General features: G+C 41.5%; 1 protein-coding gene across 1 annotated transcript; it reads right to left on the bottom strand.

The window, feature by feature from the left end:
- Positions 1-28,644: 28,644 nt before the first annotated feature.
- On the bottom strand, positions 28,645-60,527 carry mtfr2 (mitochondrial fission regulator 2). Its single transcript, XM_063072245.1, has 8 exons — positions 60,438-60,527; positions 55,479-55,623; positions 54,299-54,403; positions 43,304-43,422; positions 40,491-40,720; positions 39,799-40,150; positions 39,535-39,715; positions 28,645-29,155 (listed from the first exon to the last, which is right to left on the bottom strand). The coding sequence occupies exons 2-8, from the start codon at positions 55,536-55,538 to the stop codon at positions 29,081-29,083; spliced, it is 1,122 nt and encodes a 373-aa protein (XP_062928315.1). The 5' UTR covers positions 55,539-55,623; positions 60,438-60,527; the 3' UTR covers positions 28,645-29,080.
- Between the last annotated feature and the right edge of the window lie 421 nt (positions 60,528-60,948).

A 60,948-nucleotide genomic window follows, 5' to 3' on the forward strand; every position in this document is an offset into this window, starting at 1 on the left:
GGGGAAGGCAGGGAGACCTCCAGTGTCCCTGATGACTACACCTGAAAGAAGGTTATACAGGGAGGAAATTGCACCCAAAATGCAGGACACGGTGACCATCCGTAGGGGTAAGGGGTTAGACTCAGTGAACAGCACCACTATGGCCATTCTCTCAACAACAGCTTTGGATACTGTTGCAGGGGGGAGGGTTGACTTAGAGGAAAGCCACAGTTGTCAGATCTCTGGCACCGTTTGGCTCTGTAGCTCAGAAAGGAAGGGGAGAGAAGAGGCAAGCGGTAGTGATAGGGGATTCAATGGTTAGGGGAACAGACAGGAAGCTCTGTGGATAAGAACAAGATTGCCGAATGTTATGTTGCCTCCCAGGTTCCAGTGTCAGGGACATCACAGATCAATTCCAGAGTATTCTTAGGTGGGAGGGTCATGGTCCACGTTAGTAAAATTAAAATTTAAAAATAAAGGGCACAAAACAGCTCACAATACTCCCAGTGAGGCCTCACTAGTGCTTTATAAAGTCTCAACATTACATACTTGCTTTTATATTCTAGTCCTCTTGAAATGAATGCTGACATCGTATTTGCCTTCCTTACCACAGACTCAACCTACAAATTAACTTTAGGGAATCCTGTACAAGGACTCAAGTCCCTTTACACCTCGGTGTTTTTTGTATTTTCTCTCCATTTAGAAAATAGTTGTTTCTTCTACCAAAATGCATGACCATTTACTTCCCAACACTGTATTCCACCTGCATTTTAATTGCCCACTCTCCAAATCAGTCTGTAGCTTCTCTACCTCCTCAAAACTACCTTCCCCTGCTCGTCCACCTATTTTCATTTCATCTGCAAGCTTTGCAACAAAGCCATCAATTCCACCATCCAAATCATTGACATATAACATAAAAAGAATTGGTCCTAACACCACTACTCACCAGCAGCCAAACAGAAAAGGCTCCCTTTATTTCCATTCTTTGCCTCTTGCCAATCAACCACTGCTTTATCCATGCTAGAATCTTTCCTGTAATACTATGGGCTCATGGCTTGTTAAGCAGTCTCATGTGTGGCACCTTGTCAAAGGCCTGAAAATCCAAGTACACAACACGAACCGATTCTCCTTTGTCTGTCCTGCTTGTTGTTTCTTCAAACAATTCCAACAGAATTTCCAGGCATTATTTTCCCTTGAAGAAACCATGCTGACTATGGCAGATTTTATCATGTGCTTCCAAGTACCCCAAAACCACATCCTTGATAATTGACACCAATACATTTCCAAACATTAAGGTCAGACTAACTGGCCTCTAGTTTCCTTTCCTCTGCCTCTCTCCCTTCTTCAAGAGTAGAGTCCCATTTGCAATTTCCCAATCTTCCAGAATCAGTCCAGTATCTAGTGATTCTTGAAAGATCATTACTAATGCCTCCACCATCTCTTCAGCCACTCATTCAGAATTCTGGGGTGACTTATCTACCTTCATACCTTTCAGTTTTCCAAGAACCTTCGCCCTAGTAGTGGTAACTTCACACACTTCATGACCCCTAATGCCTGGAACTTCCACCATACTGCTAGTGTCTTCCAAAGTGAAGACTGAAGCAAAACAATTATTCAGTTCATCAAACATTTCCTTGTCACCCATTACAACCTCTCCAGCATTGTTTTCAAGTGGTCCGATATCCACTCTCACCTCTCTTTTACACTTCATGTATCTGAAAAAACTTCTGGTATCCTCTTTAATATTATTAGTTAGCTTATCTTCTTGATAACTTTTCTAGTTGCCTTCCGATGGGTTTTAAAAGCTTCTCAATCCTCGAACTTCCCTCTAATTTTTGCTCTATTATATGCTCTTACTTTGGCTTTTATGTTGGCTTTGACTTCTCATGTTCGCCTCGGTTGTGTCATCTTTCCTTCAGAATACATCTTCCTCTTTGGGATGTAGATATCCTGTGCCTTCCAAATTGCTTCCAGAAATTCCAGCCATTGCTTCTCTGTCATCATCCCTGCCAGTGTTCTTTTCCAATCAATTCTGGCCAACTCATCTCTCATGCATCTGCAATTTTCTTTACTCTACTGTAATACTGATACATCTGACCTTAGCTTCTCCTCCTCTAATTTTAGTGTGAATTCGATCTTATGATGATCACTTGCCCCTAAGGATTCTTTTACCCCAAGGTCTCTAATCAATTCCAGTTCATTGCAGAATACCCAGTCCAGAATATCTGATCCCCTATTGAGCTCAACACGAGCTCTAAAAAGCCATCTCATAATCATTCTAGAAATTCCTCCTCTGGAATCCAGCACCAACCTGATTTTCCCAATCTACCTGTATATTGAAATCCCCCATGACTGTTGTAACATGGCTCTTTTGGCATGCATTTTCTATCTCCTGTTGTAATCTTTAGATCACATCCTTACTCTGGTTTGGGAATCTGTATACAATTCCCATCAGGGTCTTTTTACCCTTGCAGTTCCTTGGCTCTATCCACAATAATTCAACATTTTCCAACCCTATGTCACCTCTTTCTATTGACTTGATTTCATTTCTTACCACAGAGCAACAGCGCCCCTTCTGCCTTCCCGTCTTGTCCTTTCAATACAATTGGTTGTTAAGCTCCCAGCTATAATCTTCTTTCAGCCATGATTCAGTGACACCTACAACATGATACCTGCCAATCTGCAACAGTGCTACAGCTTCATCTACCTTATTCCATATACTGCACACATTCAAATATAACACCTTCAGTCCTGTATTCACCTTTTTCAATTTTCTCTGCCTTTTACGTTGCAACTCATCCTGCTGACTGCAATTTTGCCCTAACAACGGCCTCTCTTCATTACACATTGCCTCTGTTTGTAAACCAGCTACCTCATCTTCAGCACTATTATCCGTCTTTCCTATGATATTCTTGCATGGAAATATAGAGCAGCTCAGGCCGCTAGTCACAACATGCTCAACCTTTTGATTCCTGACTTCGTCTGAGGTCTTACCAGCATTTTCCTCCACAACCTCTCCACTAACTGTTCTGACATTCTGGTTCCCATCCCCCTGCAGCTCTAGTTCAAACCCCACTGTGTAGCATTAACAGTCTTCCAGCTAGGATATTAGTCCCCCTCCAGTTCAGGTGCAAACTGTCCCTTCTGTACAAGTCCCGCCTTCCCTGGAAGAGAGCTCAACAATCCAAAAATCTTATGACTTCCCTCCTACAGGAGGGAACTCCTTAGCCATGTAACCTGTATAATCTTCCAAGTTCAGGCCTCACTAGCACATGTTACGAGTGGCAATCCCAAAATCACAACCCTGGAGGTCCTGCCCTTTAACTTAGCACCTAATTCCCTGAACTCTCTATGCAGAACCTTGTCACTTGTCCAATCCATGTCATTGGTGCCTACATGGACCACAACTTCTGGCTGTTCACCCTCCCACTTAAGAATACTGAGGACTCAATCCGAGATATCCTGGACCTTGGCACCTGGAAGGCAACATACCATCTGGGTATCTCGTTCTTGCCCGCAGAACCTCCAGTCCATTCCCTCAATTAACAACTTCTCTGGCAGCACAGCGTGCCTCTTCTCCCCCTTTCCTTTCTGAGTCACAGAGGCAGACTCAGTGCCAGAAACCTGACCACTGTGACTTTCCTCTTCCCCGCAACAGTATCCAAAGTGATGTACCTGTTGTTGAGGGGGATGGCCACAGGCGTACTCTGCACTGGCTCCTTAACCTCTTTGGCCTTCCTGACTGTCACCCAGTTTCCTGTATCCTGCACCTTGTGTGTAACTACCTCTCTATATGTCCTTTCTATCACTCCCTGAGCCTCCCAAATGATCTGGATTCTTAGAAGCTGCAGCTGGATGCACTTTTCACAGTTATAGTCCTCAAGGACACTGGACGTCTCTTGCGTTCCCACATCCCGCAAGAGGAGCATTCCTGTATCCTGCCTGGCATCACTACAGTCCTAGCTAAACAAATATAAAGGAGGGTAGGGATAAGAAAAACTCAACCTTGGGCTTTTCTCTTGCTTTCTCTGACTGAGGCTTCTCTTCACAGAAGCCCCAAGATGATCACTCTGACTCTGCTTACTCAGACAACAGCTGCTGTGCTTCCCACTGCCTTCCTTTACTTTGCTCTTGCTAATCAATCCCAGCTGATTGGTAGCTGGTCGAAGCACTTTTTCATAAATTACTGTGAAACTCTGCCTTTAACATTTCTATCACCATCCTGATTAAAAGGTAGCGTTCTAATGCACTCCCCACTGTGGATTGTAACAACTCAGAGAAAACTGACACAAAGCACTGCTTTTAAATCTTGAACAACAAGTCTGAGTGTGGTGGGACTAATGTTCTGAATTGTGTATATGTCAATGCAAGGAATATTGTAGGAAAAGAGGATGAGTTTAGGACATGGATCAGCACATAGAATTATAACTCTGTGGCCATTAGTGAGCACTGGGTGTAGAAGGGGCAGGACTGACAGCTCAATGTTCCAGGGTTCTGTTGGTTTAGGCATGGTAATATGGAAGGGATTAAAGGGGGAGGAGTGGCATTATTAGTCAGGGAAAATGTCACCACAGTGACAACTGGAGAGCTCATCTACTGAGGCTATGTGGGTGGAACTGAGGCATAAAGAAGGGATGACCATGTTAATGGGATTATATTCCCACACACTCAACAGTATGTGGGATTTGGAGGTACAAATTTGTAGAGATTGCCCACTGTTGCAAGAAACAGGGTTGTGATAGTAGGTGATTTTAAATTTCCACACATAATGATTCCCATATTGTAAAAAGGCTGGATGGGAAAGAGTTTGTCAAATGCGTTCAGGAATGTTTCCTTAATCAGTACATAGAGGTCTCAACTAGAGACCATGTGATACTAGATCTCCTATTAGGGAATGAGACAGGGCAGGTGACAGAAGTTTGTGCAGGGAAACACTTTGTATCTAGTGAGCATAATGTACTAGTTTCAAATAGTTATGGAGAACGATAGGTCAGGTCCTCGGGTTGAGATTATAAATTTTGAGAAAGGGCAATTTTGATGGTATCAGAAAGGATCTGGGAAGTGTAGATTGGGACAGATTATCTTCTGACAAAGGAGTACTTGATAAATAGGAGGCCTTCCACTTTTGAGAGTACAGGGATTGTATGTTCCTGTCAGAATAAAAGACAGGTTAACTAGGTTTATGAATCTTTGTTTTTGAATTGAATTGACATTATTTCTTACATTCTTCACATACGTGAGGAGTAAAAATCTTTATGTCTCCATCTAAATGTGCAATGTGCAATCACAGTAATTTATAATATATAGACCAGTCAATGTAACGTAGAAATACACACAAATCAGCATGAGTTAGTCAGTCTGATGGCTTGGTGTAAGAAGCTGTCCTGAAGCCTGTTGATCCTGGCTTTTATGCTGCGGTACCACTTCCCGGATAGTAGCAGCTGGAATAGTTTGTGGTTGGGATGGCTTGGGTCCCCAATGATCCTACGGGCCCTTTTTACACACCTGTCTTTATAAATGTCCTGAATCATGGGAAGTTCACAACTACAGATGCACTGGGCTGTCCACACCACTCGTTGTGGTGTCCTGCGATTAGGGGAGGTACAGTTCCCATACCAGGCAGTGATGCAACCAGTCAGGATGCTCTCAATTGTGCCCCTCTAGAAAGTTCTTAGGACTTGGGGGCCCATACCAAACTTCCTCAACTGTCTGAGGTGAAAGAGGCACTGTTGCGTACAGATATTGAGGCCCTGGTTAAGAAAAAGGAGGTGCATAGCAGGTACAGGCTGTAAGGAAAAAATGAAGCTCTTGAGGAGTATAAGAAGTGCAAAAGAACATTTACAGAAGGAAATCAGGAAGGTTAATGAAGGCATGAGGTTACTCTAGCAGACAAGGTGAAAGAGAATCCCAAGACTTCTACAGATATATTAAGAACAAAAGGATACCAAGGGACAAAATTGGTCCTCTGGGAGATAAGAGTGGTCATCTATATGCATAGAGCTGAAAGACAAGGGGAAGATCTTAAATGACATTTTTGCATCTGTATTGGAGTCTATAGAATTAAGGCAAAACAGTAGTGAGGTCACAGACCAAATACAGATTACAAAGGAGGAGGTGCTTGCTGCCTTGAGGCAAATTAGGGTGGATAAATTTCCAGGGCTTGACAAAGTGTCCCCACAGACATTATAGGAGGCTAGTGCAGACATTGCAGAGGCCCTAGCAGAGGTATTTAAAATGTTTTTAGCCATGAGTGAGAAGCTGAAGAACAGAAGGATAGCTAATATTATTCCGTTGTTTAAGAATATGCTAGGAAATCCTAGTTTATTGAGCCTGCTGACAGTAGTGGATAAGTTATTGGCAGGTATTCTAAGACCATAAGACAAAGGAGCAGAAGTAGGCCATTCGGCCCATCGAGTCTGCTCCGCCATTTAATCATGAGCTGATCCATTTTATCCTATTTAGTCCTACTGCCCTGCCTTCTCACCATAACCTTTGATGCCCTGGCTACTCAGATACCTATCAATCTCTGCCTTAATTACGCCCAATGACTTGGCCTCCACTGCTGCCCGTGGCAACAAATTCCATAGATTCACCACCCTCTGACTAAAAAAATTTCTTCGCATTTCTGTTCTGAAAGGGCGCCCTTCAATCCTGAAGTCATGCCCTCTCGTACTAGACTCCCCCATCATGGGAAACAACTTTGCCACATCCACTCTGTCCATGCCTTTTAACATTCGAAATGTTTCTATGAGGTCTCCCCTCATTCTCCTAAGCTCCAAGGAATACAGTCCAAGAGCGGACAAACGTTCCTCATATGTTAACCCTCTCATTCCCGGAATCATTCTCATGAATCTTCTCTGTACCCTCTCCAACGTCAGCACATCCTTTCTTAAATAAGGAGACCAAAACTGCCCACAGTACTCCAAGTGAGGTCTCACCAGCGCCTTATAGAGCCCCAACATCACATCCCTGCTCCTATACTCTATTCCTCTAGAAATGAATGCCAACATTGCATTCGCCTTCTTCACTACTGACTCAACCTGGAGGTTAACTTTAAGGGAATCCTGTACGAGGACTCCCAAGTCCCGTTGCATCTCAGAACTTTGAATTCTTTCCCCATTTAAATAATAGTCTGCCTGTTTATTTTTTCTGCCAAAGTGCATAACCATACACTTTCCAACATTGTATTTCATTTGCCACTTCTCTGCCCATTCTTCCAATCTATCCAAGTCTCTCTGCAGACTCTCCGTTTCCTCAGCACTACTGGCCCCTCCACCTATCTTCGTATCGTCAGCAAACTTAGCCACAAAGCCATCTATTCCATAATCCAGATCGTTGATGTACAATGTAAAAAGAAGCGGCCCCAAGACGGACCCCTGTGGAACGCCACTGGTAACTGGCAGCCAACCAGAATGGGATCCCTTTATTCCCACTCTCTGTTTCCTGCCAATCAACCAACGGTCTATCCACGTATATAACTTTCCTGTAATTCCATGGGCTCTTATCTTGTTAAGCAGCCTCATGTGTGGCACCTTGGGGCCAGATATATAAGTAACTGGTTAGAGAGGGACTGATTAGGGATAGTCAATATGGCTCTGTGCATGGTAGGTTGTGTCTGACCAATCTTGTAGTGTTTTTTGATGAGTTTACCAGGAAAGCTGATGAAGGAAAGGCTGTGGATGTAGTCTACGTGGACTTTAGCAGATCCCACATGAGAGGATGGTCAAGAAGATTCAATCACTTGGCATTTAGGATATGGAAGTGAACTGGATTAGACATTGGCTTCACAGGTGAAGCTAGAGAGTGGTTGTACTGCCCTCTCCAAGGTGTAACATCAACTAGACAGTCAGCCAAACTCTATTCAAAAATAACATGAGCGTCAGGATATAGCCTCCCAGCACTCTGATTTTATTATAGACTCAGTAGCATGACATAGTGAATAAGGAATGAAACTGAAAAACAGCAAAATACAGTGTAATTACTGTACTATGTTGTACCATTCACATGAGTAAATATGCACAGGTGAGAAAGAACTCAGTTGTTTCCTGCAGGTAAATATTATAAGATTCCAACAAGTAAATACTACAGGTAAATAAACATTAGCATCTAGGTTCATGTCTAATAAACTCAAAAATAAGACTCAAAAATAACATTCTATTTCAGCACAATCTTATTGATACTTTTAGATTAATTTCTTAACAAAGGGAAACAACAGGATGGCATCAGGTAGAAACTTCTTTAGCTTCTAAGGTAGGCCTCTGGCCTTCTGTCAGCCAGTGTGCTTTCCTACTTACTATTTCCTGACTGCACAGGAAGTGACCTAATACAGATCTGAAACTTCTCATTTCAAAATAAAAGCTGAATGTGCTTAATCACATAGAAAAAAAACAAACATGAATCAATTGACCAAAGGGCAAAATAGTGATAATAAATGGTTGCCTCTGTTGTGTCGTGGATGAAATCAGGTAGAAACTTCTTTAGCTTCTAAGATACAAAGCAGCTTCTTTATTCAACACAACAAGTACAGCAGGCATCATACGGACGGAGACGCTTTTGGTAGAAAGGTCTGCTAGCCCAATGTGGGCTCGATATTTATATGCTAAACATGAAGGCAATCGCTACTTAAAGTTATAGACAATGCTTCCTTTTGAACCTACATACAAACATCACACTTTCTGAATTCATCCTTTTCCTTCCAACACCAACATGTCTGGAATGCAAGTTAAATTCACAATACATTTATTTTGCATTTTACATGCTAACATAGAAGACAATTAATATTTATAAAGTATAGATAATACTGTCTTTGAAACTACAGCATCTGGTCAAACTACGGCGCCAGGAGCATCTGGTATTCACACCTTTTTAGGAAGCACATTGTTGTGGACTCAGTCCACAGTACTTTGTCAACTAGAAGTCTGGTGGCCAAAGTCATTTAAGTGTAAACAAATCACCTACCCAAAAAACTCACTCTAACAGCCTCTCTGAGTAGCAGCCTGTGACTAATCCACAGGGATTAGTGCTGGGTGCATTGCTGTTCGTCATCTACATCGATTATCTGGATGATAATGTAGCTAATGGGGGCTTATACGGGAGGCAGGGTTTGAGGGTCGGCACAACATTGTGGGCCGAGGGGCCTGTACTGTGCTGTACTATTCTATGTTCTATATTAGCTGGATCAGCAAATTTGTGGATGACACCAAGATTGGGGGTGTAGTGGACAGTGAAGAAGACTGCCAAAGCTTGCATTGGTATCTGGACCAGCTGAAAAATGGCAGGTGGAATTTAATGCAGATAAGTATGAGGTGTTGCACTTCGGGAGGACAAACCAGAGTAGGACTTACACAGTGAGTGGTAGGGCACTGAGGAGTGCAGTAGAACAGAGAGATCTGGGAACACAGATCCATAATTCTTTGAAAGTGGCATCACAGCTAGATACAGTTGTAAAGAAAGTTTTTGGCACATTAGCCTTCATAAATCAATATATTGAGTACAGAAGATGGGACGTTAAGAGTTTTATAAGATGTTGATGAGGCCTAATTTGGAGTATCGTGCAGTTTTAATCACCTACCCACAGGAAAGATGTTAATAAGAGTGAAAGAATGCAGAGAAAATTTACAAGGACATTGGCAGGTCTTGAGGTCCCGAGTTAGAGGAAGACGTTGAATAGGTTAGGACTTTACTCCCTACAGCATAGTAGAATGAGGAAAGATTTGATAGGGTTATACAAAATTATGAGGGGTATAGATAGGGTAAATGCAAACAGGCTTTTCCCACTGAGTTTGGGAGATACTAGAACTAGAATTCATGGGTTAAGGGTGAAAGGTAAAATGTTTAAGGGGAACATGAGGGAAAGTTTCTTCACTCAATAAGGTGGTGAGAGTGTGGAATGAGCTGCCAGCAGAAGTGGTGGATGCAGGTTTGACTTCAAAATTGAACAGAAAGTTGGATAGGTACATGGATGAGAGAGATATGGAGGGCTATTGACTAGGTATAAGTCAATGTGTCTCGGCAGATGAATAGTTTAGGGTGGTCTAAATGGGCTACATGTCCTGGTTCTGTGCTGTAGAGTTCTATGATTCTCTTGAATATATACAAGTGCTTAAGAATTCTGTACCCGGCCCTCTGTACAAAGCAATCACAACAACTTCAAATGGGAATGTATGGTTTGAAGTCATTCAATCATACATGTCTGACAAATTAAGTTGTGTCTTCACCTTACCTGCTTGAGACAAATGCATCTGTCATCTTTCACCTTTAAGTGATTTTAGTGAGTGGCATAAAACTAGATGGTGGGAACAAAGCCCTTAGTGCCCCTATTCCTTCATTTCAGCAATTTAATTATCTCTCTATCAAGCACAATCCAGTCCATTCTGCCCAATTCTCACACTCAAGCAATCCTTTATCCAACCAATCCTCCATCTAAAACATCACTCTTCCTCAAGCCACATCCAAAACAGAAGCACTGGGTGACAAAAGGCCTCAATGTGTGCACTGCCTGTATTGCTGGACCTCATGTACAATGAAACATTGCTGTTGGGCAGTCAGGCAAAAGAACAGAGAAGTCCTACCCCTGTCCTCAGTACAGCAGAGTTTTAAAGTTTCAAAGGTTCATATATTATCACAGTACACATCTCAGAAATTATTCTTCTCCAGATAACCACGAAACCAAGAAAAGAACATCAGTACAATCATCAATCCCCAAAATCCCTCCTTCCCACAGAAAAAATGAGAAAAAATAGAACATGCACGCCAACCCTCAAATCCCCCTCCCCTGCACAAAAAAAGAGAAAAATCAGGTGAAAAACACAGAATACAAAAAAATCCATAGGACTGAAAAAAATCCAGTCCAAGTCCACATCCAAAACACAGAAAACCTAGGTAACATTCTCCCACTGCATAGCTGAGCAATCTCACCAGCAATAAAAAGGCAGTCTCCCCTCTCCGGCAGCAGAGTGATCCCCAGCGATAAGGCAGGCAGCCAGAGTTTCAATCTCCCTTGTTGCTTTAATCGGTGAACAACAGAAACTTTAATCGGCAAAGTGGAGTCAAACATTGGCTCACAGCCTTCTCGCCATGAGCTTCTGGCACACTGTCTTTACCTCTCGGAGACCGCAGAGCGCTGACACACGCAAACGATCTCAAAACTGCAATTCATAACTCCAACAGTTCCAGAATCACATTCAAGATGAAAAACAAAAGTCAAAGACATAAAAGAAGTGAAATATATAGATTCATGATCTATCCAGAAAATGTCGACCGAAGGAGCATTGTACGCAGGCGCCACCATGACTGGAAGTGGGCTTGGTGCAATTACTAGCCAAATAAATGCAAACTCTAGGAGCCATAAGTAGTTAATCACTATTACATAAAATAAATATTTTTTAAAATCATTTACCTGTTATAGGAAAATAAAAACTTCCATTGCTGTAAAGGGGACTTAATGCCAAAATGCCTTTTCGTACAACAGAATGAGTAGGGAGAGCAGGATTATTTTAAGATTAACCCAAAAAAACTAGTATTGGAACAATGGTAAATCACTATGTTAAGTACTTCTTTAAAAGGACATAATTTCTACTGTAATTTAAAAAAATCATTGTTACCACATCCACTAACATTGACAAGGAACAATCAACATTTAAATTGCATGTGATCCAAATAAATTTATTCTGACCTTGTTATATGACCGGTAGGATAAATAGATTTGAAGTAATAGTTCCAGTTGACATAAAGCACTTTCATGTACCAAGTGTTTTAAGTTTAAAGTTGTTATACTCCTTACTCTTTATTCATAATCTAGACAGTGTTCAGACCAATATATAATTCACAAAAATACTCAAGTTCTAACCTTTCAAGCCTGAGTGAGATTGCCAGGTTGCCTTCAATTATTGCTTGGACATTTTTAGTTTACTTTATTAGGCACAAGAGTGTGTTCTTCTGCTGCCATAGCCTGTCCACTTCAAGGTTCGACATGTTGTGTGTTCAGAAATGCTCTTCTGCACACCACTGTTGCAACACGTAGTTACCATCACAGACTTCAGAGCTAAATGCAGTGGAGTTTCCAACATTGCTGCCTCTCTCCCAGATGAGCTAAATCTTTTTTACAGTCGATTTGATGTTGCCAACACTGAGCCCCTGAGGAGAGCCTGCAACCTGCAGCTTGGTCATCCCTGAGGCTGAAGTACACAGGTGTTCCAGTGAGTGGATAGTCGCAAGTCTTCGGGACCGGATGGCATCCCAGGGCGGGTACTCAGACTGTGCGCGGTACAATTGGTTGATGTGTTTAAAGAACTTTTTAATCTCTCCCTCTCCCATTGTAGAGTGCCCTCCTGCTTCAAAACATCCACCATTGTTCCTGTACCTAAAAAGACCTAGGTAACATGTCTGAATGACTGGTGTCCTGTCGCACTCATCTCAATAATAAGCAAATGCTTTGAGAGGCTGGTCAAGATTACATCTGCAGCATGCTACCACCCACACTGGGCCCCCTACAATTTGCCTACCGATACAACTGATCCAGACAATGCTATAGTCACAGTTCTTCACATTGTCCATACACACCTGGAGAAAAGGGATGCCTATATGAGAATACTGTTCTTGGACACCATAATTCCCTCCAGGTTCGACAAGAAGCTCAGAGATCTCGGCCTTCACCCTGCCTTGTGTAGCTGGATCCTGGACTTCCAGTCAGATCACCAGCAGGTGGTAATGGTGGGTTCCCTCACCTCTACCCCTCAGGTCTGTGTCCTAAGCCCCCTCCTTTACTCTCTGGATACCCAAGACTGTGTCGCCATCCACAGCTCCAATCTGCTAATTAAATTTGCTCACAACACTACACATATTTGCCTAATCTCAAATAATAAGGAGGCAGCCTACAGAGAAGAAGTCATCACCCTGACACTGTGGTGTCAAGAAAACAACCTCTCCCTCAATGTCGCAAAAACAAAGGAGCTGGTTGTGGACTACAGGAGGAATGGAGACAGGCTAACCCCAATTGACATCAGTGGACCTGGGGTTGAGAGGGTGAACAGCTTTAAGTTCCTCAACATACACATCACCAAGGATCTCACATGGTCTGTACATACTGGCTGTGTGGTGAAAAAGACACAACAGCATCTCTTTCACCTCAGACGATTGAAGAAGTTTAATATGGGCCCCCAAATCCTAAAAACTTTCTATAGGGGCACAGTTGAGAGCATCCTGACTGGCTGCATCACTATCTGGTATGGGAACTGTACTTCCCTCAATTGCAGGACCACCCCACCCCCCACCCCGGGTTGGTTAGTCTGCATCTAATTAGGTTTCTGCTGTCTCACCTTGTCTACTATCTAATTCCAGTTCTTAGAGTGACACCTTCATCTTTGTTAAAATTCTTTTTCTCGAGTTTTATTTCAATGGTTTCCTTTTTCAAAAGGCATTTTTCAAAATATTTACTTCCAAAATGTGCTGACTACTTCTCTTTCCTTGATAAATTCACCTTTGCCCTTGGCTTTCAGTGGATTGGGCCCAAGTGTACTTGTGGTGGAAGGAGCTTTGGGCTGAAGAATGTGGGTTATGTCATGGTTATCAGTGAGTTCCTGGATCTTCTGTGGTCTTGCTACCCACCATTTGTTGTTGAAGTCATGGGTTTTCTGTTTGACCTCAGCCTTAACGTGCAAGTTGGACTGTTCCTTTTCTCCTCAGATGTGGCAGAGTTACCAGTCCAAGAACACAGCTGCTAAAATTACTTCCTGGATTTCCCAGTCATTTTCATCAAACCAAAACTGATGTTCATTTTAACCAAGAATAAGCACATTTTACGCGTGATCAAATCATCCTCAGGAGAGATTATTACAAAGAAAACTGTAGCCTTCTACCATTTGGATAGGGATGATTCTCAGCCAGGCCATCTCCTTCTCAATCAGGACATTATGGCCACATAACGTCAGAGAACAACCTTTGAATACTCCAGATTCCTGCTTTTGCAGTCTCATGTGCCTCACTTTTGTATGCTGACCAGCAGCACCAAGCTTGAAATAGATCATTCTCACTTACAGGCCTTCATTAAGATTTACTGCCGAAGGTGACTGGTTTGATTTCTGTTAAAGGCCATCTTTTCCGTGCTATTAGCATGGCTTATCCACAGGGACAACTGTCCATCAAGTGACCACAACCTTGCCTAGATACATGGTAAGGAGCCTAGATAGAATTAGACCTTTGGTTTAATCCCTAGGGGGCAAGATCAGCAAATTACTTTTTGTCAGCCTCTTCCTTTCACATCAAGCATGGTGTCATAACCACTACTGAGATATATATTGTGCAGGTTTCTCAACAGCAAAAGTAAACACTAGCTCCTTAAAAACAGATGGGGAGTTAATAATAGAAAACATTTTCACACCATCTTCACTAAAAACAGCAAAAACTATAGGTCATCAAAGAAGTTGCTTCAATTACAGTGAATTTATTGATTCTCATCTTCCAAAACTGCCCACATCCTTGAAAGTGAAAAACAGCATATATAGTAACACTGTTCAAGAAAGGAGGGCCAGAGAAAACAGGGAACTAAGGTAAAACAAGGTTAGAGTCAAAACAGTTTTATGAAAGGCAAATTGTCTTTAAAAATGTATTAGAGTTCTTTGAGGATGTAACTAGTGGAGCAGATAAAAAGAGAACTAGTCGATGTTTAATTAAACTTCCAAGAAAAAATGTATTAAAATGCCACATAAAAGTTCAGCTGAAGAGAACAAAATCTCAAAAGTTTCTGTGCACCTGATGAGCTGAATGTATCACAATCAAGGTTACCACCATTACCATTACTCATCACTTCAACTGCAACTGGATCCTCAACTTCCTAAACGGGAAGACTACAATCTGTGCATATCGGAAATAACATCTCTACCTTGCTGACAACCAATACTAGTGCACCTCAGGGATGCGTGCTTATCCCACTGTTCTACTGTCTCTACACCCATGACTGTGTGGCTAGGCACAGCTCAAATGCTGTCTATAAACTTGCTGACATACAACCATCAGATGGTGAAGAGAGGGCGTATCGAGCGAGTTATATCACAAACACAAGAATATCAGCAAATGCTGGAAATCCAAAGCAACACACACAAAATACAACAGGAACTCAGCAGGTCAGGCAGCACCTATGGAAAAAAGTAAAGTTATCAGGTCCTGATGAAGGGTCACAGTAAAAATGTCGACTGTTTATTCTTTTCCACAGATGCTGCCTGGCCTGCTGAGTTCCTCCAGTATTTTGTGAATGTTAGCTAGTTAAGTGGGGTCACAGCAACAACTTCACACTCAATGTCAGTAAGACCAAAAAGCTGATTGTGAACTTCAGAAAGGGTAAGACATACCGGTCCTCGTAGCACAAGTGGAGAGAGTGAGCAATTTCAAGTTCCTGGGTGTCAAGATCTCTGAAGATCTAACCTGGACCCAACATATTGATGCATCTACAGCAGCAGCTATATTTCATTAGGTGACCCTGTGATCTCTGTCTCAGAGGCCGATGTTAGGCTGTCTTTAAAGAGAGTGAACCCCTGCAAGGCAGAAGATCCCGATGGAGTACCTGGTAAGGCTCTGAAAACCTGTGCCAACCAACTGGCGGTAGTATTCAAGGACATTTCCAACCTCTCACTGCTATGGTTAGAAGGTTACACCTGCTTCAATTATACCAGTGCCCAAGAAGAGTAGTGTGAGCTACCTTAATGACTATCGTCCAGTAGTACTCTCAATGGCTCTTCAAGCAGCCCGAGATCACCTGGACAATACAAACACCTATGTCAGGATGCTGTTTATTGACTACAACTCAGCATTTAATACCATCATTCCCACAATCCTAACTGATAAACTACAGAACCTGGCCCTCTGTACCTCCCTCTGCAAGTGGATCCTCAACTTCCTAACCGAAAGACCGTAATCTGTACGGATTGGTGATAATATCTCCTCCTCCCTGACGATCAACACTGGTGCACCTCAGGGATGTGTGCTTAGCCCACAGCTCTACTCACTCATACCTGTGACTGTATGGCTAGATATAGCTCAAATGCCATTTATAAATTTGCTAAAGATACCATTGTTGGCAGAATCTCAGGTGGCGACGAGAGGGTGTACAGGAGTGAGATATGCCAACTAGTGGAGTGGTGCCACAGCAACAACCTGGCACTCAACATCAGTAAGACCAAAGAGCTGATTGTGGACTTCAGGAAGGGTAAGACAAGGAAACACAACCAATCCTCATAGAGGGATCAGAAGTGGATAGAGTGAGCAGTTTCAAGTTCCTGGATGTCAAAATCTCTGAGGATCTAACCTGGTCCCAATATATCGATGCAGCTATAAAAGAGGCAAGACAGTGGTTATATTATGTTAGGAGTTTGAGGAGATTTGGTTTGTCAACTAAAACACTCGAAAACTTCTACAGATGTACCATGGAGAGAATTTTGACAGGCGCTACTGCACGGGATTGAAAGAGACTACAGAGTGTTGTAGTATCCAAGACACCCTCAGAAAGGCGCTGTCCATTATTAAAGTCCCCATCACCCAGGACGTGATCTCTTTTCATTGTCACCGTCAGGAAGGAGGTACAGAAGACTGAAGGCGCACACATACAGTGATTCAGGAACAGCTCCTTCCCCTCTGCCATCTGATTTCTAAATGGATATTGAACCCATGAACACAACCTCACTTTTTTCATATTATTACTGCTTTTGCACTATATACACACGTACATCATGTATTTTGTACTGCTGCTGCTAAATTAACAAATTTCATGACAAATGCCAGTGATATTAAATCTGATTCTGATTTCTGAAGTTTAGGAGAGATGATTTCATGAAAATATGTAAGAGTCTGAGGTACCAGCAACATATAATTGGCTACAGCAACTGTACACAGACTGGGTATTCTGCAGCAAATGACTAACCTCCTGGCCCTAGTCCACAGAAATACTTTCCACTTGGCTGGATGAATGTACTTCAACAACTCTCAGGAAGCTCAGTAACATCAGGATAAAGCAGTCCACCTAACCCATACACTGTCATAAGAATTCATTCATTCCTTCAAAATGCAGTGCACAGTGGCTTCAATGTGCATCACCCACAAATATGCAGTACTGTAATCAGTTATTCATGCAGGCTATTCCTGCTACATCTCCAAACCCATAGCCTCCATTGCCAAGGACAACGGGAGCAAACGAGGAATACCGTCACATACAAGTTGAAGTCCAAAGCTCTCGGCTTCCAGGCATGGAAATATATTGCCCACCATTCTTCATCACCGACTTTAAATCCTGGGTTTCTTACCCGAAAGCACCTTCACCAGAAAGCAGTTCACCAACACCTTCTTAAGGATGTTAAATATTAGCTTTGTTGATGAAATCCAGGCCCTAAAAAGAACTGGAAAAATAAAGTTGATAACAGATGTTATGAGGATGTTTGTTCTGGCAGGTGAGTCTGAAATTAGCAGGCAGTGGTCTATGTTAAGAATCAGCTACTTAATATCGAGTTGAGGAATTTCTCTCAAATTTTTGAGAATCTTTGTAACTCTTTATTCTAGAAGACTAATACTGCTTTGGAACTCTCTATTGCCCAAGCGGAAGCTGAGTGCTTGGACTGCAAGGGAATCATGGATTGTGAAGAATGAGCAGGAAACAAGATAAAGATCATATCACCTGTAATCTTTTTTACATGGCAGGATTTTGAGGGGCTGCATGACCTACTCCTTCATCATCTCTTTTCTTAAAGCACAGTTTTTCTATTCATATTTCAAATAATAATCCCATATTGGTACATTTAAATCCATAAACTGGTCCTTAAACATACTTGAAGATAGTTACATTTTGGCATGTGGGACAAAAGTTCCACACAGCTTTACTTTCAATCAATGATCACACTCTAGTGGCAAGAAATTAAATTGCAGGTGGTTTTTAATAATTCAAGTTCAAAGAATTCTTAAAAATGGAGAGATTAACTTCCTGTTTAGTTGTTGGTATTATTCCTAGTCAATCCTGGCAAATGAGTTATGTGCTGTTCCCTTTATTTTGTGATGTATTCTTCCAGTTGTGAAGCCTCATTTTCCAAATGCGGACTGTCCCTGGGTTACACAAGGGTTCTGTTCCTGAGAACTGTCCATCAGCCAATTGCTGTAAGTAAGACACTTGCATTTTCTAAAGCTACCAATATCACATCACACTTGTGGTAATTCCTTCATTTCATTTATAATCACCATAGCACTGTCCACAATTAAACTAATGGAATATATATTGTATCTTGTCATCAAGGAATACAACAGAACCTTTTATTCTCATTATTAATAGCTTCAAAAATGCTTTAAAAATATGGGAGTATTTGCATAAGGACATTGATAAACAGAGCTCATTCAGATGGACATAAAGGGCATTCAAATGGTGGCTAGGGAACCTTACCATCTGCATTTAAATCACATCTGGGAGTGTGTTAAAATCCTATTCCCTCATGCTGCTCTCCAGATTTTTCACTTCAAAGTGGGACAAGGCAGGGCTGTCTGACAGACACCCCAAGAAAGGCTGAATGAGAAATGCTGATTGATAACAGTAAACCCACTTTATCTTAAAAAAGACCTCTCAAGTGTTACAAAAGTAAAATACTGCTGAGGTTCAGAAATAAAAACACAATGTTAAAAGATGATGATCTGAGAACAAAGACTAGGCAAAACTATGACCTGATATTGACGAACTCAATGTCAAGATGGCATCCCTTTGGAATTGTATAGAATGCTAAGTACAGATGCCAGAATAGGAGCAAGATGCAAGTGAGGTAGCAGTTTTGGTTAATGTTTGTAGAATGTGTAATGACGGTCCAAAAGGCAGTCACACAGTAAACACATTGTTTATTCAGTATAGAGGAAACCATGCATGAATAGCAAAGATAACTACAAATATTCCACATGGAAGAACATTTGTAGTCCTAGATGTTGGGAGAAGAAGTAAAGAACTGGTATAGTACTTCCTGCACTTGCACAAGAAGGTACTGAGTTTAAAAAAATGCGCAATCTGGGTGATGTTGAACCAGTGAGTAATAAAGGGTAATAAAGTTCCTTCTGAATGCTAAAAGCAGATACAGGCCATAACCATAGTTAGTTGGTGTTTAATAGTGGCATCAGACAGCTGACAAACAATAGGCTGATGAATGTAGAGAATAATTGTTAAATGAAGGTGAGAAGAGAAATGCAAAAATGGTGAGGACACAGATCAGGCCTCCTCAACCACAATGGAGGAAAATCCTTCACTGACAGAAAAGAAAGATCCAAAGCATTAGTATGAAAGTAGCACTGGCCAGACCAATGAGATGAAAAACTGGTGGAATAGCATTCTTTCAGAGGCAGAATAGGAGGAAGAACAGTGAGGATATCTGAGGAAGTTAGCAGACATTGTCAACAATACATCCTCAGAAGTAGACATCAAAGAGAGAGAATCTGAAATAGGATGAAAATAGGAAACAAATCTCAAGAATTAGATCATGAACAGGAAAATGCACTGACAATAACTTCCACTTCTTTCCCCGTCTTGTGCGTTTGAAAGACATATTAATAATTTTCCTTGTAAATAGCTCTGATGCAACATCATCTGACTTAACTCTCTACAGATGCTGCCCAATCTGCAGAAAATTTCCAGTACAGTGTTTCGATACCAATTCCATTACCAATTCATGAACTGTAATTTTACTGATTCCATACAAGGTCATATAGCTTGTCCAGATATCCTTCAATTTGCATTTTTTGGGATTCCTCGAGCTTTGAGCAGTGCCCACTCGGAGGTTGGAAGCCGAAGTAGTTCACTAGCCTTTGCTGACTGAGTAGAAAAGGCAGCGACTTGTGGCAGTTTGGCACCTTGAGCAGTACCCAATCAGAGATCGGAAGCCTGAGAAAATGTAGTTCAGTCAAGTTTGTTGATTGACTAGAAAAGGCAACAACTCGTGGAAATTTGCTGCTTTAATGCCAATCAATGTTTGGGGAACAATTAAAGTAATGCAGGGTAAAGCAGAGCAGCCATCGTTTGAGTGGTCAGAGCAAGAGTGGCGATTTTTTAGGCTTTGGGCTTTAGTGAGGAGAGGCTTCAGTGAGAAGGCAAAAAAAGCTGTTAGGGGTACAGCTCTCCACACCACCCGCCAGTTTATTGTTCTTCTTTCTTTATATTTGCTCAGTTAGAACATTAGAGATGCCAGGTAGGATAGTGGAATGCTCCTCTTTCAGAAAGTGGGAAGGCAGGGAGACCTTCATTATCCCTGACGACTACACCTGTGAGAAGTGCATCGAGCTGTAGCTTCTATCAATCCACTTTAAGGAGTTGGAGCTTGAATTAGATGAACTGCAGATCATTCAGAAGGCTGAGGGGATGATAGATTGGACATATAGAGAGGTAATTACACCCAAGGTGCAGGACACAGGAAACTGGGTGACAGTCAGAAATGGGAAAAGGGTTAAAAAGGCCTGTGGCCATCCTCCTCAACAACAGGTATACCACTTTGAATACTGTTGGGGGGCAGGGGGGACCGAGCAGACGAAATTCACAGCAGTCAGGTCTCTGGGACTGAGTCTGACTCTGCAATACAGAAGGGAAGTAGGGGTGGCGGTGGGGAGCTGTGGTGAGAGGGGATTTGTTAGTTAGGAAAAACAGAAAGGAAGTTCAGTGGATGAGAATGGGATTCCCGAATGGTATCTTGCCCTCAGGTGCCAGACTCTCGGATCAAGTCCTCAGCATTCTTAAGTGGGAGGGCTAGATATCATGGTCCATGCAGGTACAGGTCGGCCTTCTATAATCCAGCACCATCGGGACTTGAGGAGTGCCCGATTAGTGAAAATGCCGAATTACAGAAGGATTACATTAAGCAATAGCTAACCACCTCATCATACCTTTAAAATAACACGTAAATCAGGACAGGTTAGATAATAATGAAACAGAAATATTAAATGAGTAGCAAGTGAAATTTTAATAAAGTAATATACTGTACAGGCACAGATAAAATAAGGGTACAGGTAAATGTACAGGAATTAACTTATACAGAACAGTTGAGCACTTCCGCTTCTAAAGTGGGGATTTGGCGCTGGGCTCTTTCCTCTTCACTCACAATTACTGAGGGAATCCTCGTTAGTTTCTTTTCCTCCGCTTAGTAATATGCTTTAAATTCAGCGGGTCGCCACGTCTGATCTGAGGTCGTAGGCCGAAAAGAACGGAGCGCCGACCAGGCCATGCCGGAAGGCAGTGCGCGACTGCCGGCAGGTGGGCAAGAAGGCCCAGCATGCTCCAGCTCCCCCGCTGCTGGTGGGTGCCGGCCAGCCGCACCTCACACAAATGATAATAAAAAATGCAGGAAAACAAGCAGGAATCGCCTGTCTGTGCTTACAAGAATGTGCCAACACGTGAACAGATCTAGTGCAACCAAGACAATGCGCAGCAGATTGGTACGGTGGCCCGGGAAATTTGAAATTACAGTTGCGCAGAAAATTTGAAATCAGTGCCGGATTACCAAAGGAACCGGATTACAGGTAGTCGGATTAGTGGAAGTCGAACTGTACCAATGATATAGGTAGGAAAAGTGAAGGGGTTCTGCAAAGTGAGTTCAGGAAGCTAGGTGCTAAGTTAAAGGGCAGGACCTCTGGGGTTGTAATTTTAGGACTGCCACCAGTGCCAAGTGCAAGTGAGGCCAGAACTACAAAGATTATACGGCTTAACAAGTGCAGAGGGAGTTGGTGTAGAAGGGAGGGCATTAGATTTTTGGGCTCTCATTGGGATCTCTTTCAGGGAAGGTTGGGCCTATACAGAAAAGAAGGTTTGCACTTGAACTGCAAGGGAATTAATATTGTAGCGGGAGGGTTTGCTAGTACTGCACTGTGGGGTTTAAACTGGAGTTGCAGCGGGATGGGAACCAGAGTGCCAAAGCAACTAATGGAGAGATTGTGAAGGGATATGTTATTAAGCTCTCAGACAGTCAGGAATCAGAAGGTTGAACACGGTGCAACTATTGTCCCTAGCTGCCCATATTTCAATGCAAGAAGCATCCAGGAAAGGAAGGTGAGCTCAGGGCATGGATCAACACCTGAAATTATGATATTATAACCATTAGAGAGACTTGATTGCATGAGGTGTAGGACTGGCAGCTCACTGTTCCGGGGTTCAGTTGTTTTAGATGCAACAGAGTGGGAGGAATTAAAGGTAGTCAAGGGAAGCATCACGACAGTACTCAGTCAGGACAGACTGAGAACTCATTTAGTGAGGTGCTATGGATGGAACTGAGAAATAAGAGACATATGAAAACATTAATGGGACTATATTGCAGATCACCCAACAGTCCAAGTGATTTAGCGGAACAAATTTGCAGTGAGATCACAGATTGTTTCAAGTTTGTAATAGCGAGTGATTATAGACTGGGACTCGTATGCTATAAAAAGACTAGATGAGATAGAGTTTGTCAAATGTGTTCAGGAAAGTTTCCCTAATCAGTACGTAGAAGTCCCAATGAGAGAGGGTGCAATACTTGAATGAGACAGGGCAGGTGACAGAAGTTTGTGTAGGGGAACATTTTGCATGTAGTGATCATATGCCATTAGCTTCAAAGTAAATATGCAAAAAGATAGCTCTGGTCCATGGGTTGAGATTCTAAATTGGAGAAAGACCAATTTAAATGGTATCATAGACATAGACATAGAACATAGAAAATAGGTGCAGGAGCAGGTCATTCGGCCCTTCGAGCCTGCACCACCATTCAGTATGATCATGGCTGATCATCCAACTCAGAACCCTGTATCAGCCGTCCCCCCATATCCCCTGATCCCTTTAGCCACAAGGGTCATATCTAACTCCCTCTTAAATATAGCCAATGAACTGGCCTCAACTGTTTCCTGTGGCAGAGAATTCCACAGATTCACCACTCTCTGTGTGAAGAAGTTTTTCCTCATCTCGGTCCTAAAAGGCTTCCCATTTATCCTCAAACTGTGACCCCTCGTTCTGGACTTCCCCAATATCGGGAACAATCTTCCTGCATCTAGCCTGTCCAATCCCTTTAGGATTTTATATGTTTCAATAAGATCCCCCCTCAATCTTCTAAATTCCAATGAATATAAGCCTAGTCGATCCAGTCTTTCATCATATGAAAGTCCTGCCATCCCAGGAATCAATCTGGTGAACTTTCTTTGTACTCCCTCTATGGTAAGGATGTCTTTCCTCAGATTAGGGGACCAAAACTGCACACAATACTCCAGGTGTGGTCTCACCAAGGCCTTGTACAACTGCAGTAGTACCTCCCTGCTCCTGTACTCGAATCCTCTTGCTATGAATGCCAGCATACCATTCGCCTTTTTCACCGCCTGCTGTACCTGCATGCCCACTTTCAATGACTGGTGTATAATGACACCCAGGTCTCGTTGCACCTCCCCTTTTTCTAATTAGCCACCATTCAGATAATAATCTGTTTTCCTGTTTTTGCCACCAATCTGGATAACTTCACATTTATTCACATTAAATTGCATCTGCCATGAATTTGCCCACTCACCAAACCTATCCAAGTCACCCTGCATCCTCTTAGCATCCTCCTCACAGCTAACACTGCCGCCCAGCTTCGTATCATCCACAAACTTGGAGATGCTGCATTTAATTCCCTAAGTCATTAATATATATTGTAAACAACTGGGGTCCCAGCACTAAGCCTTGCGGTACCCCACTAGTCACTGCCTGCCATTCTGAAAAGGTCCCGTTTATTCCCACTCTTTGCTTCCTGTCTGCCAACCAATTCTCTATCCACATCAATACCTTACCCCCAATACCGTGTGCTTTAAGTTTGCACACTAATCTCCTGTGTGGGACCTTGTCAAAAGCCTTTTGAAAATCCAAATATACCACATCCACTGGTTCTCCCCTATCCACTCTACTAGTTACATCCTCAAAAAATTCTATGAGATTCGTCAGACATGATTTTCCTTTCACAAATCCATGCTGACTTTGTCTGATGATTTCACCGCTTTCCAAATGTGCTGTTATCACATCTTTGATAACTGACTCCAGCATTTTCCCCACCACCGATGTCAGGCTAACCGGTCTATAATTCCCCGGTTTCTCTCTCCCTCCTTTTTTAAAAAGTGGGGTTACATTAGCCACCCTCCAATCCTCAGGAACTAGTCCAGAATCTAAAGAGTTCTGAAAAATTATCACTAATGCATCCACTATTTCTTGGGCTACTTCCTTAAGCACTCTGGGATGCAGACCATCTGGCCCTGGGGATTTATCTGCCTTTAATCCCTTCAATTTACCTAACACCACTTCCCTACTAACATGTATTTCCCTCAGTTCCTCCATCTCACTGGACCCTCGGTCTCCTACTATTTCCGGAAGATTATTTATGTCCTCCTTAGTGAAGACAGAACCAAAGTAGTTATTCAATTGGTCTGCCATGTCCTTGCTCCCTAATCAATTCACCTGTTTCTGTCTGTAGGGAACCTACATTTGTCTTAACCAATCTTTTTCTTTTCACATATCTATAAAAGCTTTTACAGTCAGTTTTTATGTTCCCTGCCAGTTTTCTCTCAATCTTTTTTCCCCTTCCTAATTAAGCCCTTTGTCCTCCTCTGCTGGACTCTGAATTTCTCCCAGTCCTCAGGTGAGCCACTTTTTCTGGCTAATTTGTATGCTTCTTCTTTGGAATTGATACTATCCCTAATTTCCCTTGTCAGCCACGGGTGCACTACCTTCCTTGATTTATTCTTTTGCCAAACTGGGATGAACAATTGTTGTAGTTCATCCATGTGATCTTTAAATGCTTGCCATTGCATATCCACCGTCAACCCTTTAAGTGTCATTTGCCAGTCTATCTTAGCTAATTCACATCTCATACCTTCAAAGTTACCCTTCTTTAAGTTCAGAACCTTTGTTTCTGAATCAACTATGTCACTCTCCATCTTAATAAAGAATTCCACAATATTATGGTCACTCTTACCCAAGGGGCCTCTCACGACAAGATTGCTAATTAACCCTTCCTCATTGCTCAATACCCAGTCTAGAATAGCCTGCTCTCTAGTTGGTTCCTTGACATGTTAGTTCAAAAAACCATCCCGCATACATTCCAAGAAATCCTCTTCCTCAGCACCCTTACCAATTTGGTTCACCCAATCTATATGTAGATTGAAGTCACCGATTTAATACCATCCCCAACCTCACTACTACTGTTAGGTGGCCTGTACACAACTCCCACCAGCGTTTTCTGCCCCTTAGTGTTATGCAGCTCTATCCATATCGATTCCACATCCTCCCGGCTAATGTCCTTCCTTTCTATTGCATTAATCTCTCTAACCAGCAATGCTACCCCACCTCCTTTTCTTTCATGTCTATCCCTCCTGAATATTGAATATCCCTGAATGTTGAGCTCCCATCCCTGGTCACCCTGGAGCCATGTCTTTGTGATCCCAACTATATCATATTCATTAATAACAATCGGCACTTTTAATTCATCCACCTTGTTACGAATGCTCCTTGCGTTGACACACAAAGCCTTCAGGCTCGCTTTTACAACACTCTTAGCCCTTATACAATTATGTTGAAAAGTGGCCATTTTTGATTTTTGCCCTGGATTTGCCAGCCTGCCACTTTTACTTTTCACCGTACTACTTTTTGCTTCTACCCTCATTTTACACCCCTCTGTCTCTCTACACTTGTTCCCATCCCCCTGTTGTGAACTAACCTCCTCTCTCCTAGTCTCTTTAATTTGATTCCCACCCCGCAACCATTCTAGTTTAAAGTCACCTCAGTAGCCCTCGCAAATCTTCCTGCCAGGATATTGGTCCCCTTAGGATTCAAGTGTAACCCGTCCTTTTTGAACAGGTCATACCTGCACCAAAAGAGGTCCCAATGATCCAAAACCTTGAGTCCCTCCCCCCTGCTCCAATCCCTCAGCCACGCATTTCTCCTCCACCTCATTGCATTCCTACTCTCACTGTCACATGGCAAAGGCAGTAATCCCAAGATTACTACCTTTGTGGTCCTTTTTCTCAACTCCCTTCCTAACTCTCTATATTCTCCTTTCAGGACCTCTTCCCTTTTCCTACCTATGTCATTGGTACATATATGTACCACGACCTCTGGCTCCTCACCCTCCCACTTCAGGATATCTTGGACGCGATCAGAAATATCCCGGACCCTGGCACCAGAGAGGCAAACTACCATCTGGGTCTCTGGACTGTGTCCACAGAATCACCTATCTGACCCCCTTACTATCGAGTCCCCTATTACAACTGCCCTCCTCTTCCTTTCCCTACCCTTCTGAGCTACAGGGCCGGACTCTGTGGCGGAGGCACAGCCACTGTCGCTTCCCCCGGGTAAGCTGTCCCCCCCCCAACAGTACTCAAACAGGAGTACCTATTGTCAAGGGGCACAGCCACCGGGGTACTCTCATTACCTGACTCCTAACCATGACCCACTTGTCTGCCTCCCGTGGCCCCGGTGTGACCACCTCCCTGTAACTCCTCTCTATCAACTCCTCACTCTCCCCGACCAAACGAAGGTCATCGAGCTGCAGCTCCAGTTCCCTAACTCGGTCCCTTAGGAGCTGCATCTCGGCGCACCTGGCGCAGATGTGGACGTCCGTGAGGCTTGGAGACTCCAGGGACTCCCACATCTGGCACCGAGAACAACAAACTGCCCTCACACTCATACTGCCCCTCTCCTCAAATAACAACAAAAATGAATACCAAAAAGGATCTGGCAAGAGTGGATTGGAACAGGCTGTTTTCTGGCAAAAGTGTATTGGGTAAGTGGAAGGCCTTCAAAAGTGAAATGTTGAGAGTACAAAACTTGTATATGCCTATCAGAATAAAAGGTAAAGATAACAGGTGTACAGAACCCTAGCTTTCAAGATTTTGGGTCCTTGGTTAAGAAAAAAATTGAAGGTGCATTGCAGCTATAGGCAGATAGGAACAAGTGGGGTGCTTATGGAGTACAAGAAATGCAAGCGAACACAAGAAAGAAATCAGAAGGGATAGAAGGTGGCATGAGGTTGCCCTAGCAGACAGGATGAAGGAGAATCCTAAGGGATTCTACAGATATGTTAAAAGCAAAAGGATAGTAAGGGACAAATTTGGTCCTCCGGAAGACCAGAATAGTAATTCATGTGTGGAGCCAAAAGAAATGGGGGAGATCTTAAATGCATTATTTGCTCAAGAGAGGGATACAGAGTCTACAGAAATGGGGTAAAGCGGCATCAACTTCATGGACCCTATACAGATTACAGAAGGGGAGGTGTTTGCTGTCCTGAAACAAATTAGGGTGGACAAATCTCCAGGGCTTGACAAGGTGTTCCTTCAAACCTTGCGGGAGGCAAGTGCAGTAATTACTGGGGCCTATCAGAGATGATTAACAACAGGTGAGGTATGAGAAGATTGGAGGACAGCCAATACTGTTCTATTCAAAAAGTTCAAAGGAACATCTAAACAAGCCTGATGCATTTTGGAAACAAATCCTGTGGACTGATGAAGTTAAAATAGAACTTTATGGCCGCAATGAGCTAAGGTATATTTGGAGAAAAAAGGGTGCAGAATTTCATGAACAGAACACCTCTCCAACTGTTAAGCATGGGGGTGGATCGATCATGCTTTGGGCTTGTGTTGCAGCCAGTGGCACAGGGAACATTTATTGGTAGAGGGAAGAATGAATTTGATTAAACACCAGCAAATTCTGGAAGCAAACATCACACCCTCTGTAAAAAAGTCGAACATGAAAAGAGAGGATGGCTTCTACAACAGGATAATGATCCTAAGCACACCTCAAAATCTACGATGCACTATCTCAAGAGGCGCAAGCTGAAGGTTTTGCCATGGCAGTCACAGTCTCCCAGCCTAAACATCATCGAGAATCTGTGGATAGACCTCAAAAGAGCAGTGCATGCAAGACAGCCCAAGAATCTCACAGAACTAGAAGCCTTTTGCAAGGAAGAATGGGCGAAAATCCCCCCAAACAAGAATTGAAAGACTCTTAGCTAGCTACAGAAAGCATTTACAAGCTGTGATACTTGCCAAAGAGGGTGTTACTAAGTACTGCCATGCAGGGTGCCCAAACTTTTGCTTCAGGCCCTTTTCCTTTTTTGTTATTTTGAAACTGTAAAAGGTGGAAATAAAGAAGTTTTCTTGCTTAAAATATTAAAGAAATGTGTCATCTTTAACTTTATGCCTTTTGGAAATCAGGTCATCTTTTACTCGCTTAGCTATTCACAGTAACAGAGATTTTGACCAGGGTTGCCTAAACTTTTGCATGCCACTGTATGACATGATGAATCATAAATGCTGGGATTCCTAATGGCATTTAATAGAAGGTTATATCTTACCTGTCTATTACAGGTCACTCTAAATGCACTTCAATAAATATATTTACTTTAGCTCTCGGTTCTCCCCCCCCCCCCAGGACTGTTTTATGTCCCCATCAAAACAAAACAATCTGCTCCTTCAAAATGAAATATTGAAATTGAAAACAAATATGCGCACATCCTCCAACAGCTTCCCAAGGAAATCACAATTACTGAAAGGAATTGATTTCTACAGGTTCAAAAATTGCCCTAATCTGAAGCAAAATATGTTAAATAGATTAAATATCCAATATGCTTTACGTGGGAGATGGCTTTCATATTCAGTAGCACTTGGTAAAAATTAAACCAAACAGTAAGTGCACTTTTCACTCACAGTTTAATTGATGAAATGTACATTTACAAGACTTTATCCCACTTAATTCTAATCACAGCTATAGAGACAATAATTTCAAAATTTACAAGTATAATCCAAAGATAAAAGAAACATCAATTAAAAAGATTATTTAGTGCTGACACAAAATTAACCAAAATTTTCCAAGCATGCAATTTTTTGAATTTAATAAGGTCTCTGTGGAAAAATTCTTACAAAAATAGTTTAACAAATTCTAGCTAATTTAGAAAACACCACATTTAAAATTTACAATACCTTGCACTAGCCTTCTTAAATAACAAGTTATACTCAGTGCATGAGTTTTATGGTGAAGCATCTCTTCTGTCACTTGTATCCATTTTACAAAACACCTCTTACAGTATTGCCCTACTTTTTTTTTCCCTGATTAATTAATAGTATTTGCAAACATTTACATTCCTGGTTGTACTATTTTACCACTCTTCACAGAATTTTGGTTGTCACGTCTTTGGGTGTACTGCCCAAACTGGAGGGAGAGAAATAAAAATTAGTCACTAAACAAAGTTTTTTGATACACTTAATTGTGTAAAATTCTTGTAACATTGATTACAGTTTAAAATGTATGGATTATATGTGTAAGTAATCCATCCATTATAACTGCTAAAAACTTCCAACATACAATTTAATTATAATTACTAGATGTAATTAATAGTAAATAATTACTAATAATTATTACAAAGTCAGTTGACAAATTGAGGATTCACTCTAAGCTGGAAAGTAAAACAAAGAAAATAAAATTGGAGAAAAGGTACACAGTAAAACTTCATCTTGAAAGTCATTATCTAACTGACCCCTCCATCTTGTTCAACTATCTATTACAAGCTATAAATTTTAAATATAAGTACTGAATATAAATAACACTACTTCTACCTACTTAAATTTTAATGACAACAGCTTCTAATTAAGTAGCCTCTTTAATAACCCTATCCTCATTACATGTGTCTTCAAACAATGCGGATTCACAGTTATGCGAGGAAACTATTTCTACCTACGTCTCATTATTTGCGTCCAAAACTCACAGTTATGCAAGGAGCACTGCCTTCCCGCCAATACAAGTCACGTGCGCCCACCTCACAATCTCACTCCCGCCACTCTCGCATTGGTTTGGCAAGGTGTGGATGCACGATCTTGCGCTCTTAAACTTTTATTGGTTTTACCTACGGTGCAGTGATTTTGGGCTTGAAATATTTAACTATGCCTTCTAAGCATCCGATGTCATGTCTTGGGCCGTCAGCTGAAGGTAACACAGCTCTGGGATGCTACTGCCGGGAACAGAATCTTGCCTTTAAAGTTCTTTTGTTGCTTGACAATGCGCCAGCCCATCCTAAACATTTGGACAGCATTCATCCTAACAAAACAGTGTGTTCCCTGTCACCTAACACAACATTGCTGATTCAACCACTCAACCAAGGTGTGATCCACATTCAAGGCGTACGTATTTTTTTTTTAACGGCAAACTATCTCTCAGATGCTGCAAGCAACAGACGATTTTGAAAATCCCGGGAGTTTACCAACCGTGAGGAAATGGTGGAAGTCGGAACACTTGGCACAAATGGAGATGGACATGGACCCAAGTTTAAAACGGAATCAGCATTTTAGTCATTCCCTGCCGTCAACCCTTCTTCCCTAGAAGCAAATTTATGCTGAAAAACAAAATGCTGCCAAGCAAACAACCCTCACCACTTTCTTCAATTAGGTGTCATCTTCTGCTGCTGGCATTCTAAGAGTTCTGTGAGTCTTCCTTCACCCCTTGCTGTGCTTGATATTATCCTGACGACCACAACCATCCACCTTCTCCATGTAAAGCTGCCCAACACCACAACAGCCACTCCTCTCCCGGAGCGAACACACCTGCCACAGTTGGTGAGTACTGTACACCCTAGGATGTTAACTTTCTATGATTTATTACGTTGACTATTACCTTAAATGAATGAAATATAATACAAATGCTGTCTTGAAATACTGCTTTTGTGTCGTATTGGTATGAAAATGTGAATAAATTACAGATAAAACATATTTAGGAAGCCCTCTGAAACGCATCCCTATTTTCTCCATTTAAATAATTATTCACATTATGCGATTTTGTATTATGCGTCAACTTTGAGGAACGTATCCCCCGCATATAACAAAGATAGGGTGTATACTACAGCACTTAAGAGTACTTTACAGGAATATTAGCGTTCAAATACAAATTCCAAAATGCACGTGGAAATATCAGGATAATAAATAGAAGCTCGGTCCAGAGAGATTGTTTTTTAAAAAGTGTATTTTAAAGATAGAAAGAGAAGCAAAAAGATTTATGGGAAAAAAGAAATCAGAGCTTAGAGACTTGGCAGTTCAAAACACAGCCTCTAATGGCAAAATAATTGCACAGAAAACAGCAATACAGGCATCTCAAAGGCTCATGCTAGAGAGTGGACCAAGATCACAGAGGGGTTTATAAATGAAGATGAGAATTAAAGAAGATAAAACAAATTGCTCAGCAGGTCAGTGAGCACAGGGAGCATATTGTAAAGAAACAAAGCTAAAGGATCTTTGTCAGAATTGGCAAAAATGTCTTTGATAGAAACATTAATTCTATTTCTCTTTCCATAGATGCTGCCCAACATGCTGAATGTTTCCAGCATTATCTGATTTTGCTTCAGATTTCTACTTCCGCAGTTTTTTTAAAAATTTATTTTCATTGAACATTCCAGATCAATGCCTAGCACCAGAATTGGAAAATTAGAAATTAAAATGTTGTGAAGAGGGTAGGGAGGAGAGGACATAAAAGAAAGCCAGTTTTACGACAAAAGTCAGGAATGATTAAATAACAAAAGGAAACAAACTTTAAGGATAGTAAGGAAGTCAGTAAATATCAAAAAGTTAACCCTATATGAGTGAGATGAATTACTTGAAGTTTTAAAGAAAAAGATTGAATATATCAAATGATTTGTCTGAAAATTGAATCCGTGTTTTGAACAGAGACAAGAACGTAAGCTTTGATGGAACATTGTTGGAAGACAATAACATAGAAACATAGAAAATAGGTGCAGGAGTAGGCCATTCGGCCCTTCGAGCCTGCACCGCCATTTATTATGATCATGGCTGATCATCCAACTCAGAACCCCGCCCCAGCCTTCCCTCCATACCCCCTGATCCCTGTAGCCACAAGGGCCATATCTAACTCCCTCTTAAACATAGCCAATGAACTGGCCTCAACAGTTTGCTGTGGCAGAGAATTCCACAGATTCACCACTCTCTGTGTGAAGAAGTTTTTCCTAATCTCGGTCCTAAAAGGCTTCCCCTCTATCCTCAAACTGTGACCCCTCGTTCTGGACTTCCCCAACATCAGGAACAATCTTCCTGCATCTAGCCTGTCCAATCCCTTTAGGATCTTATATGTTTATAACAAAGAGATTACAGTAGGAATACAAAGAATTAAAATGATAACCAACAGGAAATGTAGGGGAATGCACTTACAAGGAGAATTTTTTAATTTAGTTGCTTTTAAACATAACCAATTTACAGTGGTGCTAGTAAGTTTGTGAACCCTATAGAATTTTCGCTATTTCTGCATAAATATTCCCTAAAATATGATCAGATCTTTACGCAAGTCCTAAAACTAGATAAAGAAAATGAATTAAATAACACAAAAGACATTATACTTGTTTATTTATTAGGAAAAATGATCCAATATTACATGTATTTGCTGGAAAAAGTATGTGAACCTTGCATTCAGTACCTGGTGTGACCCCCCTTATACAGCAATAACTTCAACCAAACGTTTTAGGTAACAGTTGATCAGTCTTGCACATTAGCTTGGAGGAATTTTAGGCCATTTCTTCTTACAAAACTGCTTCAACTCTGTGATGTTGGTGGGCTTCCTTGCATGAACTGCTTGCCTCAGGTCCTTCCACAACATCTCTATGGGATTAAGGTCAGGACTTTGACTTGGCCATTCCAGAAGATGAACTTTCTCATTTTTAAACCATTCTGTTGTTGACTTACTCTTGTCTTTCAGATCATTGTCTTGTTGCATTATCCAACTTTGATTAAGCTTCAGGTGACAGACTGCTACTCTGATATTGTCCTGTAAAATGTCTTGATACAATTTTGAATTCATTGTTATCTCAATCACTGAAAGCTGTCCAGGCTCCAAGGCAGCAAAGCAGCCCCAAACATGATGTTCTTTCCGTTATGCTTCACTATTGGGATAAGATTTTGGTGTTGGTGTGCAGTTCCCTTTTTCCTCCAATGTGCGTTTCTGCCAAAAAGAGCAACTTTTGTCTCATCTGTCCACAGAACATTGTCCCAGAAGGGTTGTAGACTATCCAGGTAATCTTTTGCAAACTTAAGACATGCGGCAATGTATTTTTTTTTTGGTGTACAGTAGTTTTCTCCATGGTGTCCTTCCATAAACATCATTCTGTTCAGTGCTTTTCTTATAGTGGACAAATGAACAGAGATTTTAGCAAGTTCTAGATTTGTGCTGGTCTTTTGCTGTTATCCCAGGGTTCTTTTTCACCTCCTTCAGCATTGCACATTGTGTTCTTGCTGTGATCTTTGCAGGATGCCCACTCCAAGGGAGAGTAGCAACAATACTGTTTCCTCTATTTAGACAATTACTCTTACTGTGAACTGATGAACACTCAAGTCTTTGGAAATGCTTCTGGAGCCTTTTCCAGCTTCATGCATCTCCAAAATTCTTCTACTAAGGTCCTCTGAAAGTTATTTTGATTGAGGTATGGTGCACATAAACTGATCTTTCTTCAGAAGAGCAGGCTCTGTCAGTAATCTGACTTTTATGTCTTTTTTATATAGGTCGGGGCACCTCTGCAACTCAATAACTGGAACACCCGACTCCAAATCGCTTTTGTAGAAGGCATTACCCCAGAGGTTCACATACTTTTTCCAACAAATACATTGAATTGAATTGAATTGACTTTATTACTTATATCCTTCATATACAGGAGTAGTAAAAATCTTTACGTTACATCTCCATCTAAATGTGTAATGTGCATTCATAATAATTTATAATAAATACTATGTACAACAGGACAGTCAACATAACAAAGAAATACAGTTGATCAGCATGAATTAATTAGTCTAATGGCCTGGTGGAAGAAGCTGTCTCGGAGCCTGTTGGTCCTGACTTATATGCTGCGGTATCATTTCCCAGATGGTAGCAGCTGGAACAGTTTGTGGTTGGGGTGACTCGGGTCTCCAATGATCCTTCAGGCCCTTTTTACACACTTGAATTTGTAAATGTTCTGAGTAGTGGGAAGTTCACACCTACAGATGCGCTGGGTTGTCCACACCACTCCATGCAGAGTCCTGCAATTGAGGGAAGTACAGTTCCCATACCAGGCAGTGATGCAGCCAGTCAGGCTGCTCTCAGTCGTGCCCCTATAGAAAGTTCTTAAATCTGGGGGGTGGGGGGGCCATATAGACATAGACATACTTTATTGATCCCGAGGGAAATTGAATTTCATTACAGTTGCACCAACCGAGAATAGAGCATAAATATAGCAATACAAAAACCACAAACAATCGAACAACAATATGCAAACTATGCCAGATGGAAATAAGTCCAGGACCAGCCTATTGGCTCAGGGTGTCTGACCCTCCACAGAGGAGCTGCAAAGTTCGATGGCCACAGGCAGGAACAACCTCCCATGATGCTCAATGTTGGATCTCGGTGGAATATGGCTGGAGTCCAACAGCAAAAAGTTCAATATCCGGGCTACAAACACGTTCCTCGATCGTAATATTACCACACAGCTGGTACAGTCCATATGAGGTCCTTGGTGATGTGGATGCCGAGGAACTTAAAGCTGTTTACCCTCTCAACCCCAGATCCACTGATGTCAATAGGAGCTAGTTTGTCTCCATTCCTCCTTTAGTCCACAACCAGCTCCTTTGATTTTGCGACATTGAGGGAGAGATTGTTTTCTTGACACCACTGTGTTAGGGTGATGACTTCTTCTCTGTAGGCTGCCTCATTATGATTTGAGATTAGGCTAATCAGTGCAGTGTCGTCAGCAAATTTAATTAGCAGATTGGAGCTGTAGGTGGCGACGCAGTCATGGGTATTCAGAGAGTAAAGGAGGGGGCTTAGGACACAGCCTTGAGGGGCTGCTGTGTTGAGGGTCAGAGGGGCAGAGGTGAGGGAGTGCACTCTTACCACCTGCTGGCAATCTGACAGGAAGTCCAGGATCCAGCTGCACAAGGCAGGGTCAAGGCCGAGGTCTCTGAGCTTCCTGTCGAGCCTTGATGGAATTATGGTGTTGAATACTGAACTGTAGTCCAAGAACAGCATTTTCAAATAAGCATCCTTCTTCTCCAGATGTGCAAGGACGGTATGTAGAGCAGTCGCTATTGCATCATCTGTCGATCAGCTGTGTTGGTAGGCGAATTGTAGGGGTCCAGTATGGGTGGTAGCAAACTTCAGATGTAATCCTTGACCAGCCTTTCAAAGCATTTGCTTATTATTGAGCTGAGTGCGACAGGACGCCAGTCATTCAGGCATGTTACCTTGGTCTTTTTTGGTACAAAGACAATGGTGGATAACTTGAAGCAGCAGGGCACTCAACACTGGAAGAGGGAGAGATTAAAACTGTCTGTAACACACCTGCCAGTTGTGCTGCGCACATCCTGAGTACCCGGCCTTGGGATGCCGTCCGGTCCTGCAGCCTTGCGACTGTCCACTCGTTGGAAACACCGGCGTACTTCAGCCTCAGATGACCAAGCTGCAGGTCGCATCATCTGTAGTCCTCCTCAGGGGCTTAGCATTGCCGACATCGAATCGAGCATAAAAAAGATTTAGCTCATCTGGAAATTCCACTGTTTTTAGCTTTGAAGTCTGCGATGGTGTGCAGACCTTGCCATAAGCTGCGTGTGTTGTCAGTGGAAAGTTGAGTCTGAATCTTGTCTCTGTATTGTTGTTTCACTGCCTTGATGACTTTGTGCAGATCATAGCTGCATTTCTTGAGGTCCTGCTGATCACCAGCAGTGTAAGCTCTGTGTCGTGCGCTAAGTGCTGCTTGCATGGAACTGTTGATCCAGGGTTGCTGGTTTGGAAAGACCCTGACCGATTTCTAGGGGAAATCCTCAACGCACTTCCAGATAAAGCTCGTGATCCCTTCCATGAATTCGGAAACATCCTCATCATGGAAGACATTCCAGTCGATGTCATCAAAGTAGTCCTGCAGCATGGAGGCCGATTGGTCAGACCTACAGTGAACGGTTTTAACTATGGCTGTCTCTTGTTTCAGCTTCTGCCTGTACTTTGGCAACAGAAAAATGGAGGAGTGATTCGATTTTCCATATTGGTGGGGTGGGGGAGGGGGGGCGGAGGAGCACTTTGTAAGCATTGCGGAAGGGAGAGTAGCAGCTGTCAAGTATGCATTACCCCGTGTGCTCACCCGGATGTAGAGACTTTAGTCAGCAACAATGAAGGCAGCCTCCGGGTGTACATTCTCCAGGGTGCTGATGGTCTCGTACAGTTCCTTGAGAGCCAGGTCATGTAATATTGAATCATTTTTCTCAATAAATAAATGAACAAGTATAATGTTTTTTTTCTGTTATTTATTTAATTGGGTTCTCTTTATCTAGGTTTAGGACTTGCGTGAAGATCTGATCACATTTTAGGTCATATTTGTGCAGAAATCGAGAAAATTCTATAGGGTTCACCAACTTTCTAGCACCACTATAGGTTAACAAGCACTGAGGTCATTACCAAATGTGACTAATGCAAATTACGACATGGCAGCCATAATTTTGGATAGACTCAATAACAAGCAAGGCCAGTTTTGAAATACATTAGAATAGACAAGACCAGGGGATAATCAAAGCAAAAAGCTAGGATTTCACCAGCAAATGAGTTGAAGTTGATAGTCAACTGATGTATCAGAATGAATAAGCAGTCTTGTTGGTTGTAAGCACAGTAGTCTAAAGCTCATCATGAAGTTATACTTGACATACAAGTTGTGAACTACCTAGTTCAATTTCAGGCAGATACTAGTGTGACGAGAATACACATAAAATTAAGATGTTTGCTGGCCTGGGTTAGCATCAGTGACATCAGCAAGTGGTCTGCCACCTGCCCTCAGGGGAAGGAGAGATAAGGAACAATGGAGCAGCGTCTGGAGATGTGTAATGAAGGGACGTGGGAGAAAGAGGGCTGTCTGGAGCGGCTCCCCCTTTGAACCCTGAACTGTTTGAAGTGGTGGACAGGCGATGCCCCAGCAGGGGGATAAAAAGGGACAGGTTCGCTAAGACAGGACACACGCTACCCGAGGTAACGAGACCCTGGAAGCGGTGCGCCTCTCACGAGTGGGTGAGAAGTACCAGACAACGACCAGGGTGGAAAGGTACGATCAGCGGGAACCCGGTGTGTGTCCACCCTTGCCTGGGTGCCGGGTTCACTGCAGAGGATCGACCGCATCTGGAGGAGGGGTCACAGTCGGTGACCTCAGGTGACATCACCAAGGACCTGCCCAAAAGCTGCTTGTGAGCCATCTCGCCGGTCTGTGAGTGAAGCTGTGCTGAATGATCAGTTGTTCCTGTTCTCTCTGTCTCTCTTCCCCCACGTTGTCCATCCATGGCAACGATTACTGCGAACTGAACTACTAAACTGGACTGAACTTTGAGTCACTTTTAAATTTGGTCATTTACCCCTAGACAACGATAGAGCTTGATTGATGCTGTTATCTTAATTCTGTGCACATGTGTGGTTATCATTGTTGAACTGTTGCATTTATTATCCTTTCGATTACTGTGTTGCTTGTTTCTTTAATAAAACTTTCTTAGTTCTAGTACTCCAGACTCCAACTGAGTGATCCATTTCTGCTGGTTTGGCAACCCAGTTACGGGGTACGTAACACTAGGAAGAGCATGAATCTACAGCTGGGGAATCTATGTTGTGAATTGTACATGGCAATGGTTTCAATCTTCCTAATATTGGATTGGAAGAAATATTTTGCTAATCTAGTACTGGGTATCCAGGCAATGAAGTTGGTAAAATGGGTGTTGGCAAGGTTCATTGGGATATCATCAGAATATGTGGGGAAACTGACATTATTTTCATTCATATGTCGGAGTCCTGGAAACCAATATTGTTTTTTTTTGCTGATAATATTGCAGAATTCCCAAAAAGACACAAAAATCAAATTTAAATATAATCCTCCTAAATATTACGTTTTGTAACAAAGTTACAGTATCAGTAATATATAGGTTGATCATTCACATTTTAGTAGTCAAATTTCTACAGGTTTGGAAATTCCATGAAGTATAAAAAACATCGTGAAATATAGAAAATATTTCCAAGTAAATTTGTAACTTCCTTCAAAGATCATGAGACATATGAGCGAAATTATGTTATTTTGCCCATCAAGTCTGCTCCGCCATTTCATCGTGGCTGATTAATTAACCCTCTCAACCCCATTCTCCTGCCTTCTCCCCACAACATTTGATGCCTTTACTAATCAAGAACCTTATCAACCTCTGCTTTAAATATACCCAATATCCTGGCCTCCACAGACATGTGGCAATTAAATTCCACAGATTAAACATCCTCTGGCTAAAGAAATACCTTCTCATCTTTGTTCTATAGGGGCATCCTTCTATCTGAGGCTGGTGCCCTCTGGTCCTGGATTCACCCACCATAGGAAATAACTTCCCAACATCCACTCAATCTATGCCTTTAAATATTCAGTAGGTTTCAATGAGATCCACCCTCATTATTCTAAACTTCAGCCAGTATAGGCCCAGAGCCATTCCTAGGATCATTCTCATGAACCTCCTCTGGATCCTCTCCAATGCCAGCACATCCTTTCTTAGATGAGGGATCGAATACTGCTCATAATCCTCCAAGTGCAATCTGACCAATGGCTTATAAAGCTTCAGTATCACATCCTTGCTTTTATATTCTAGTCCTCTCGAAATTAATGCTAACATTGCATTTGCCTTCCTTAACACCAACTCAAACTGCAAGTTAACCCTTGGGATCCTCATGCAGGATTCCCCAAGTCCCTTTGCAGCTCTGATTTCTGAATTTGCTCCCCATTTAGTAAATAGTCTACGCCTTTATTCTTTCTACCAAGTGCCTGACCATACATGTCTCTACACATTATTCCATCTGCCACTTCTTTGCCCATTCTCCTCATTTGTTTAAGTCTTCTACAGACTCCCTTCTTCCTCAATACAACTAGCCCCTCCACCTATCTGTGTATCGTTCGCAAACTTGGCCACAAAGCCATCAATTCTGTCATGAAAATCATCTTTAAAGATTTAAGTTTATTATTAAAGATTCAAATCAAAAATTTAACTCAAAGGAGTTAGGCAAGTACATTTGTCAAACAACACAGCTATCTAGAAATTACTTGCATGGGCCTTAATTTTCAGGTGTTTATCTGACACTTCCTCTGCGGTAAATAGGAAATGGGCATCTACACCCATGACTAAAACAGGGCCAAAGGCTTATTATGAGACATCATCTTCATAATCTTTCTGACTATTATGTGGCCAAACCAAAAAGAAAAACAAAGTTACCAGGTGAAATGACCATTTTCTCAACTATAAGAGAACATCCAACAAGTTTTAACTAAATGTTATGGAACGAGCAACCATTTGGCAGACAAACAGTTCAAATTTCCTTTCTTTCAATAAGTATTTTATTACAAATAGTGACACAAAATGTCGACAACCTTGCTAAAGAAGTTATATGGTAAAAAGAATTGCAATATTTGCTTGAAATCTAAAATATAAACAGAAAATAAGAGAAATACTCAGATCAGGCAGCATCTGTGGAAACTGTAAACAAATGTTGTTTGATTTTTCTTTTGTTTACATGAATCAACTTACCCTTGAAGTCTCTGGACTTGATAGAGGAGAAAATTCAAAGGACTCATTTTCCTTATCAGAAGAATCATTAAGGTACCTGTGTGCAAACTTTTGTTTTAAAGCTTCAGCAATAAGTGCTGCTGGATCAGAAATAGGTGGTTTCCTTGCAGATTTCTTCCCTATAGGTGTCCCGCCTGGTGACCTTTCAAAATAAGAAATACGTTTTGAAACATATGCCAAATCTCTCAAGTGTTCTAGTTCCTTAAACTACTAAACAAAAAATACCTTTCTACTACTCTTAATTTGACATTCTGCATGTCCTTCAATACATCCATCATGTTAAAGGAATTTGAGGGTTTTTTAGTTAGCATTGGTTTGATGGTCGCATCTCTAGAATTTATCTTCAAAGTCCGGCAGTCTTGTTTGAGATCTTTAGTTGCAGCAACATTATTTTCAGTAGTTAATGGTGGCAGTGGCGGGGGTGGTGGTGGCAGTGCTTGCTCAGTAGCTGCTACAGATGGATTACTCAAAGCACCAAGTGGTGTTGATGCTAATTTTGGAGGAGGAATGAAGGCAGGAGTACCAGGAACAGAAAAGCCATTTGATTCCAAACCATTTGATTTTAACTGACTTAAACCTAGGAGCAAACAAAAACTATTTCAAAAAGCAATTAATGTTTCAATGTGGTAATACAAATCATAACGAATGTGTATATTTAATCATTTGCTTTTGAGACTCAAAAGCAAGCATTGGGATCTCTAGTATACTGATGTTTCAATAACCAGAATTGATCACAGTAACCAACGTTCAGTTCATGAAAAGATCCTGCACATTTCGAACACTACATACATAAGAACAAGAATTGCATCAATTATGCCACTGTTCTTTGTACAGCTACTTTTAAAAACTCTAATAGACATTTAATTATCAATAAAAAATAGCTTATCAACAAAAATATAATCATTTATATAACTCACAATCAGAACCTTGTCCTTGATCTTGTCCTGAAATAATCATGGCAATCTGTGACCTCAGACGAGATAATTCATCTTCAAGTTGAGAGATTTTATTTAAGGCATTTTCATTTGATACTCCATTGTACCAAGTATTGTTCTTTCTTTTTAAATGATTTACTGAACTTGTAGACTTGTAATGCTCTTGCATTGAACTAATCATACATTGGACTTCTGCTGTGCGCACTTCATTCCTTGGGTGTGACAAAGCAAATAATTCAATCTTAGTTTATCCATAAGACCATAAGACATAGGAGCAGACTCCACCATTCAATCATGGCTGATCCTTTTTCTCCCCCTCCTCAGCCCCACTCCCCAGCCTTCTCCCTGTAACCGTTGATGCCATGTCCAATTAAGAACCTATCAAGCTCTGCCTTAAATACACCCAATGGCCTGGCCTCCACAGCAGCCGGTGGTAATAAATTCCACAAGTTCACCACCCTCTGGCTAAAGAAATTTCTCCGCATCTGTTTTAAATGGATGCCCCTCTATCCTGAGGCTGTGACCTCTTGTTCTAGACTCCCCCACCATAGGAAACATCCTTTCCACATCTACCATGTCTAGGCCTTTCAAGATTGCAAGGATTTCAACGAGAACTTCCCCTCACCCCACCAACATCCAGCGAGTACAGACCCAAGGCTATCAAACGTTCCTCGTACGATAACATTTTCATTCCCAGAATCATCCTTGAGAACCTCCTCTGAACCCTCTCAATCCGAGCACATTTTTTCTTAGATGAGATGCCCAAAACTGTTCACAATACTCAAGGTGAAGCTTCACCAGTGCCTTATAAAGCCTCAGCATCACCTCCCTGCTCTTGTATTCTAGACCTCTTGAAATGAATGCTAACATTGCATTTGTCTTCCTCACCACCAACTCTACCTGCAAGTTAACCTTTAGGTTGTTCTGCACAAGGGCTTCCAAGTCCCTTTGCATCTCAGATTTTTGTATCTGCAATTTTCCAGTCCTTTGGCAGCATACCAAAGTCCAATGATTTTTCAAAGATCACTACTAATGCCTCCACAATCTCTATCTCTTTCAGAACCTAGGGTCCAGTTCATCCAACCTGGGTGACTTATGTACCCTTAGGTCCATAATGAGGACTTAGCAGCAGAATTAGGTCACTTGACCCAATAAGTTTGCACTGCCATTTGATCAACACTGATTTATTTTCCCTCTCAACCTCATTCTTCTGCCTTCTCTTCACAACCTTTAAGCGCCTTTCTAATCAAGAACCAATCAATCCCCATTTTATACCCAATAATTTGGCCTCCACAGCCATCTGTGGCAATGAATTCCACAGATTCACCACCCTCATCTCTGTTCTGAAGGGACATTCTTCTATTCTGAGGCTGTGCCCTCTGGTCCTAGACTCTCTCACTATTCAAAGCATCCTCGCCATGTCCATTCTGTCGAGGCCTTTCAGTATACAGAAGGTTTCTTGCAACTTGGGAGTCCTTGAGCAGGATTTCCTAAAGGGTAACTTGCAGGGTCAGTCGACAGTAAGGAAGGCAAATGTAATGAGAGCATTCACTTCAGGAGGACTAGAAAATAAAAGCAAGGATGTTATGCTGAGACTTTTTAAGACATTAGTCAGACTGAACTTGGAGTTTTGTGAGCAGTTTTGGGACCCTTATCTAAAGAAAGGATGTCCCTGCATTGGAGAGGGTCCACAGGAGATTCACGAGAATTATAGCAGGAATAAAAGTTTAATGTATGAGGAGAGTTTGATGGCTCTGGCCTGTACTCATTGGAGTTTAGAAAAATGAGGGGCAGATCTCATTGAAACTTATTGAATATTGAAAAGCCTAGATAGAGTGGATGTTAAAAGAATGTTTCATAGAGTGGGGGAGTCTAGGATCTGAGGGCACAACCTTGGAATACAAGAATGTCCCTTTAGAACAGAGATAAGGAGGAATTTTTTTAGCCAGAGGGTGGTGAACTTGTGGAATTCGTTGTGACAGATAGCTGTGGAGGCCAAGTCATTGGGTATATTTAAAGTAGATGTTAAGAGCTTCTTGATTAGTAAGGGTCTTCTCTTGGGGAGAAGACAAGAAAATGGGGCCGAGAGAGATAATAAATCAGTCATGATGGAATGGCGGTACAGATTCGCTGGGACAAATAACCTAATTTTGCTCCTTTGACAAATGGTTTTGTGGTTCAAATACGACCTCACCTCATTCTTATGAACTCTATTGAGCACAGACCCTGAGCCACTTTCATTCCCATAATCCTCTTCTATCCCTCTTCAATGCAAGCACATCCTTGCGTCACTCCAAATATGGCATGACCAATGTCAGTCCGATAATCTACTGTCCATACTAGTATTTTTCATGTAACACTAAGCTTTTTATCTTGCTTTGCGGCCTCATGTGAGGCACCCTGTCAAAGGCCTAGTTTTTTTTGCCCAAGAAGCAAAAATTAGCTTTTCTAAGTTTTAATTTTATAAATTATTTCATTCCAATACTTAGATTAATAATATTCTTCAGTAATTAGTTTAATTATACTGTTTGCAAATTTTAATTATTCACTAATTCAAATGTACATCAGAATCTTATAATCATTCCAATTTTTAATGTAATTGGACCATATATTAATTTTCAATGGCAAATAAAATGTCAATTACATGGAATTTTACGAGTAAAATAAACCTGCAAATGTGCTTTAATTTACAATTTTTGATGTTTTTTATTATTAACTTATCAAATGAAAAAAGGAACGATATCTGCAATGCTCTAATAAAACTACAATTTTTAAACTTGAGGACACACACATACCTAAATCGAATGAAAGTATCACCTTCATCATCAGCAATCCATGCTGCATCAGCCAGAGATGGAACCGTAGGTTCAGGGGTATATGTAGTGAAGTCAGGTATATGTAGTCTTTCTAAAAGCTACAAAAAAAATATTAGTTTTATAACTCTATACATATATATTTCTAAACAAAATATACAAAAGGAATGATAGATACAATTCTAAGGTGTCAGTAAACAACAAAGACAATACACTAACTGAAGCCAAATTTCAGCAAGTTTGACAAAGAGATAAAATGAGAAATTAATCTATAAATTTGGACTACCTGTTGATCTGCTTTGGCATATTAATATTCACACTTTAGTATATAATTTATTCAAGGATGTATTTTTTGTGTTCTATTTAGTTGGAACTTTAAAAACAAAAATACTGACGCTTACTTCAAAAAAATTTCAAAAATTTATGCTCTATAAAATAGCTGAGTTTTCTACTAATAGTTCTTTTTAAATAAACTAATTGTTCACCCACAAATCAAAGCCTCTAACTTTTACATGTCCTCCCTTAGAAAGAGCAACTTTACTGGGAAAGCTAAGGTAAGCTCTCATTTACTGCTTTACATTTAAGTAGCAAATGTCTAGTGAATCATACAGCTTCATTCCTGAAGGAATTGAGCTTGTAATGCAACTGATCTAATATTTAAAATATTATTTATTACTTCAGTTTTGATGTATTATTTTGCTTTATGAAACACCATCCACAAAAAAAGGTGTCAGCCCATTCTTCCAATAGGTGCTTTGCAACTACAAGATTATTCCACATGCAGGAAAAACAAAAAAAAATCCGACCTGTTATGATTGTGTTCAAACCATCTGAGTTTAAAGTGCAGAGAACTACAATTCGTCACCTAAAGATTGCTGGAAAACAAATTCTAAGCAATAGGTAACTTTTAAATGAAACAAGTTGGTCAGTGAAGAACATAAGCATACATTAGGGCAAGAACTGTTGCACTTTGATGGAGGAGAAAGCTAGCAAATAGGAAGAAAGGATAGTGGAATCTCAATACAGGGATCCTGTAAGTTTTAAATGATGTACATATATTTAGTATGATAGAGAGAAATGGAAAAGAGGTTGGAGAATTGCACTACCATTGAGGGAAAATAGCACTGTCACACTTAAGAGAACACTTTTGAATTGAATTGAACTGAATGATCTTTATTGTCATTATACCTAGGGGTTTGGCTTCCTCTCAGGCAATTAAATAAAGCGGTAGATAAAAACAAGACAGTAAAAGGATAGAAAAACAGTATTAAATAGATAAGTAGCAGAAAATAAGTTGCATTTCTTCTTAGAGGACTCACCCAGTGTGGCAACATAAGTAGAGCTCAGGAATAAGAAAGCTGCAATTACTATGACAGTGTTATATTATAGGGCTCCAGTAGCTGGTGGGGAAAAGGAACAGATATGTAAGCAGATTATGGAAGATGTAAAAACAAAAGGATAGATGTATTGGCAAGCTTAAGTTCCCCAATATTAGCTGGGACTGCTTTATAGTCAGAGACTTTGATAGGGCAGAATGTGCTGGGAGGATTTTTTAGTAAAGTATGTAAATATTATAGCCAGCTGATTGAAGTTTCAATGACAGGTCATTTTGGGAAGAGCGATGTTATCTCCATAAGTTTTCAGGAAGGCAGGGATTGAGGGGAAAATACTATACTGGATAAAAAGGCTGATTAGTGTAAGGCAGGAGGTGGGGTGAGTAGATTAGGAGCAACTGTTATTGTGCAAGTCCATATCTGACTTGGGGGATTTATTTAAACTTTAAAAGCTACAATAAGATAAAACAATGACAAGACAGAATGAAATGTTAAAGCTACCAAAAGAGTGCAATACATATAAGCTATAAATTGTAAGATCATAACGAGGTAGATTGTGAGGCCAAGAGTCCACACTATCATACAAGAGATCCATTCAAGAATCTGATACAATGGGATAGAAGCTGATCTTGAGCCTGCTTGTATGTGCTTTCAGGCTTTTTTTATCTTCTGCCCAATGGGAAATGCAAAAAGAGAGAATATCCGGGGGGGGGGGGGGGTCTTTGATCATGGTGGTTGCTTAATATGCAGTGAAAAACATAGACCGAGTCCATAAAAGGAGATTGGTTACTACATCCACAACTTTCTGCAGTTTCTTGAGGTCATGTGCAGAGCAGTTTCTCTACCAAGGCATTATGCATTCAGACAGAATGGTTTCTATGATGCATTAATAAAAATTGATTAGAGTCAAAGGAGATATGCCAATTTCTTTAGCTTCCTGAGGAAGTAGATTTTAACCAGGCCAGTCTGAAAAAAAAAATTATTAAGGAACTACCATCAACAGATCATTTGCAATACCAGAGGACACAATACACTGGACCATTGCAACACCACTATCAAGAATGCCTACCATGCTATTCCACACCCTCACTTTGGGAAGTCTGATCACCTATCTGTACTCCTACTCCCTGAGTATAGGCAGAGACTGAAGACTGCAGCACCAGCAGTGAGGACCAAGAAGGTATGGACAAGGGAAGCACAGGAGCGCCTACAGGACTGGACTCTATTCAGGGATTCATCTTCAAATCTGAGTGAGTATGCTGCAGTAGTTACCAATTTCATTAAAACCTGTGTGGATGAGTGAGTGCCCACAAAGACTTACTGTATATTCTCAAACCAAAAGCTGTTGATGAACCAGGAGGTACATTGTCTGCTGAAGGCTAGATCTGTGGCATTCAAGTCTGGCGACCCAGGCCTGTACCAGAAAATCAGGTATGATTTGCGGACGGCTATTTCAAGGACAAGGAAACAATTTTGAACGAGGTTGGAGGTGATATCAGATGCACGGCAACTCTGGCGGGTCTGCAAGACATTACTTCCCACAAAACGAAATCCAATAGCATGAATGGCAGCAATGCCTCACTACCAGATGAACTCAACGCCTTCTATGCATGCTTTGAAAGGGAGAACACAACTACAGCTATGAAGATCCCTGATGCACCTGATGACCCTGTGATCTCTGTCTCAGAGGCCGATGTTAGGCTTTCTTTAAAGAGAGTGAACCCTTGCAAGGTGGAAGGTCCTGATGGAGTACCTAAAACCTGTGCCAACCAACTAGCAGGAGTATTCAGGGACGTTTTCAACCTCTCACAACTATAGGCGGAAGTTCCCACTTGCTTCAAAAAGGCTACAATTATACCAGTGTCTAAGAAGAATAATGTGGGCTGCCTTAATGACTATCCCCTGGTAGCACTCACATCGACAGTGATGAAATGCTTTGAAAGGTTGGTCATGACTAGACTGAACTCCCGCCTCAGCAAGGACCTAGACCCATTGCAATTTGCCTATCACCACAATGCATCTGCCGTTGACCTAAACTCAATGGCTCTCCACACAGCTTTAGACCACCTGGACAACACAAACACCTACGTCAGGATGCTGTTCATCAACTATATCTCAGCATTTAATACCATCATTCCCACAATCCTTTGATTGAGAAGTTGCAGAATCTGGGCCTCTGTACCTCCCTCTGCAATTGGATCTTCGACTTCCCACCTGGAAGACCACAATCTGTGCAGATTGGTGATAACATATCCTCTTCATTGACGATCAACACTGGCACACCTCAGGGATGTGTGCTTAGCCCACTGCTCTACTCTCTATATACACATGACCGTGTGGCTAGGCATAGCTCAAATACCATCTATAAATCTGCTGACGATACAACCATTGTAGTAGAATCTCAGGTGGTGACGAGAGGGCGTACAGGAGTGAGATATGCCAACTAGTGAAATGGTGCCGCAGCAACAACCTGCCACTCAACGTCAGTAAGATAAAAGAGCTGATTGTGGACTTCAGGAAGGGCAAGACAAAGAAACACATACCAAGCTTCATAGGGGGATCAGAAGTGGAGAGAGTGAGCAGCTTCATGTTCCTGGATGTCAAGATCTCTCAAGATCTAACCTGGTCCCAACGTATAGATGTAGCTATAAAGAAGGCATGCTTTCATGTGCTTCTTCATAAGCTATCATGAAGGGAACCAGGATGGCAATGCTTGGTTGTTGGTAGGTAGGGTTAATACCTGACTTTCAAGAGCACTTGTGAGTTATGTACCGGCTGGACTTAGTCCTTAAACTGCTGGAGAACAGTGGGGAAAGAACAGTGCTGTTTTCTCCCGGTAGGGATTAGTTTTTAGTTCCAAGTGCTCCTGCCACGTTTTGTCACCCTGCAACCTTATCCTTCAATCTCTTTGAATTATGGAGGTCAGCATGTGTATAAATGTCTCTCTCCAGCAGACTTCATCATGATCATCATGACTCCAGTATTTCTACTATTTTTTAATATTTCTTAATTGTACATATGACTTTTTTGTGTTCTATCAATGAACAGCAGTGAACCATCTGATTGGCCTATCAGAGTTCTCTTTGGGAACTAGTTGACTTGATCAGCATTTCTGATCTGGCTATCGTTCACGATTGCACTTTAAAAAAAAGGCAAGACAGTGGCTATTAGGAGTTTGAAGAGATCTGGCATGACAACAAATACACTTGAAAACTTCTATAGTTGTACCATGGAGAGCATTCTGACAGGCTGCATCACTGTCTGGTATGGAGGGGCTACTGCACAGGACAAAAAGAAGCAGAAGGAGGCTGTAATTCTAGTCAGCTCCATCTTGGGTACTAGCCTACAAAGTTTCTAAATGGAAGACAAGATGGCCAAGGACTGGAAAATAGGCAATATGATACTTTGTTCAAAAATATGGATAATAACCATTTGTCTGTAAATGTAACCTCCAGACTGGGAAAGTTGTCAGAAATACTAGTCAGGGGGGAAATAAGTCACTTGTAGAGGTTTTGTTGATTTTTTAAAAAAGATGTATTTGTTAAAGGCAAATCTTGTTTGTACAGTGGATTCTGGTTAATCGGTCAATCAAGTTAGCCGCTTATTTGGGACAACACCTAAAGAACAAAAATTAAATTGAGAAAATAGCTGGAATTCCCTTCGTTTATTTGGGAAACTATGCTGCTTATTTGGGCAAGGGGACTGTTACCAAACAGTTTCTAACTAACATTAGTTGGGTGCATTTGTGGTGGTTAGACACCACACCAGTTAGCCTAACCTCAGGCGTTAGGAAAGTGTTGGAGTCTATTATTAAGGTTGAGGTTCTGGGGCACTTGGAGACTAATGTTAAAATAAGTTAAAGTCAGCATGGCTTCTGTAAAGGGAAATCTTGCCTGACAAATCTGTTAGAGTTCTTTGAGGAAGTAACAGCAGGATGGACAAAGGAGAGGCAGTGGATATCATTTACTTGGGTTTTCAGAAGGCATTTGAAAAGGTGCCACATAAGGCTGTTTAGCAAGATAAAATCATGTTGCATTATAGGAAAGATACTGGCATGGGTAGGGGAATGGCTGACAAGCAGGAGGCAGCGAGTGGCAATAAAGGGGATCTTTTCTGGTTGGCTGCCAGTGGTGCTCCTCAGGGGTCAGTATTGGGATCACTATTTTTCACATTGTTTGTCAATGATTTAGATAATGGAATTGATGGCTTTGTGGCAAAGTTGGTGGATGATACAAAGAAAGGTGGAGGGGTAGGGGTATGCGATCGCAATAGGACTTAAGACAGATTGAAAGAATGAGCAAAAAAGTGGCAGATGGAATACAGTGTTGGGAAATGTATGATATGTATTTTGGTAAAAGGAACAACACTGCGGAATATTATCTAAATGGGGAGAGGGTTCAAACATCAGAGGTGCAGAGGGACTTAGGAGTTCTCGTGCAAGATTCCCAGAAGGTTAATTTACAGGCGAGTCTATAGTAAAGAAGGCAAATGCAATGTTGGCATTTATTTCAAGGGGAATAGAATATAAAAGCAAAGAAATAATGCTGAGGCTTTATAAGACATTAGTCAGGCTGCACTTGGAGTACTGTCAACAGTTTTGGGCCCCATATCTCAGAAAGGATGTGTTGTCATTGGAGAGAGTCCAGAGCAAGTTCACAAGGATGATTACAGGAATGAAAGGGTTAACAAATGAGGAGAGTTTGGCAGCATTGGGCCGGTACTCACTGGAATTTTTAAAAAAGCAGTGAATATTGTCACTGGTAGTTGGCAAGAAATAAGCAGCAAGACAATGCGGAACAGTTTTGCTCACTTCAGTTTCAAGCATTCAGGCTTGGAGATGCCAGAAACAGCTGGGAACAAAAACAAAATGATTTCACTACTTCAACAAGTTGGGAACTATGAAGAATTTGAAGGTATCAGCAATCATCTTGAATATTACATTGAAAAATGAAGATTTGGAAGATGCAATCATCTAAAGAGTTGTATGAAGATAGTCCATTATCTGCACTAGGTGTCTGCTCTGAGCTTGTTCATTTACAGTCAATCAAAAGAACACGGCAGATGAATTCCTCCATCGATAACTACCAGGAACTGACAGAGTTTTACAGTACTATAGAGGTATTGGTAGTGTTCTAATTTGTGCTGTATTTCATTTAAATACATTAGTAGTTACTCAGTTAAATGGTAGATTGTCGTTTTTTAAAACCTTTTAACTATTTCCATGAAACTTTGGCAAATTGGGGCAGCGATTTAACTGGACTAAAATGTGTACTGGTCCCAATTAACCAGAATCCATTGTCCCTTCTTAACTGTCATCACTCTACTGTTCCCTCAAAAATGCAGAGGATGTTGTTCATGCCAGTTTCCAGAGGGCCTACATAAAACCCCATTTACTAAGGTACAGACACACACATACAATAATCAGTGACAGAAAGGATAAAAATCAAACTAATTCAAGGTCAGAAATCAGTAAGATGAAGCAAGCTATTGTTCTTTATTCTGGTGAATGGGAAGGTGTGAAATTCTCCAGACGCCAATCTTAAAATCTGATACACATTAATTAATTGCTGGTCACCACGCAAACCCAAATTTTGATCTAAATTTTGATCCCTGCAGAACAAACTTGGAAGATGTCATTTGACTCCAAAGGGAGAGAAGCTGGAGGAATGGGAAGTGGTAGTAAATGGCAGATAAAATTTAATACAGAAATATGTGAAGTACGTTTTGGCAGAAAGCATGAGAAGAGATGTTATGAATTAAACGGCACAATTCTAAAGCGTGTACAGAAATAAAAGATCTGGGAAATAAGTGGCAGGACATGTGAGAGTGAAAGCACATGGATTTCTAGGTTTAATACAAAGAGACACAGAACACAAACACAGGCTAGGCACAACTGGAGTACTGCATCTAATTCTGATCAGCACACTCCTAAAAGGATGTGAAGACCCCGCAAATTTATTAGAATGAGGGTTTACAGCATCAATGTTAAACTGGAGAAACAGGGTTTTTTCCTTTGTGGAGCCGGGTAGGCTGAATGAAGGTATTAGCGAGATAAAAACAATGTCAATACAAATATACACTCAGGGCCACCTTATTAGGTACACCAGTAGACTTAGTTAATGCAAATCTCCAAACAGCCAGTTATGTGGTAGAAACTCAATGCATAAAAACGTGCAGTCAATCTCTCTATCACTGCTACAGTCAGAAGTTGGCAACTGTTTCAAAAAGGACAATTATAACAGTGCCCAAAAAAAGCAGTGTGAACTGCCTTAACGACTATTGTCCAGTAGCATTCACATCTTATAATTCTGGTCAAGATGATGCCAGCATACAACACTTCGTCGGTCAACATCTTCCAGATAGCTCATGAAAGTGCCTTTTTTTCCCCACTTCTTTTACATCTGTTTTTCACCTTGAGTGTGTTTCTGGGACTGTTAGAGCCTGCAAATTACAGTTTGGAGATTTTTTAGAGTGATCCAGGGCTTTGCTGTCTCTGAGAAGTTTCTGGGTAGCGAGTGTACACTCGGACAGCCTCGATGCAAAGAAACTTCGAGACAGGATGTTAGCCAATGTTCAACTCATTTCGTCGGTTAAAGCATTCATTAATCACCAATTAAAGCATCGAGGAAGACTAATACAGAGGCAAATGCAGAAGGGCAAGCAAGAGTTCAGTTCTGACTGCCTTTCTTTTGATTACTGAGCAGCCTATCATTTTGTGGCTCACTGTGGCAGGTGGATAGGTCTGTCTGCCTCGTGTGGTATCCCTCTCTTTTGATGAATGCCAGTGATATTTTAGGATGGTATCGTGGTTCTGCACTTATGGATTGGACCATTACATTTATGGATTGTGGACTTTTTCAGACTTATAGTTTTTATATCGTGTTTTTTTTATTATGAGTTTGAGTAGATTTGGTTTGTCACTTAACACAATCAAAAACTTGTACAGATTGGCTGCATCACTGTCTGCACAAGATTGAAGTAAGCTGCAGAAAGTTGTAAAATTAGTCAGCTCCATCACAGGTATTAGCTTCTGTAGCATCCAGGACATCTGCAAAGAGCGGTGCCTTAGAAGGGCCGTGTCCATCGTCAGGAAGCCCCACCACCCGGGACGTGCCCTCTTCTCATTGTTAGCATCAGGAAGGAGGTGCAGAAGCCTGAAGGCACACACTCAGCAATTCAGGAACAGCTTCTTCCCCTCTGCCTCCTGATTTCTAAATGGATATTGAACCCATGAACACCACCTCACTACTTTTGCTTTATTTCTGCTTTTGTACTCCTTATTTTATTTTTAAAATATAAATTATATATATAATATATACATACACACACATATATATATACATATACACATTGTACTGCTGCCACAAAGTTAACAAATTTCATGACATATGTCGGTGATATTAAACCTGATCCTGATTGCAATTTTGACATGGTCAGGAGGTTCAGATGTTGTTCATTCTGTTCAAGCATCAGAATGGGGAAGAAATGTGATCTAAGTGAGCCTGACCATGGAATGATTGTCAGTGCCAGGCTTGAGTATCTCAGAATCTCCTGGGATTTTCAAACACAACAGTCTCTAGAGTTTATACAGAGTGGTGTGAGAAACAAAAAAAAAAAATCCAGTGAGTGGCAGTTCTGTAGATGAAAATGCCTTATTATTGAGAGAGGTGAGAGGAGAGTGGTCAGACTGGTTCAATCTGACAGGAAGGTGACTATGCATTACAACAGTGGTGTGCAGAACAGCATCTCTAAATGCACAGCACATTGAATCTTGAAGTGGACCATTTACAGCAGCAAAAGAGCACAAATGTACACTCAGTAGCCATAGAAGGTACCTAATCAAGTGGCTGCTGAGTGTAGATATAGTAAACAGAGTGTATCTGCTCCTCTGTACTAATTCAAAAATCAATTGTCACAGATTCAAACAGATAGGCAAAAGACACCGGAAAATACAAAGAAACATCTTCTAATTATAGACACAATGGTGGATATGACCTGCAATTCATTACTAATAAGCATGGTCAAAACAGAATGAATCTGGTTTTTCAAAAGGAATGGAGAGGCACAAGAAGGAAAATAATTTTCAGGTCTATATGGAACGAGTAAGGTAACAATATTTATTGCAAACCCATCTGGACGTGAACTGAATCACTCATTCCAAGCAGTGATAATTCTATGTTTCAATAATATCACAATCCAGAATAAGATACAACTGAAAGTATCATGCAATTTGAGAACTTTAAAAGACTAAGAAATTGGCAGATCTGTCAAAATCTGGAATCAAGACAATTTGGTGAGAAAAATAATGAAACCTGTAAATGTAATAGTAAAATATGATAGAAAGAATATTAATACACATAACAACACACATCAAAGTTACTGGTGAACGCAGCAGGCCAGGCAGCATCTGTAGGAAGAGGTACAGTCGACGTTTCAGGCTGAGACCCTTCGTCAGGACTAACTGAAGGAAGAGTGAGTAAGAGATTTGAAAGTGGGAGGGGGAGGGGGAGATCCAAAATGATAGGAGAAGACAGGAGGGGGAGGGATGGAGCCAAGAGCTGGACAGGTGATTGACAAAAGAGATACGAGAGGATCATGGGACAGGAGGTCCAGGAAGACAAGGGGCGGGGGGACCCAGAGGATGGGCAAGAGGTATAGTGAGAGGGACAGAGGGAGAAAAAGGAGAGTGAGAGATAGAATGTGTGTATATAAATAAATAACAGATGGGGTACGAGGGGGAGGTGGGGCATTAGCGGAAGTTAGAGAAGTCAATGTTCATGCCATCAGGTTGGAGGCTACCCAGATGGAATATAAGGTATTGTTCCTCCAACCTGAGTGTGGCTTCATCTTTACAGTAGATGAGGCCGTGGATAGACATGTCAGAATGGGAATGGGATGTGGAATTAAAATGTGTGGCCACTGGGAGATCCTGCTTTCTCTGGCGGACAGAGCGTAGATGTTCAGCAAAGCGGTCTCCCAGTCTGCGTCGGGTCTCGCCAATATATAAAAGTCCACATCGGGAGCACCGGACACAGTATATCACCCCAGCCGACTCACAGGTGAAGTGTCACCTCACCTGGAAGGACTGTTTGGGGCCCTGAATGGTGGTAAGGGAGGAAGTGTAAGGGCATGTGTAGCACTTGTTCCGCTTACACGGATAAGTGCCAGGAGGGAGATCAGTGGGGAGGGATGGGGGGGGACGAATGGACAAGGGAGTCGCGTAGGGAGCGATCCCTGCGGAAAGCGGGGGGGGAGGGGGGAGGGAAAGATGTGCTTAGTGGTGGGATCCCGTTGGAGATGGCGGAAGTTATGGAGAATAATATGTTGGACCCGGAGGCTGGTGGGGTGGTAGGTGAGGACCAGGGGAACCCTATTCCTAGTGGGGTGGCAGGAGGATGGAGTGAGAGCAGATGTACGTGAAATGGGGGAGATGCGTTTGAGAGCAGAGTTGATAGTGGAGGAAGGGAAGCCCCTTTCTTTAAAAAAGGAGGACATCTCCCTGGTCCTAGAATGAAAAGCCTCATCCTGAGAGCAGATGTGGCGGAGACGGAGGAATTGCGAGAAGGGGATGGCGTTTTTGCAAGAGACAGGGTGAGTTAATACACATAATATTGTTTCCAAACATTAATGCCAGTTTTCTGACCTGAAAGCAGACTCTGGGCCAATGATTTAATGGAAGAGCTGAACCTATTCTTCGTACAATGCTACGAGACTGGCCATACGGTTTCCTTTGCCGTAGTGATAAGAGCTGTTTAGAAAGCACAGATGTTGGCATGCATAATTGTAAAACAGTTCTGTTTTAACATCAAGATATAAATAGTATTTGAAAATTTCAAACACAATGACACAACTTCATCAGAAAAAAAAAATTACCTCCTAAAATTATGATATCTTAAGCATGGATTTTAACTGGGGAATACAAAGTAATATACAGTCGGCCTTCCGCATCCGCGGATTCAACCAACCGCGGATCAAAAATACCATACAAGTCTCCCCCGCTATCCAAAAGTAGAGCGTTCCTATGAAACCTTTTGTGAGCCAAACCCAAAAAATAACCTACCAAATCATACCAAATAACACATAAAACCTAAAATAACACTAACATATAGTAAAAGCAGGAATGAGATGCTACTAGCAGAACTAATAATAACATCGGCAGCTTTCAAGATTCTTTCTCTCTGTGTGTAAATAGTACAAATGGTGGACGCAGGCCAGTTCAATGCACGCACAATGTCTCTATTTCGTTCACCACGATCGAAACGCTTAATTACGACCAGTTTTATGCTATGCGTGACACCCTTACGAGCTCTCTTAGGCTTTTCTGATACCTTAGGATACACCTTGCTAACGGATGCACAAAATAAATCGAGATCAAGCACTCTCACTGCTTGGGGTGCGCGCTGCCTCTATAACAGCTCACTGCAAAACAAACACTGAATGCTATTTTCGCTTTTCGTAACACTCTTCCGAGCTCTCTTAGGCTTTTATATAAGGGACTTGTGTATCCGCGAATTTTGGTAGCCACAGGGGGGTCCTGGAATCAATCCCCCGTGGATACGGAGGACCAACTGTACATTCAGATTTAAAGTTGGTTGAACTATAGTACCTATTTCATATATACAGGGTCAATATCAATTCCCTTCACTCAAATTTAGCAACATTTCAGGACAACATGCTACTCTAGAAAAAGAACAGAGTTCTAGATATGCTTCTTTGATGGGAAACTACTTCACCTTCAGTAAAATATATGAACAACAAATGGCAATTGTTCTAAAATATGGAAACTGACATTTATTCAAGACAATTAAACTTTGTGAACTTACTATGTCAGGTGATATTCCAAAGTACTCAAGAACTTCACAAATAACATTTAGTAGAGACATGACATGATTAAAAGCATCCAGCACAGGAGAAGAATATAACTCTGTTCACATTGAGTTAGTCAGGGTACCGATTCAGGAGAAAACTCTATGAAAGAGGAAGAAAGTAATTTGTAATTAAATTTTAAGATACAACCAAATTACAAAAAGTCATCTGTAGCATTAATTCTCTGCTTATGAAAAGTATCAAATTAATGATTAGCAGAATTCACTTCTAATTTTGTTTGTTTTTTTAACAAAGATATTTAAGTTATCATAAAACTTTGCTCGACAAACCCTGGAAAAGCACTCAAAATTTATTGAGATTTGCAGATCCACGTCCACAGAACTGCAGCTGTGTCTGGAGGTACTCACACCAGCTGGGAAGTTGAGGCCTTTACTGAGGTGATCATACCCAAACAGGCTGCAGAGAGATGCTGTATTACTCTATTAAGAAATGAGTGAACAGCACCAATCACTTTATAACGAGTATGAAAAAGGATCTCGTGCTTTCCTGGCATATATGACGAACAAACTCTTCTCAGGTATCGATTCTAACTGACATTTCAATGACAAACTCTGCCATCTTCATCAGGGACGATGCCTCCACATGTCTAGTCTGGTGGAATATATACCCCCATTGTCCATCCCTCCTGATTGGTTAGTCTTCATCCAATCAGGTTTCTACTATCCCACCTTGTTTACAATCAAATTCTAGTTCTTAGAGTGAGACCTTTTTTGTTAAAATTCTTCTCCTATAGTTTTATTTCAATGGCTTCCCTCACCAGCCAAAAGCCATTGGCACAGGACAGTCATTTTGTGCCGTCGAAGTCAATCGTATGGCCATTGCGAATGCATGTTTTGCTACCGCCGATTTCTCCAGGTAACCCAAACAGATAAACCTCCTGTACTCCTTGATACAAGTTTCCACCACGCACCCCATCTGGATCCTGTAAACACCAGTCATCCAGAGTTCATGATTGGGTGAGGACTAATCAATCAGGAGGGACGAATGATGGGTATATTTACAACCAGACTAGACTTGCCTAGGCATCATCCCTGATGGAGATGGCAGAGTTTGTCACCGAAACACTGGTTAAAATCGGTACCTGTACCCAGCTGGAAGTCCATGAAGAGTTAATTCTACACTTAAAATGCAATTAAAAACACTCCATAATCAATATTTTTTATATATTCAAACACAGTGAGAAAGTGCACTTCATTATATTTCATTAAATGCTTAACAGAAGTTAGGATAAAAGTTGTTTTATCATATAGCCACATTTGATAGCAGAGAAAATACAGTAAATGCCCCCCTTTGAAGTTTGAATCTAGCAGTGCCAATTATTGACCATGAAAACAAATTAAATGCTATGCCATTCAGCTCCTTGTCTTCTCTGCTGTTCATGACATTTACCTCAGTACCATTTTTCCTGCACTAATCCCTTATCCCTTGATTCCCTTAAGTATTTAATAAACTTAATGACAATACCTTCAGTCTCCTTAGACAGAGAATTCCAAAGGGTCACTACCCTTTTGGGAAAGTAATTTCTTCTCCTCATTCCTTACATTCTCACTGCTCCACCTGTCTCCTTACACACAACCCTCTCAAGTCATAAAGCATAGGCACTTCAGCACAACCATGTCTATGTTGACCATCAAGCATCCATTCAAAGTAATAATTCTAGCACTTGGCTATAACCTTCCTTTGCAGTTCAACTGCTCATCTATTAACTTCTAAAATACTCTGCAAACCTCTGCTTCCACCACCTCCCCAGGCAATGCATTCCAAATTCTAAGCAATCTTTCTTGCTATCTTATTCAGCAATCAAGTTCACACCTCAGCCTCCTCTGCTCCAAAGAAAATAAACCCACCCTATTCATTCTCTCCTTCCCAAAACACCTCCATTTTCTCTCACCTATCCACCTTCACATCTCATTGAAATACATTGGATACCTATGGAGCTAAACAGGACAAATGCTGAGAAGTGTGTTGAATCATGGGACATGGTCTTAGAACAAGAGTGTGGTCATTTATTATTATATGAAAAATAAACCTCTCTCAAGAAATTCTTTGCAATTCTTTGTCACAGAGAGCTGTGAGTGTATACTTAAGGCTGATATTGATAGATTTCTTAACAATATGGATAAAGGTGGACTTGAGGAATGCCGAATCAACTGGCACCCCATCGAAAGGCAGATTAGGTTCAACAGGCTGAATAGCTTACCCCTGTTCCTAATTCTTATTGATTTAGTTTTCACCCTGTCTTCCCACATTCTCAGCTCTCTTCACTTCCACCTTTCCCATTATCCTTTCTCTCCCCATCCCCAACATCCTAATCCCTTTCCCATTCCTCACTGCCTTGTTTAAAGAAGAAATTAAATGTGGGAAACTATAAACCTCTTTGTACAAGATGCTAGAGTCTGTAATAAAGGAAGACATAGTTTTTTCACATTGAGAAACTTGGTCCTCAATATTTATCACCTATATTAATGACTTGGGGTGAGGCAGGAGCAGGAGGGAGAGAGAGAATACAAGGTATCCAAGTTTGATACCTTGTGAGAGAAAATGACTCGGTGAGAATATTTAGACTCTGCAACAGGATATAGGTAGGTTGAGTAACGAAAATCTGATAAATGGCATTTAATGTAGGAAGTCAAGACATATTGCACTTTGGTAGGAGGGATCAAAAGCAGACAATTATCTCAATAAGATATGCAAATGAAGGAATATAGAGGAGTCTATGTCTTTATGCACAACACACTAAAAGTTAACATGCAAGAAGTCATGACCTTATCATAATGCGAATAGAGTTTAGAAATAGAGAAATGTTACTACTTTGTGCAAAGTTTGGTGAGACAATAATGGGAATCTGTTTTGATTTGGTCACTTTATTTACAAAAAAAAAAATCAGGAATGAGGATGTATAAAAGAGATACATTAGACCAATTCCTGTGATGAGAGTTATTCTACGTGAGCAATGAGATGTTAGATCGACATTTGGTCCTCAGAAGAACAACGGATGATCTTACTGAAGCCAGCGTGCGATAGTGCTGTGGGAGAAGGTGCAGGTGTGTGCAGGGGGCATAAGAACAGGTGTCCCAATAAGTGAATGGGGCACAGGATTAAGGTTTCTAGTGTGATGTAGGGGCAGGAACCACAGCCTTAATGAGTGAAACACACACAGAAATATCATCTACCGAGCCAGATGCCAAACATTGCTGAATCAGAGTTGTACAGCACAGAAACAGCCCCTTCTGCCCAACACATTTATGCCAGCCTTTTTACCCATCTACATTAATCCCATTGGTCTACATTAGGCTCTTAACACCTATATCTTGCTTGTTCAAGTGCCAGTCTCAATACTCCTAAACGTAGTGAACGTGTCTGATTTCACTATAGCATCATGTTTCAGGAATCAATCACTCTGTAAAAACCTACCCTTCATATCCCATCTAAAACTTTTTCTCTGCACCTTAACCTACACCCTCTTGTTTTCGATTCTCCCACCATGGGAAAAAGATTCTAACTACATACATTTTGGGGTCAGCTACTCTATCCAGTGCTCTAAACGCAGCCTCCTCTATAATGGTGAAACCTGACATAAATTAAGGGACCACTTTGTCAAGCTTTGTCTCCATCCACAAAAGTGGGATTTCCAAGTGGCCAACCATCTTAATTCCTATCTCCATTCAAGTTCTGTCAATTTGGTCCATTGCCTCCTCTTCTGCCATGATGAGACCACACTCACACTCAGGTTGGAGGAACAACCTCCTACAATTTTTTCTCAACCCACCATTCCCTCTTCAATTCTCCATTCTGGCCTCTTAAATCTTCTTACCTGCCTATTACCTCCCCTGGTGCTTCTCCTCCCTCCCTATCTCCCATGGTTCACTCTCCTATCAGATTCCTTCTTCTCCAGCCCTTCACCTTTTCCACCCATCACCTCTCAGTTTATCCTCACCCCTAGGCTTCACTTATCAGCTGCTGAAGGGTCTTGGCCTGAAATGTCAACTGTACCCTTTTCCATTGATACTGCCTGGCCTGCTGAGTTCCTCCAGCAATTTGTGAAGGTTACTTGGATTTCCAGATCTGCAGATTTTCTCTTGCTCACCTATCACCTTCTAGCTTATCGTTCTTCCTCTCCCCCCACTTTCCTTTTCTGGCTTCTTCCCTCTTCCCTCCCAGTCTTGGCCCAAAAAGGCCCTTCATTTCCACAGATGCTACCTGACATCCTGTGTTCCACCAGCATTTTGTGTGTGTTGCTTTGGATTTCAAGTACCTACAGAATCTTTCACTTGCTACATTTAAATCTGAAGTCCACTGGAATTAACACAAAAAAAGGAACTCAGATCAGGCAGCATCCATGGAGGGAAATAGTCGATGCTTTGGGTCGTGGCCTTTCATCTGGATTCGTCCATTTCTCAGATGCCGACAATTGAGTTCCCCCACACGAGGAATTCTGCAGATGCTGGAAATTCAAGCAACACACATCAAAGTTGCTGGTGAACGCAGCAAGCCAGGCAGCATCTCTAGGAAGAGGTACAGTCGACGTTTCAGGCCAAGACCCTTCGTCAGGACTAACTGAAAGAGGAGCTAGTAAGAGATTTGAAGTTATTGAGTTCCCCCAGCGCCTTTCTGTATTGCTTCAGATTTCCAGTATACGCAGTCTAATGCGTCTCCACTGGAATTTCTTCTCTGAAGAATCCCTTAAATTCTGCACACCAGTGGACGTTGTGGGCATTTAAAGAGAACATGGACGCCGTTTGTAAAAAAAAACTACAATGAGAGCCCTGGGGAACAAGCAGAGGAGAACATGAGCAAGTCCAGCAGGTGGGCTTGGCTTGGGAGCCAGATATCTTACTCCTGATCCGATTTTCGGGGAAACTGGCGTTCCTTCGAAACCCCCACCCTCAACCTACCTTCGCCTCCAGAGTTGGCCTCAACTCTTCCTCCGAAGAAAATTCAAATTTCGAGCCAGTAACTGAAAGAGAAACCTCGCGTGATCTGTCACTTAAAACGGAGATCTGAAGCGGACCAATGGGGAAGTGAGTTGTTGCGAGGAGGAAGAGGAAGCGCTGTTGCTCGGTTACCAGCTAGGCGTGGGTCGACGGCTCTTTCTTTTAAATGCAGTCGTGGTAATCGGAAAGATTTTGCGTTTCATTTTTTAAATCTTACTTGCTTGCAGTTGTTCCCAGTGCAACGACCAACGATGTGTCCAGTTCTGTCCTTCCTAGAGACAAAAAAATGCTGAACAGGTATAATCCGGTGAATTACCATCGAATCTGGCGCACTAAACAAAGAGAGATGTGGATATAAACGGAACCTACTCATTGATGCAGTTTGGATTAACCAGGACTACTTGGTCCAAACTTTAGCACAGTCTTGGGCCAGTTCTGGACCAGCGGCGAATTCCAGGGGCGAGTCAAGAAC

This window comes from Mobula hypostoma, chromosome 2 (genome assembly GCF_963921235.1).
Source record: "Mobula hypostoma chromosome 2, sMobHyp1.1, whole genome shotgun sequence".
NCBI lineage: Eukaryota > Metazoa > Chordata > Chondrichthyes > Myliobatiformes > Myliobatidae > Mobula > Mobula hypostoma.

Excerpts from the sequence above, each read along its gene's own strand:
- mtfr2 (XM_063072245.1), bottom strand. The coding sequence starts at position 55,538 with ATGTCTCTACTAAATGTTATTTGTGAAGTTCTTGAGTACTTTGGAATA. Across the intron at positions 43,423-54,298 it reads GGCCCAGAGTCTGCTTTCAG|CTTTTAGAAAGACTACATAT; the intron begins GTCAGAAAACTG and ends TTTTTTTTGTAG. Across the intron at positions 39,716-39,798 it reads AAATTAAGAGTAGTAGAAAG|GTCACCAGGCGGGACACCTA; the intron begins GTATTTTTTGTT and ends TTATTTTGAAAG.